Below are 72,089 nucleotides of genomic sequence, written 5' to 3'. Positions count from 1 at the left end.
ACCTCATAGGCTAATTTAATTAAAAGCAGTAATACTACTGCATATCTTACTTGAGAAAATGAGAAGGACACTGGCTAACTTTCACCACCAATTTTTGTCATACCTTCTGATGTAGGCAGCTGGTCTTGAGTTCATCACCACAAAGTTAACAGGCTCAGATTTGGGGGTGTCCCATAAGGGATATCAGCCCATAACTTCATGGCATAATGTATGGGCTGTTGAGAAAGCTGACAGAACAGAACTTGGATTTTTCACAGGTCATTTCCCCATAAGGGAAGGTTTTGCAGCTGTAACTGTTATTTCAGAACCTTTCTTCCTGGTCATGCTCAACACAGAGCTCATTTTTTTGGGAGGTCATACATTGGTTGGCAGAGTATAACTTGGAGCAAATGCTGTTTCCAAAGTGGAGGTCATGGTCTTGGAAGTGCAAGTGGAAATGGGGTCATGGGAAAAGCTGAGAATTGTTGGAATGTGGTGAAAGCAAAGTAATCTATAGATGTTTATGTTGACAGCAGCCACAAAATGGTTCCTTGAGGAATTCAGATGGAGTTATCACAGGGAGTAATGACTGGCAAGGTCAAACTGACATAAATAGCTCAAGGTTTGGGCTTGCTGTGCTTTTAAAAACTTTGGGTAGTTCAGCTCTCTTAAAGCTAAACCATGGGCTGTGATACCCTTTGAATCACAAAAATCAGGTTTTTTGAGGAACTCTACTTTAAATGTACAACTAGGACCACTCCTTTCTGGTTAACAAGAAACTTCCTCTCCTGATAGTGAGAACCTTTTCACATGTCATATGCCACAGTCATCAAAGATTTTCATCTTCATTTTGTAGTAAATATTTCCATATATGCCTACATTTGCTTAATTTTTCAGGAAAGGGCTCTTCCTGCCCTGACAGGTGGGAAGACTAAAACTAGAGAGGTGTTGGTTTTCAGAAGAGAAATTGTGAGTTTGCCTACTATGTACAAATCCTTAGACCAGCAGAATTTTTTTCAATGAGCAGATTTTTAACACTAGAAATCTACAGCACTACAAAGCTGTGTCTGTGTTCCTGCAGAATGTAGGTGGCTGAGTTGTATGACTGCCTCAAATAATTTGGGCTCAGTTTAAGGTTCTCCTTCCTACATATGGCAGTTTGTTCATCCCACCGAGTAACAGGCTTCCTGTCCCATAGAATTTCAATAGATATCACAATTGAACATTATTGAGAAGAAATCAGTTAATACAGAGGAAAAGAATTTCAGGTGCAGAGCACAGTCCTGAAAACAAGCCCAAGCTTTTGAGTATGTGAGTGTCCTTTTTCATTACCTTTTGTGAGGTGAAATAATTGTATGATTCAGTGAAGGACACTGCTATTTGTCATTAAAATTATAAAACAGATGTCTAATAAAATGGCAGTCTTATAGAAAATAAAAATCAATCCTTATTGTTGCTATTTTAAAAATGTCTTTGTTTTACTTTTGAAAGTATTAGGCATCTAACATAACAAAACCCCTTTTCTCTTGTATTTCCATTTGACATAATGATGTCCACAACAGACAAAAAGATCCCGTATTTCCTCTGTAAAACATCTCTAAAAATTCTGGAGTGCCGGACTGAAAAACCATCAGGAAGTCAAAAGTGCCTGCCTTAATCAAGTTACTTGTGCTTTGTGGAACTGGCAAATACACACAGGGCACTGTGTAAACTGTAACCTTTTCTGCAGATTCAGCCATGCAAACCCACCAGGGAATTAAGCAACTGAAATCCAAATCTAACACCCACAAGCCCCAGGAAGTCACATAAGTGAAGTAAGTATCGGAGGATTTTTACAGATAACATTGCCCTTGCCAAGGCAGGGGATGTATTTCAGTTTTAAGCTGGCCAGCATGTGCAGTGGTCTGGAAAACATGTAATAACATAGTAATATAAGCAAAATGTAAATTGTGAACTCCGCTACCATCCCTAGGAGGAAACAGCCAGTGCTGTCAAGAGTTGTCAGCAATGGGTTTCCATAAATAAGAATTTCTGGCCTGTGTCTGTGCCATCTTCCTATCTCACTCGGCCCAAGCACTAAAATTTCACCAGTCCTTGCAGTGAATGAATATCAAGAAAAACAGTCATTTCCAGCAGTATAGGAGTATGCCTGTATTTTTGCATTCTCTGTTCCTTTTCCATGCATCAGTCAGGAAGACAAGGGAAGAGGCTACCATTCCTCTGGAAGATCAAACATTGCTCCTTACTGTTTCCAGAAATGTCATATATCAAAACAGACAGGATTTTCTCTCCCTCACAAAGTCCCAATACTCATTCCAGAACCTGCACTGTCTGTTGACATCTATTCCTATCTGGGCCTATTCCCTGAGGTACCAAACCAAGCCAGGCCGTGCTCAGCAAGCTGAAAGCCAGCAATGAAATTTGTATCTTAAACACAATAGCACTGTGACTGGTCCTACCTGTTGCTCGTAGCTCAGTGAGGATGACAGGAGAGGTGACACATTCACGCTGTGGAGGCCCGTTCTGTGGGATATGAACAGGCCGGTGTCTGCCCTGCGTGGACTGAGGCGGGAGCGAGCCCACAGGGCCTGGAATCTGCACCGAGGCCGAGAGGCAGCTCCACACAGACCCAGATCAAACAATACCCTTAAACCCAGCTACAAGTGAGCTGTAATAAACCAGTTCTAAACACAAAGGACAGGGCCTACCTGCAGGCCGGTCTCTGTGCGTCCCCAGGGCTGGGTGCTGGGCCCTGCTGGCTGAAGGGCGAAATGCCTGCTCAGAAATTCACTGCGGACACGAATCTGCGCAGTCAGAGCTGGGGAACACTGAGTTGCCCCTGGGCCAGCAGTGCCCTGGGGGCAAGGAGGCCAAGGGGATCCTGAGGAGCATGGGGAAGAGCATTCCCAGCATTGCTGCCTCTCTGCCCAGCCCTGGGAGGCTCCAGGAGTGCTGTGTCCAGCTCTGCATCCTCAGCACAGCAGGGCCAGGAGCTCTGGAGCAGGGCCTGTGGAGGCTGCGGGGCTGAGGAAGGGCTGGAGCATTTCCAAGGGAGCTGGGGCTGCTCAGCCTGGAGAGGAGCCCCAGCGGAGAGAGGGGTCTCGGCCCTGTGTGTCTTTGTGTGTCCCTGTCTGTGTGTCCCTGTGTGTCCCTGTGTCCAGGGAGGGTCAGAGCAGTCCCAGGCTTTGCTCCAGGGCCCAGCAATGGCACCAGAGCCACGGGCAGGGACTGAGCCCAGAAATTCCCCCTGCATGGGAGGCACAACTTCTGCCCAGCCGTGAGCAGAGAGGCTGTGTGGTCTCCTCCTTGGGGATATTCTGGAACATCTTTGCCAGTGTCCTGGACTGACCCTGCCTGAGCAGGGAGGTGGCAGCAGTGACCCTCTGTGGTCCCTTCCAGCCTGACCCATCCTGGAATTCTGTGGCTCTGTGACTTCACCATGTGGAGAAGGAAGTCCTGCAGGCAGGTATGAGGAGATCTCTCCTCTCTGCCTCTTGGATCCAAGCCCACATAACCATGATATGTATTCTCGGAAAGCTCACATTTAAAGGGCAGAAAGTATCTGAATGCTTTTTCTTCCTGAAATTTGTGCCTCCTTTTTTTATTAGTGAGTATTTTAAGGCTTATCTCTGTACTTTGCTGACTTTGACCTTTCAGTGAGTGATTACATAATTAGTCTTTGAACTTGTATATCACTTCACAGCTTCTCACTTTCCCACAAAGGCACTGGTACTCTCTGGTATTTCCACCTCTTCCTACTTTTGTATGCACATTTGTGCCACCTCAATACACAATGAATTCAGCCAACACAAACATACTTTATAACAGCTGATTAGGCTTTAGGTTGAGGCTGAGGAAGTACTTTGATGCAAAGTCCTGATTTCCATCATTTTTAAAATATTTTGTGGGAAAAAAAATTCTTTGTCGGTTTTCCAGTTATGCTTTGTAAAACAAAGGAGAATAGCTTAAACTCCTAAGGTATTCCACTTAAAGCATGTTTCTTCTTGTTGAATAGAGTACAGAACAATTCACTCTTCATTGACTTCAGATTGGGTATCATGGCTAAGAACACTAACCTGGGTACTTTATTCAGCCTTTTTTTGGAAAAGATTTCAGAAGAGATTGTTGTGAATCTTTGTGAAAGAAGGTGTATTATACACTGAAACTCTTTCTTCATTATTTTTATGGAAAATACAAGGGTAGCAGAACCATACTGAGACAGACTCAAAATCCTGAGCACCTAGCAAGGTAGAACACTGGTACCTGCAAAACATAATAAAAGAAAGGCATGTGAGAAAATAACCTCCCCTCTCTTCTGCAACTCACATTTATGTCTTAGATCACGAACACGGAGCTACAGCCCTTCTCAAAAATGTTGGAGAGGTCATATGGCAACAGGCAAAGAAAAAGAGAATTGGTTGAACAGTGCATTATTCACAGGGTGCCCACATCAGGAAAGGTTTTAAAAATTGCTGTTCAGGAAAATTTTTACCATATGTACATAGTTGAAAGGGGCCACATGAAAAAGGGAAGTATAAAAGGTTTTTTAAAAATGTTTTCATGTCTTGCCTAATCATAGACTCTGCGGGACAGGGGTTGTTGTTGTCTTGTCACTTTGCAGCTCTCCTGACTGCATGCCCTAACAGAGCAACATCCTTTAGACATCACACAGAAGAGGGGGTTGAATTTGTTTTAGTGGAGGAGGAACAACATGGATTATTATTATTATGTCTTGTAAAGTATTACAAATATTGAAAACAAACCAAAGATGGATGAGATGATGATCAAAGCTGGGACATTTTGCACCAGAAACTGGTTTTTATGAGTATTTCAACAATGCTACCTTTGGAAATACCTATTTAGGCCCAGCAGGAGAGGCAGGAGTGGGTAAAAAGGAAGACACCCTGTGAAAGGATATGTGAGAATGGCTCAATTCTGTGCATTTTTAGGAAAGAAAGTATTAATTGCTTTAGTTATTTAATCTTTATGGGTCGTTTTCAGGGAAACCTAGTTTCACATTCGCCTCAGAATCATTCATATCTAAGAGAGCAGGAATTGAAGATCATTAATAAAAGTGTATACGCACAATTAGTAAGATAATGACATAAATATTTTGTTCTGTTTCCTTCTTTTAATCAGGCTACATACCTGGTGATAGAAACAGACCAATAGGCACAGAATTACTGAGTTTGAATAACAAATCCCAAAACTGCTTATTGCTTTGTCTCTGCATCTTTAGGTCACTTCCTCATGTTTGTTCTCTTATTAAGAAGGGTATCTCCATTTATATGACTAAACTGTAAAACTCATGGCATGTACTGGACTCCTGTACAAGCAAAAAATAGTATACTGTATTTTCTAGCCTATGCCAATGAAAATTCTTTGACATTGATAGCTAAAGCCATACTTAAGGTATATGTGGCTTGCCTTTGTGCAAGAGAACAGTTTCTGATTTATGGTTTTTGGAGGGTTTATTTTTTTTTGGTTGTAATTGCCCCATTATAAATATGTTTACTTTAACAAACCAAAGCATTTCCTGCCAAACTGGCAGATTCTGTATTTTATGACTATAATAGCCCACATTTCCAGACTTGGGGCCTCAAGTAGCTTTTAAGGTTTGCAACAATTTTTGGTGTGCTGACCCAACTGATATTTTGATTTATATGGGTCTTCCCATCATTATATATCTTAAATAAAGACACTTAATTAAGTTTTAAAATGTAGAATAAAGAATCTAATTTTAAGAATAAACACACTTATCCTTCAAGAGGTCTGACTCAGGAGCAGATTCGTATCAGTCAGTACTTTTAGATTTAATTCCAAAATCATTGAGTAATGAGAATTTTCAAAGTACCTTTCATTCTAGCTAGCATCAGAATGAGGGGTTTTTCTTTGGTTTTTTTTGTCTCTTTGGTTGGTTGGTTGGTTGGTTGGTTGGGTTTTTTGTTGTTGTTTTTGTTTTTTGTTTTTTGGGGTTTTTTTTGGTGTTTTTTTTTTTTTTTGGGGGGGGGGTGAGTGTTTTGTTTTGTTTTTTGGGGTTTTTTTTGTTTGTTTTTTGTGGTTTTTTTAGTTAGGGCTTTTGAGCCAAAAAGGAGTCTCAGATTTTCCCTGTTGCTTCACTGATTTCACTGCCTATTACTGTTTCATTTGTGTCTCTGTAATGAAGCTATTTATTAATTCCTGTGTCAGAACTCAGGAACAAATCACGTTTGGGAGAAGTAAGGCAGGTCAAAGATATCTGTGGAATGACTGCAATGACTGTCTGTTATTTGCAGTCTATGGTTTACCACTCCATATTTCCATGCCCTGGGGGATCTCAAGCTACGTGGAAGCTCATTTGCCACCACAGCTGGTTTTTGTTTTATTTTTTGGTTTTTTTTAATTTTTACTACTGTTTCCTGTTTACTGTGCTATATATAGAACATTTGATGCATGAACATTTCCTGTTCTGTTAACAATTCCTACTAATTTAGCATTCCTTTATGAGCACACATGTTGAAACCTGGGCTTCAGTTCAGCAAGGTATTTGAATGCATGTCCCAATTTGGGAATCAAGTAACCTCACAGCTGAGATACAGTAATTAATCAAGACAGATAGAAAGCATAGAGGGAGTCAGAAATATGAGAATATCCTTTAAGTAAAAGAAAGATTAGGTTTTCATTGGAAGCTACTGCACCTCACGACAATTTCTGCAGATTGTTGGCAGTCATTCAAAGTCTTTAAGAGCCAGCGAGTTTTCAGTAATGGAATTTTACTTTGGAACACTTTACCTTAAATTAGCCATATCCCTATCAATAACAGTAAGGGATCTGCAGGCAGCCCTCCAGACTCTTTGGCATATTTGAGAGCTACGTGCAATGCCTTCTTCTCACTTGCTGTTGCTCTCTTGTGGTTGTTCAGATTCTGCATTGACTCGAACAAGTGAGGCGGAACATTCTTATTTCATTAGCAGCAAATGGCCTGCAGGCAAAGTTCAAGCTGTAGCTTTAATGTATACAAACTGTGTATAAAGGTCTTCAAAAGCTCCTAATCTAAGTTATTTTTACCTTTTTTGTTGATTAATAATTTAAAACCCCCCCAAATATATTTTTATGGGTATATGTCTTGTGGTGGATGAGGTATATGAAAATATTCCTGCATAAAGCCCACACATTGATATAGCACAGATCTGTAGCACAGGTGTGTGTGTGTATCTACATAATTTTTTATTTCTAATGGATTTGGAATCAGTAAATAGAATTCCAATTTTCAAGCAACATCCAGCACTAACTTATAGAATCTATACCTATGGGATTATATAAAACTATATTACACCACAGAAAAGGATTTAAGATGCATGTTGGTAAAGTGAGTGCCTCACCAGAGAGCAACTTTCTGAGAAAATCGTTGTTCATTTTGTCACTTTTGATAGTCTTGGGATGAAGAGAAATCAATGTTGAGACTTCCATTAATGAAACACTAAGCCTATACTTAATTTTAAGCAAATAAACATGCCCAAATTAACTTATAGCTACTTACAAAGTACCTATAATTTACAACCTACCTACACTGATAATTTTCTTTCTTTTGTGATTCTCTTAAAAGATATCATTAGCTCTCTACCAAGTTGCTTGACCTTTTTTTAAGCATTTCTGTTTTTCTGAAGATTTTTGAAGTTACTTTGTGACCCTCTGAGCATGGTTTTGCCAGAAAGAAAGGATGAATCGCAGTGGGACTAAATCTACTCTGCATTATGCTGGGGAAGATTAACCAGAGTGTTTTAAGAGTAGTTTAAAGTCACCCCTGCATGCATCATGGTTTCTGTGAAGGTGAAACTAGAGCCAGATTAAAAAGATGTCTGTGACTTTCCCAAATGGCTCATACAACCTGAGGCTGCTCATTACTTCACCTTACATGGCCTGTTAGTATGAGCTTGTACTAACAGCAAGCAAACAGAAATCTCTCTTCTCCTCTCTGCTTTCTTCCTTATTACTAAAGCTGGGGTTTATTTTTAACTTTACACAAAAATAAATTAATCTTCCATATTAACAGTTTGATCATCTACAATGGAGGTGTGAGGTTGCCCATTCCCAGAATGGGGGACTTCTGGAGTGCCTTTTGGAAAAAGTCTTGTTCATGGTTCTGTCTTCCTCACATAAATCAGAGAGCCAACCCATCCCTCCATATCAAAAAAAGCAAAACAAGAAATCTCCTCTATACTTGCTGGAAAGTATCCAGAAAGGTTTAAGTAAGTAATTAAATTAGCAGCCTGGTAGCTGGGACTGTTTCTCTCAATATTGCATCTTTAGGTTTCAATTAAATGCTTTTACTTTCTTCTCCCTCACACTCATTTTGTCTCCCTATTTAATTTGTTGGCTTCTCCCACAATGGAAGCAATACCTGTGTGTTACATTCTGGGACCTGAGGTGACTTCTGTGACAGTTCAGCCTCATTTCAAATTCTGATAGCTTTCTCTATATGTGCAAATCATGATAAATTGGTACAGATGCCAAAATAATTTGTACTCAGTGCTATAACTCATCCCAAATGATATCCAGTCTTCTTTATGGATTTATACCTAGAATGAATCACACTTCCACTGTTCCATCAAAATTATATAAATATGAGGGTTTCGGCACAAGAGGGAGAAAATGATGGTTTCTTTATATTTTGTTTCCTTTGATAAAAATACTAACAGGAGTATTTCTTCCTACTCCCCTGTGGGGGATTCTGATTGAGTTACAGTTTTAAAGTCTGCCATAGGCTGCAGATGTAAATTTATGAATTCATCATTTGGAAAACTACTTTGACAACAACTGTAAATGTCACCACGTGACTTGAATAGATGGTTCTTAAGGCTGGAGGAACATGAGGCTGCTGAACATTGGCTTTTAAACATTTTGAAATAATTTGACATTTATTTCTCATGTTAGTGCATCTCAATAAATATTTTCAAGTCAGCCACAAAGAGATAAGTGGATGAGCAAGATCTGAGGTCACACAGAATTAGTTATAAGTAAGAAAAATGAAGTGTTTTTACTAAAATGTGGAGTGTTTAATAAGTTTAGATCACATTGGCCATAAATCTCTGGAAGAAGCTTGCAAATGGTTATAATGATGGTTTAGGGTACATGTCCTAATTAGAAATGAAGCTCCATGGTTTTCAACATCCACAAAAAAATATTGATTTTATCAGTTTTCAAGTTCTATGCAAATCCACCAACATTATGTCACAAGAAGTAAAAGCAATTTAATTTTTTAGCATTATTTATATGTTTTTAGAATAGGCTTGAGATTTTTTTGGTTTGCTAATATAGCTTTGCTTATAATTAGCTCTTTAAGCAAGGGAAAAAAGTCCCAAAAGATAATCCCACCACAAAAAAAAAGAAAAAAGTTTTCCCAGCCAGTGAATAATTCATGAATATTGTATGTAGAAATTCCATTTCCATCCTTTCACTACCAAGAGCAAAAAGTAATTGAGCGGCTGCTGCCTGAACCTGCTGTTGGTGAATGACAAGGATCTTAGAAGTTCCATAAAATAACTCTGTAGCAAAGTACTTAATAAAATGCTAATGAAGCACTTAACTGCTATGCAATCTGTACATTTTTACATGATTTTTCACTGTCCCACATATTTGCCAGAATCAAAGGCAAAATCTAAAGCAGAACTGGAACTGATAACGTGTTTATTTACCATGTTACATCATTTCGGGGATGGTCATAAACCACTGGAACAAATTGTTCAGAAAAATTGAATTGTCCAATGGCTGAAGTCTTTGAATCCAGGCCAGATGCCATTCTGGAAAAAAACTGTTATGTAAAAAGAAGATATCAAGCTTAAATCAGGTAGTGCTTGAGGAATGTTTCTGAGTTTTGTTAAACAAGCGTTGCACATGCTGAGCTCACAGTCTCCTTGGATTTATTAATCTAAATCCCAGGATTAATTTACTCCCATCTAGACATCAACACTGCAGAATTCCATGCTGAAGATGGTTGTCCAGGATTCCTTTATAACTTGGGAAATACATAAACACCTCTAGCTCATGATTCATCTCACCCTAGTGTAGACATCTGAAACGATGCTTATTTTTCTCCACTGAGGAGTCTAGACAGGTTGTTTAGCCATAAATGGTATGTTATATGCATCTGAACTGAGGCAAAAATGAAATGGAACCATAAATCCAGATGTCTTGTCTGTACAGCACAAATATACTTTACACATAGCAAAGATTTTAGTGTGTATATGTATATGTATATGTATATGTATATGTATATGTATATGTATATGTATATGTATATGTATATGCAGTGTGTGAATTTCTCCTGGTGTTTCCAGGAAAAGTAGGCAGTTTTCAGGCCAGTGGAATCCTCGTGATAACCTGTGGTCACCAAAAATCCTGTAAAACTAACCTGGGACATTGGGTGAATGCAGGTTTCCATTATTTTCCCTGGATGCTAGATGGCAGCATTGCACTTCCTAAACACTTTAGTGGAAAACAGGGACAATGACAGCACTCTGAAGATCTGAAGAGCAGAATGCTGTCAGTAATGAAACTTCAGATAGCCTAAACAGTCATATAATTAAAATATTGTGTTTATGAAGGGGTTGCCTGGAACAGAAGGTGCATTGTACTTTTTTATTGCCTGCTTACATAACAACTGAGAACAGCATTGCTCCTATTTTATATTTACATTAATGATATTTAGGATTAGGGCCCTGACATGTCACTTTTTAGTATTCAGAAGGAGCAGTGATTTTGTTAAGGGGGATGATGAACCTTACCCCACTGACACAAGGATTTAAATCTTGCATTATTTCATCACAGCTGTACAAGGTAGACTTGGTTGTCTCAGTTCAGGTGTTAGTGGATGAGCTTCCACTTCACAGGGTTCTTGATCCAGAAAAGTGACTTCATTGAGCAAGCTGACCCTGAAAAAGAACCTGAGTTTTGCAGTAAGTCTGGCTTTCCTAATCTCCAAGTGATGGGGCTCAGGCAGTCATGGCACCCTCTACCATTGGTTTCCAAATTTTGAAGGAAAGTAGTGGTAGAAAAGGAGAACTCAAGCAAAAGATTTTGACACAGCTGGGAATAGCAAAATGAGCTGGTTAATAGCTTTGGGGTGGGCAACTCAGTGTAAGGAGATTATCTAGCTGGAAACTGGTGTTAAGTGATAGTTTTGGACCCTGATCCCAGTCCCAGGCACTGGGAAGCTGCCCATCTGCCTAAACTAACAAAAGGGAGGGTTCAAAAGGAGCTGAGAGATGCCAGGAGGGTAGGAAATCAATGCAAGATCAAAGTCTCAGGATGGATGGAGGCTGAACTGGTTGCTTTGAAAGAGGACACAGTGGGGGAATTGCTGTATATATCGATCAGATTTTATTGCAGCATTCTGGAGGGGATGGGCAAGAGGCTGAGGGGTGAGCCATCCCTGTCCCGCAGAGAACAGAAGTTCTCTTGCTGGAGCAGAATGAGGTGTGCCTGGGATGGTGATGTCAGAAGGATGTGGAAACAACGACAGCAACCAGGCTTATGAGTCTGATTTCCATGGGAAGTGTGGTTCCTCTGAATATTCAGTGGGAAAATGTGAGTGGAATCATAACTCCTTTAGGTTACAGTGTAAGATGAACTGATTCCATACAATCTTGGGAGCTTTTGTTTTGTGTGTGCAATGACTCATTTTCTGCTGTAGGGGTTTTTCAAGGCTTTCTTGTCTTAGGGCAGCACACACAGGTAAATATAGACTTAGCAGTAAGTAGTGGTCAAACACATAAAATAGGAAAACTTAGCTTAGTACAAGTTATTTTTATAAGAACAAGACTGTAAAATCAGGCCTAAATGTCAAATGTGTTCTAGAGCTCAATCATCCCCTGTGACTACTACAGAGAGAGTTTCTTCATGGTATTAAAGTCAGACTCTAATCCTGTGACTGGAATTATGTTTCTGTACCCAGCTCTGGTATAAATTATTAGGGAATTAAACATGTAGTCTGACTGGAAAATTGACATTTTGTTTGTCACCAGGTTTAGCATCCAATATTATTTGATCAGGTTTTTTTACAGTCATTGCAGTAGGTTTATAATGCAAAACTGCATGTAAGTCTTGTGCAGATCTCACTTTGGAATGGTTTAATCTCTGATGGCATCAAGTGATCAAATTGGTCATACATTGTTTGGTCTGGCTTTATTTTAATTTTCCTTTTTCCCTTACCATGGAATATTTTGACATTTGTTGAAACTCCCCAACTTCCAACTTTCCATTTGGAAGTTAATTGAAGCAACATAGTTTATTTTCAGTAGAAACTGAATTTATGTATGTCAGACTGATGTTTAAGGACTGCTGTGATGCCTTCTAGGACTTACCCTTCTGATAACCTCCTCTCTCACTCTTCATTTGAGCAAAACCATGCTGAAATCTCTGTGGTTTCTGGGATTCATGTCCTTCCTGTTGTAGGAATCACAGACTAGAATTCCAGAATGGTTTGTGTTGGAAGGCACCTTAGAAATTTATTGCACCCCCCTGCCATGGGCAGGGACATGTTCCACTAGCCCAGGTTGCTCCAAGCCCTGTCCAACCTAGCCTTGGACACTTCCAGGGATCCACAACTTCTCTGGGCAACCTGTGGTAGGGCATTACCACAGTCATAGTAAAGAATTTCTTTCTAAATGAAAGAAATTTTTTTGTGTTTTTGGGTTTTTTTTAAAGGCACTGAGGGACAGCTATGTCCACTGAGAACTCACTTAAAAAACCCCAGATTCTTCCTTTGAATCAGACCTGAATCTGACATATGGTTAATATTAATTAATCCTCCACCACAGGCCCCAGTATAGATATATCTCTAGTATGGCCTATGTATTTCTAATAGAGTCCCAACACACAGCAATTTTCTCTTGGTCCCTTTGCAGGGAGAATATCAGGAAAGACATTTTTATTGTGAGGTTGACCCAGCAGTGGCACAGTTGCTGAAGGACATAGTGGAGTCTCCCTCCTTGGAGATGTTAAAAAGCTGTCTGGATGTGGTCATGGGCAGCCTGCTCTAAGGGGATTGCCTGAGCAGGACAGCCGGAAAGAATGACTCCAGAGGTGCCTTTGAACCTCAGCCAATCCTGTTGTCCCTGTGTAAGGATAGTTCAGGGAGGGAAGAGCTTAATAGGTAAAGCAAAAACTGTGCACTCAAGGAAAGCAAAGCAACAAATCAGCACTTCAGCAGCAAGCCAAAACACAGCCCCATACCAGTGCTTGGGAAGTAAACTGACTCTACCCCAGAGAAAACCAGCACAAAGGGATAATGGGAAATATTTTATAGATTCATTAGCATTTTCAAGTACTCTGATAGTTTTCTGATAGTAAAACTTAGCTAGCATAGTGCAATAATGCTTAGTGATGTGAGGTACAGGACTGTTGGGTGTTTGCTAACAGTAATAAAAGCCAGTTTTCCCAGTTGGACAGATTGAAGATGAACTGTCCTGGGGCCTCTGTAGGAGAACTCCTATCAGTGGACTTTCCAATGCTAAAACAGTTTCTCCAAGATTTCTAAGGCTTACCAAAATCCTGTGACTCTTTTGTTTCCCTATAAACACTACTTTCCATCTAGGATTTTATTTTTGGCAAAGGGAGAAAAGCTTCTCTGCCTTCCCCCACGATTCTTCTTTTCCTTTCAAGAAATCAGTAGCATGACTCATTTCCCACCCTGTGACTTGCTCCCTTGGGCTAAGGCTCCAGGAGCCTGGCCACTGTGTCCTACAGCTTCCTCCCAGCTAGCTTGCTCAGGTTTCCTCCTCACAGGAGGTGGACGTGGAGAGCAGCTCTTTCTCACTGCGATAGGGACAGGATGAGGTCAGAGCCTGAACTTGGGCGGGGGAATTTGTGAAACCCTCTGCATCCACAGCTGGATCCTGGCATCATGTGCAGTCCCTTCTTCCTGCAGTAGTGCAGAGCTCGTATTTCTGTGGGCAATTCCTCTAATCCCATGCTGACACCTGGGTCAGAAAAGTCCATTTTGTGTGTTCTTGACCATCACAGGAAGCAAGGTGGCTCCCAATGCCTTCCCTCTCTGACAGCATGACATCATCAGATCCAGCTGTAACACAATTCAGAATGTAGCTAGGATGTACCATTGCTAATTTGTCAACTGTCAGCACCTTGTCTTGTAATTTTGTTTACTTTGAGGGATGCCTTTGGGATACATTTAAAACAGAGAGTCTTGGTTGTTGTTTAATAACAATCTTAGTGGTCTTTAAATGAGGAACTCTGTACCTTGAGCTAAGTTTTTGTGGGGAATAGAAGAGACCTTTTTACAGTTTTTGAGAAAAAATTTGTTTGGTGTTGAGAAAATCTAGAGTGTGGTTCCACTGTTCTCCTCCCAGAACTCTGTTTCTCTTTAATTAATAAAAGCATTGTTTTTATTCTATAGAACACCTGTCACCATATCTTTTTAATTAGACATTAAAAAACAAAATTAAATGAGATTGGAGTATTCTTCTCCCTCTTCTCCTCCCAGCACATTTTCTGGCAAATAAGACTTCATGTGTGACTTCAATGTGACTTTTATATTAAAATGATGGAATGGTGTTTTATGGTACTGACCCCTGACAATTTTATGTGCACAGCTAGAGTGCCTTATTATTTAATAACTTTTTAAAAGCTATTGAGATTCCAATTTCAGCAAAGAAAATCACACAATTATATTTCTCCTGGATCATGCACCAATAACCTGATTTTGGCACTACAAATGTTTAACAAAATATGACTGATTTCACCCAACTTCCAAACTTTTGGCTTTTGCTTTCCTGTTTCAGAAAGATGAGGCACTTACATCCTGATCTCTGCATTTAATTGAACCTATTAGTTCAACTTTTCTTCCCTGGCTAGAAGGATGCTCTGAATTAAAATTTTAGTACTTGCTGATATCTGGTTCATTGTGAATGTTTTGATTTTTTTTTTTCCTTTTTTCCTGCCCCTGACACACCAGAAGAGGGCAGTTGGGATAAGCTCATTGCTAAAGCATATGGAACACGTTCTGGAAAAACATTAAGCCAGGGAAAATGCAGCTGTGGAGCACAAGCCCTACCTGAGGCCAATTGTGCTTTGTGTACATACTGTACAAACGGGGAGAGAGCACACAACACAGGGATGGAGAGCTGGATTAGCACCTCCCTCCATCTCCAGGCAGATGTTCAGCTCCATGTACCCTGTCAGCTCTGTACCAGGTCATGACCAGTAACAGGAGGGGGCCTTGCTGCAGCCAAAGGTGTTGAAATCAAAGTCAGCTTAATAGGAGCTGAAGCAAGGAGGCAGGAGAAACATTTTAGCCAAGTTTGAATTTTCAGTATAATCACTCAGGGAAGATTTCAAACTTCACAGAAGTGTGGCCAGAAGGTTTGGATTGGGTATTAGGAAGGAATTGTTCCCTGTGAGGGTGGGAAGGCCCTGGCACAGGGTCCCCAGAGCAGTTGTGGTTGCCCCTGGATCCCTGGAAGTATCCAAGGCCAGGCAGGACACTGGGGCTTGGAGCAACCTGGGATAGTAGAAGGTGTCCCTGCCCATGGTAGGGCCTGGCACTGGATGGGCTTTAAGGTCCCTCCCAAACCAAGCCATTCCATGATTCTGTGACATATATTGAGGATTGCTGTACCCCTCGTATGGCTGCAAGGCTGTAAGGGAACAGGGACTCATTCCAAACACAGCATCACTGCCATGGTGTTTTAGAACAGGGCAAGTAAAATATGTGAAGGGTCTGGAGGGGAAGGACTGTGAGGAGCAGCTGAGGTCACTTGGCCTGTTCAGCCTGGAGGAGACTGCGGAGAAAACCTCATTGTGGTCTTCAAAATCCTCATGAGGGCCAGTGGAGGGGCAGGCACTGATCTCTGCTCGCTGCTGATGCTGACAGAACCCAGGGAACAGCTGGAGCTGTGCCAGGAGAGGTTTAGGTTGGGTATCAGGAAAAGGTTCTTCCCCCAGAGGGGGGTCAGGCACTGACCAGGCTCCCCAGGGGATGAGCACAGCACCATCCTGACAGAGCTCAGAAAAGGTTTGGACAATGCTCTCGGGCACAGGGTGTGACTGTTGGGGTGTCCTGTGCAGGGCCAGGAGCTGGACTCCGTGACCCTGAGGAGTCCCTTCCAAATCACCATATTATGTGGTTCCATGAGAATAGAGCAAAATATCTGTCCAGACTAAGGAATGAAGGGATTGAGAGGACCTCTGTGAAAAAGAACTTCCAAACAGGGCGAAAGATAATGTCACAAAAGGTACATAATTTGACAAGTGACTTTTAGATAAAATGTTTCTGTCTGGAAAAGATACCTTTTTTTCCCACTATCAAAAAAAGAGGAGACATTGTGGAATTTTTTTCCCCTTCTAATGTTCCCTCAGTCCCTGTAACCCAGTGTTATGTCCAATTTGGCTATTTTACAAGCACAACTTAATTTACAAGAACAGCCTTGTGTCCTCCTCCTGAGACTGAAAAGTTCACCTGAGGTTCTTCACATTATCAGCTATAAAAATATTCCACAAGCAAAATCAATTGATAAAAATTAATAGATTGATACCAGAATCAGATAATGAGCCCAGAGAGTTTGGGGCTTTAGGTAGGCATCACTGGGAGGGTTCTTTATTTCAAATATTTGCACTTTTGGCTCACAAAGAAATGCAAATGTAGTTGGATATTCAGATTCTATGTTGAAACTTGTAGAGCAGGTAAGTTTTAAGCACTTAGGAAAAGGGCTAAAACATAAATAGTCTGAATAGACATCAATCATCAAATCTCCTGCAACTCTTGCTTGCAAGAGATTTAAGAGGCAGCAAAACTTTGCATGGCAGGTTTGTTTCTTCTAATGTTTTGCAAAGTCCACGTCAACAATCATGCGGGTTTGCTTTCTTATAAAATCTTTATTGTGGTTTAGCTCCAGTTTCAGTACTGTTCTTGGACTGGAAGTGTGCACCGGCTCATCAGCCAGAATGCCTTTCTCTGGAACACATTTTTTCAATTTCAGAGCAGAAACAGCAGTAACTTTTTTTTTTTTTTTTTTTGCAGGTCTGTCTTCATCTTTTGTTATCAGATTTTGTTGCACAGCCACATTCTAGAATGCACACTCAGTGATGTCAAAAGAGTTTTGCTTTAGACATGTTGTTACAAGCAAAAAATGATTAGATGTGTTGGAGTCCAAATAGTTCTCAGTTCATGCATCCTCAATCCATCAATACTGTGTGTTTTAAACAACTCATTTGGAAGGGAGCCCAGCATGCTGACTTTATCAGGAGTATTACGTGCATATTTAGACTGAGGCACATACAGTCCTTATGCACAGAAGAAAAATCCTCTTGCACAGCCAAGATCATCTTCTATGTTACAGCAGCACTGTCTGGAGCAGCTGTGTTGGAGATCTGAATGTGTGCTGCTCATGCATGGATATTTCCTGAAGGAAGACTCAAAGTTTGCTGTATCCACAGTGAACATTGCTGTGGGGAACACTTATATATGAACAGTTTTTAGATGATCCAATATCCTTGTGTGCATTAGCTCATGGAATGGCCTGGGTTGGAAGGCACTTCAAGATCATCCAGTCCCACTCCTGCCATGTGCAGGACAGCTTCCACTGTCCCAGGTTGTTCCAAGCCCTGTCCTACCTGGCCTTGGACACTGCCAGGCATCAAAGAGCAGCCACAGCGGCTCTGGGCAACCTGTGCCAGGCTCTTTGGGCTCCATGAATCATTTTAAAGCAAATTTGTGCATTGAGGATGTGGGAGAGTGATAAATCTTATCCCTAATGTTGTACTCAGTTTAAACCCTTTGTGCAATAAAAATGGCTTAGATTAAATTACTGTTAGGTTCTGTGCACCTGAAGAAGCCAATGGTATGTGTTTGTGTCACAATGCTTCCGTCTTCTGAGAGTGAAAAAAACAAGGCAAGAAACAACTTTGTTTTCAGTTGTATGTTTGTTTGATTTCTTCTCTGAATTGTGATTCACTTCGGGGTTATTTGTGCTGTTTGCAACCAACTTGACTGCGGTTGTTCATGAGGAAGCAATCAGGTAAAAATGTGCAATTTGAAAAGGAAGACAAAGGTTCCTCTCAAGAAAATGCTGCCTTTGATGATAGTGACCCTTCTGATGGCCAAATAGCATTTGCTTGGCTGATGGTAAATGGCAGTTTTCTGATTTTGAATATACAGAATAAAAATGTTTGCTTTCCAGTGTTAAAGAGTGGCTGTTTAAAAAGTAATAATACATCATATAATTTATATTTTTCAATCACTTTAGACAGATTTATGATGGGCCAAAGGACCCTATATAAATTTTGTCTTGAATGGAGTGCAGACCTTTTTCTCACTGAAGCCTGTGGACAGCAGTGTTAGAGCAATGCTGTGTCCTGCATGTTTTTGTGTTCAAAATTAGATAAGGATTTTTATTCACCAGGCTTGTTCTTTGATGTGGTCCCAACATCATGAGTTATCTCACTGAAAGTGCTTTACTGGGTTTTATATGGCAAACACTTGAAATTTCCTGTAATTTCAGATTAACAGACTGATCTCTGCTACAGTTTTGTCTGATGATCTCACAGGAGAGAGAATTTTGCAGAACTGAACCTTGACTTTGTTTCACTACCTTGATTTGTTTCACAATAACTACAAGTTACTGTATACTGAGCTTTTAAACAAAATTCAGAAAGAAAAATCACTTAGGATTTGAAAATATTTTGTGGAAAATTTCATTGAACTGTCTGCACAATACAGAATCCTTAAACCTGATTGGGTTTGTACTTTTTTCTGTTAACAGTTAGACCTTTTTTCCTTTCAGGATTTTCATAACAATACTGGTGAATACTCTGATGAAATCTAGTCCCTGATATGATGGAGAAGGTTGCACTCAGAAGCAGGGAAGTTGCAGTCAGATAGTGCAGCCATTTGTTTAGTAATATTCCAGCAGAATTTCCAGCAAAATATTTTGAAATAATAGGGATTATGATCCAAAGCTGGCCAAGAATCAGAGTCTTGCATAACCAAGAGAGACTTTATTTTTTAGGTTTTTTATTTTTTCCAATTTTTTGTCACGTACCAAAAAAAGAGACGTAATGGTCCCTTCTCTGTTCTGAAGCATCTTCGCTGGAAATGTCAGGAATTGTGTCTGCTCTTCAATGATCTTGCATGAACTTTAAAATCCATTTTAGAGATAATAGTAAACTTTAAAAAGGGAAATTAGGATGAGTTTTTCTTAACAGGAGCTCTGCCAGAGGGAGAGGGTATCCCTTGAGCATTTTCTGTACAGAAATCACCTCAATTTTTCTAGAACAGATTCATTGTGTTCATTTACATCAAAAATCCTCTCATTTAAAGGAAAGTTTATGTGTCTTTAGTGCATCCCAGCTGGGGATGTTTATGGTCTCTTAATCAGGGTAGGATGACCTGCAGTTCTTGTCTGCACTCCACAGTGTCCCATAATATATCCACAAGTTCTAGCACCTGCATTAGGGTAATTTTGGAGTATTGAATAAAGCAACATCAAGTTGAGATACTGAGCATGCAGAGGGAAGGGCTGAAGGAAATCTTAAGAATTTTAATTTATAAGGAGTGACACTGAGCCAGTCTTATAGGATCACTTGAAATGCTGCTGTATTTATGCCAAAAAATGGCTTCCAGCCTTCTATCAATATATTTTCGTAAGGATGACCTACTCAGCAAGACCTACTCAAGATTTCTAGAATAAACACTAAATCCACTAAAAAGCGCATTGGAGAGAAGGAGAAATCAAAATTTATGTCTGAAAAATAGTAAATAATGGGATTTGGATTCCAGCCTCATTTTGTAGAGGATGTGTGCTGTTTTCTGTGGGATGTCCTTTTTTCAAGAAAGGAACATCCCTCCTTCTCTCTCTCTCCATAGAAGCACATATTTTTTATTTTTTTCTATTTCCTTAGGGTTTGATCTGATATTCAGTTCTTGAGATGCTGAAAGTGTAACACTTTGAAATCACAGTAAAAACACCATTTAATTTCACTTGAATCTGGGTAAAACTGAGCTATTGCCCTTTCTTCGTTTTTTTTTTAAATCATGGGAAACATGAATTGATCTGTTTGAATGAAATAAGTTCCTGCTTTAAGTGCACTTTATGCAACCTTGAGCCAATGCTGTTTTGAGCAGCAGCTAGGTGGGCAGATCTTTGCCAGATGTCTCCATCAGCCTTCCTCTTTTGCATCCCATGAGCCCTGAGGGAAGGAGGGCAGGGCAGAATCCCACTTTCCTGGCAGTGTGGGGAGAAGGCACGAAGGAGATTTCTTGGTGGCCCTTTGGAAGATGGGAAAAGCAGCTGAGGGTCCTGCAAGGCAAAGCACAGTGAGGAGAAACGGAAGCAGAGAGGAAGCCATCAACCCACTCACCTCCAGGGAAGGGCATGGAGATAATCAGTGGCTGTTTGGGGGAGGACTTTGCTTTTGGGAGGAGAAATCACAACTGCAGGAGAGATGAAAAGGTTCATTTGTTGACACTGAGCACAAATGATGACTCTCCCTGCTGACCCATCTGTAATCAGAGAGGGATCTCTGTGTGGGTGGCGAGCAAGAATTTATAGTCAGTAAGGTTTTGTGCATTCTGGGTGAGTGGGGAAATGGCCAGCACTTTGTTCATGCTGCTCAAATAAAGGTGAAAAATTCTCCAGCACCTCATGGGCTGAGCTCCAGCATTGGATTGTCCATGTAATTGTGAGGGAAGCCCTGTGGTATTACCTACTTAGTTTCTATTAATTAGTATTAATTTTGAACAGAAAATCATAGAATGGCCTGGGTTGGAAGGGACTTTAGGATCATTTAGCTCAACCTCCATATCATAATATTCAGCTTTTTCTTCCTTGGCTATATTATGTGTGGTGCCTGCTACATGCACACCCAGTGTAAAACATGGAGAGGCAGGCAATGAAATATTTTGACATTGAACCTAAAATTAGATTAAATCAGTAAATCCCACTCAAATAGCAATTTTTTTTTGGTCCTATGCTGCTGTTAGTCTATATTAGAGAAGGATTTCTTGAGAAAAGATAAAGTCACCTGTTGGATCACATAATCAAAACAAATTGCTTGCTACAAATATTTTCTTTCCTTAATGGAAGTGCTTAAGTGCTGCAATGGATTTCCCTGAGAGAATGTGGGATTGTCACTGCTGGGGATCTCCAGAAAAGTAATTGTAAAGTTTTATGGGAAGAAGGAGGAGGAAGGCAGAAAAGGATTGAAAATTTTTTTCATAAGAACATTTGAGAATATCCATAGATTTTTGTATAATGATCTTGTAACTCTATGATTATTTCCCATTCTCTTTCCCACTTAAATGATTGTATCATGTAATCTATTTCCTAAATTCCTTTACCTTTCTTATTTTAAGTTTTTGCAGTAGATATCTTCAGAATTACTCTAAATTAGCTCTATTTAAAGCTATTTTTTAAAAATGTCACAAGGGAGCAGGAAAAACACTTAAAATTAATGTGACACAGCCTCTTGTCCCACGTGTTTTTCTTTGCTCATGTGGTCCACACATGGGACATCTTGGCAAAGGACCTTGTTACAAGCACTGGAGACTTCTACATCAAAAATCTTTTTTATATCCTAGGTTCCTTAATTTGAATTTTAACCCACTCCTTAAATTTTAATGTTGTCTGTGTGGTACTGTTCTGGAAAGAAAAATTGGAATCACAGAATGGTTTGGGTTGGAAGATACCTTAAATATCATCTTGTTCCAACATTCCTGCAGGGAACACCTGGGCAGGGACACCTTCCACTATCCCAGGGTTCTGCAAACCCCATCCAGCCTGGCCTTGGACCCTTCCAGGGGTGTAGTGTTTAATTTCTGCAGGATCTACAAGGAACAATTACATTCAGTATCATCTGTTTTAAGGGGTGTGTGAGCAGTCAGCTCTTGAGTAGCAGCCCTGTGTGTATGTTAATTAACATTCCTCTGTTACTTGGGACCAAGTGCAACTGTGCAAAGGGATTTAAGACATGACAAAAGTGTTTGAATCAGCACAGGCTTATCTGAAAACAAAAAGGAAAAAAAAAAGGGAGGTATAAAAGCCTAAACTGAAAAATAGCAGCTCTTCCAGCACGTGTTTGTATTGGTGTTAATGAAACATTGAAATGTGTCATATTACATTGTCCTGATGACACAACTTTTCCCCATAAGATCTACAAATGCAGATGCAATCTTTCTTTGCCAAAAGCTTCCCTTCTTGCCAAGTGCATTGAACCATTCCCAGCTTACTGGATGAATCCAGCCATATGTAAATACAATTATTTTCTGACTAACTAAGGATCAAACAAAGTTGATAAACTTATGACATTTCAGTATAAATCTAATGGATTTTCTCTATGAATCCTCCCAAATTCATCACTTCTGTCAAGGTGTTGCACACCTAATGTTACTTTGCTATGAAGTTGGGTATTGAACTATACTTAATGTTGCCAAACAGGCAGAAGTGGTGGCATTTTACTCATAGAATAACTAGGCAAATTGCTGTTTTATGGTCATCATAAAACCCCAGAATGAGTGTACTCTAAGGTACACAAAATAATCTTTTCACACTGCAATGGCTTTACAGAGAAGTCCATCCTTCATAAATGAGAACTCCAGACAACTTGGAAAACAAAATTTGTACTTCAAGCTAGAGATCTTGAAACAATTAGACATTTAATGCACTGAAACAAGGGCTAGAGGAAGGGGGAGATTATTTGTTTTTGTTTTTCTGAAAAATATGTTGTAAAATACACAATATTGCTTAGTATTCAGTATCATAAAACCTTTCTAGAGCCGGTGCTTGAAAAATATGAAACACAGTCCTGGTCATAACTTGTCCTTTTTTTTCTGTTCCAGATTTGTGCTGAGATAGACCAAATAGAGCTCTCCAGAATTTATCTCAAATTTGGAAAGAGGAATGCATGATTTCTCACATCAGTGTGGAAATTTGAATGGCTGTAGGAAGCTTTGTATGCTGCAGAGAGGTAAATTTGCTGGAAGAATGAAATAATGTGTTTGAAGTTAGAGGTCTTAAAGAATCTTGAAAAGGTGTGTTATGGACTGGGAAAATGGATTACAGAGACAAAGAACTCCTGGTGAAAGTTCATCCATAGGATTGGCAGTGAGTAGTCCTAATTCTGGTTTTGCCACACACACAAGTAACTCATTTCAACAAAGACACAAAAATATATGAATGCAAAACTGTGTATGAAGGATGGAGGAATTTTCACGGCTGCAAGTGGAAAGGTTGCTCTGTCCTGAGAGTGAAACCAATTAAATTCTGTGCTGAGGCCAAGGAAACCGATTGGCATGTAGATTAAAGCCAAGCTGGAGTCTTCCCAGAGCATTTACTGACAGCCATGAATTCAGAGAGTTGCAGGCAATGAATTGTCCAAGTTGTGTTGGAGGACTTTCTTTAAGCTGTATCAAATGAAAAAGCTAAAACTTGTAGGAGAAGAAGAAGGGGAGGTTCATGGACTCATGTGGAGATCCTTTCCTGACACTGTAATTTCCAAAGCAACAACAAAAATGCAATCAAAAAATCCCATTCCTCATCATAAATCAATAAAAACCATGTTTCCATAACATTTTTATTATTCTGATAACAATAATTTGACATTTTTGCTTTGACTCAGTTAAGTTTTTCCTATCTATTGCCTGCCAGAACAAAAAAAGTTCCATAATTTCCATCTACTGGAAAGTGTTTCTTTGTGATTATTAATGAAAGTGAACACAGGATGATTTCAAGTTCTCTATTCTGAATTTTGCTAGATAAAGCAGGATAACAAATCAGGTCATGAGAAGAGATTGTAGATTATAACAACAATAATAATATTAATAATAATAATTTATTCTCCCTTTATATATTGACTTTTATTATGAAATTATTGATTTTGAAAGGTGACAATGGTGCATGAGAATTTTTTAAAGGTGTCTACAGGATTCAGCACAGGCAACAAGCCATTTAAAGTCTCACCATGAAAATCCTGCTGGTGACCTGCTGGAGAGGACAAATGTCCCCACAACTGCCCCGTCCATTGCATCTTACACAAATCCAACCATGGCATTTTAGATCTTGTGCTAATTGTGATTATGTGCATGTAATGCCCTGGCAAGTTTATTTTAATGATTAAATATCTTTTTCTTAAGACTGGAAAATGGCCTTCAGCCTAATGTGTGGGACTGTGCAGGTTTATCTCTAATCTCACATGCCTGCTATTTTCACGTGCTCTAAATACTTCTGCAAGTAAAAAAGAAAATGGATGTATTTCATGGTGATTGCCATCTATTTAAATCAGGTTTTGTTTAAATCTGATTAACTCTAGGATTACTTATTTTATATGTCCAAGTCAGAGTTGGGGTCACTTTTCCTTCTCTTCAAAAACACTACAACCCACCAAACAATGAGAAAAAAAATAATTTTAAACCATTTTCGTTGTGTTTCGCCATGGATGTTTGGACCAGTACAAGAGAAGGCTAGGACTACATTTTCCACTCCTGGTGTTGGTTTAAATTGATCAAATTCTTCTCTCAGGCACTGACAAGTCCACACATACACAAAATAAAAATTAAATGTTGTGGGGAAAGAGCTCAGGGAAGCAGGGATGGGTCAGAAATTTCCCTGCATTGAAGCCAATCCATCATAAAACATAAACCAGGAAGAAAGTCAGCTTTGTTAGGCCTGGTGCTTCAGAACAACTTGCAGACAAAAATTATATTTTAGGTTCATTTGGAGCATCCATGGAAGTTCTAACATTATTTAACTTTGCTTGCTCTAAATAACTGTGTTGGTTCCTTTTTGTGTATAACTCGTACCACAGATATGTCATGGTGAGAGTTATTGTGCCAACAGTGAATTCAGTGTTTGTGGGGTTTGGTTGTTTTCTGGTTCGTTGGTTTTTATTGTTGTAAAATTTAATCAGCTGAAAAGTTGATTTTTAATGACTTGGATTTGAAAACCAGTTAATTCAAAACACCAAAGCAAAACCTGGGAGTGCACAAAGCAGGCTGGGATTATTCTCTCTCGATTAAAGGGATAAAGGAAGGTGGTGATGGTGTTCCAGATCACTACAAAGGGAGTGGTAGGACTGTGAGGCCCAGAATGGAGTCAGAGGTGATTGGGGTCAAAGTTCTTTCTGCAAACCATAAGAGTTTTGGGAAGGGAGCCTGGAAAATTAATAAAGAGAACATGGCCCTTATCTCAAATCTGTGAGACTTGCACTATCTCCTGCAGTAAATGGAAAAAACAATATTATTTGTTTTCTGGGCAAAAATTAGTTGCAGCCTCAATACAATAAACCTGTGAGTTAGTTCAAAATGCCATCACTTTTTAAGTGTTTGTCCTCAGTCTGATTTTAGAAGTGTCTTTTCTAGCAGTGTTGCAAGGTGAGAGGAGTTCAAATTGGCCAGATTTCCTTACCTCAAATGTCCATTTAATGGCTTAAATTGGGGCTGTTCAAGGTTACATAGGAAAGGTGTAGATGCAAACTTACAGCCCAAAGGATTTAGGAAAATAGTTCCTGCACAGTGAGAGAAGAAGTGGCATTTCAATCAGGTTAGATGAACAGAACCACTGGAAGATGGACCTGTCTCACATCCCCTGTTTCCAGCTGTGCAGCCCAACCTCTTCCTACCTTGAGTGAGCCAGTTCTGTTCCCTGAATGAGCTGAAAAGCCAGAGAAGGTATGTAGGAAGAGAAATTAATTCAGTGTTTGGACTCTTCTATGAGGCACGAGATAATGATGTGATGTGATCTAAGCAGTGCCATCTTTCCTCCCTATTTCCACAGATTTTATTCTATGTTTTTCAGTAAGGTGATTGTAAGTTAAAACACACGTAGGGGAGTTGGTGTCTGAGTTATGTTTGCTTGAGTAAAAGTCCATATGCAGCAGGAAACTGGTTCTCTCGGCTGGTTATGCCTAATTATTTTTTTTATGAGCTACACTGCTTTTGTCACCCTGGTTCACCAAATGATTTGGTGCCAGCTTTAGGATAGGGTGTCCTGTGTAGAAAAGACAGAACAGAAGATACCATTGTTTCTGTGTGATGGTTTCACCTGGTGATTTTATACATCTTTCCCCTTCTGAATGATTCAGTGATTCTTCTCTTGAATATAAGAGTAAGGTTTCCTTCAATTATCACCTTCTCCCCCTCCTCCTTTGTACAGTCTGCTTTCAGAAAGCTAATTTTGCAGATGGAGAGCTGAGTGTAGATCCTGCACTGTTAACCTCAGCCCTGTAAACATCTGTCAGCTACTCCATCTAATTTCCTCTAGTAGAAACCAGGTTTTAAATATGGGGATGCCTTTAATTTTACTTCTTTGTACTGAAGACATACTTCCAAAGGTTTTCTGTAATTCTGAGGTTTGGTAACTTCTGCAAAATGAAAGGGATATTCTCAAGTAAAGCATATAGCTTCAGAAAAGGAACAGGACAAGTCTCTCCATTCCTCCAGCTCCACACATTCCCTTTCATGCTGTAAAGCTCATAATAATAAGCAGTGATATTAAGCACAACTTAAAATCACCCCATAATTTTGTGCTACAGAATTGAAATTAAGGCTTGGGAGATTTTCCCTCTCTCTGCTCTTTTACCCTTTCTGACTGTAAGAGCTATTTGAATTTATTTTTTTTTTTTTTAAATGTTGATCACATGCTGTGATTAGACACTGATCACTTCTCTTTGGGCCTTTCCAGTTGCTTTCACAAAGTGATTCTGCACAAGCAATGGACAGGGATAACCTAAGACTGCCTTTAGAGAAATATATTTCCATAAAAGCCCTGATAAACTCATACCCTGTCTTGTTAATGTTTCCATTGCAATTTATTTATTACTAGAGGCCCAGGTCTAGGGAAGCAATACTTTATTCTTACCTCTTGGAAGAAGTTGGCAAATCAATACAGAATTTTGATAGCAACATTTTTTTAGAACTCAAGTTAGCAAAAATTATTGATTTTTTTTTTTTCAGATTCCCGGAATTGGCAAAGAGACAGATTTTTCTCCATCCCTTGATTGAGACAAGGGACTTTTTTCAAACAGTTCTGCTGTAGAAATATATAATTATGTGTGGGTAGAACTTGGCGTGGATCTCTTCCCCTTTAGGGATTTGAAGAAAACAAGCCTTTTCAAATACTCTTAATAACATACAGGTAAATAATGAGTTCAGACCAAATAACTGCTAAATATGAGAAAAACAGCATATTTCTACTCCTACAGCAAGCCAGAAAAAGATCAGTGATTACCCATATCCTGACAGTGATATTTTACACAGACCTTTCCACTGTTTTCAAGTGGGAGATCAGTGCCTAGGCTGATGGCAGGATGTGGACCTTATAAAGTATTTCCTGCTGAAAAGAGCCCTTTGGATTATTGCATAGGCTAAAATATCATTTAACAAGCTGGATTATGAAAGGTGGACTCCTACACACACAGGACTAAATGTAAACTGGCATAAGAGTCCTGATCTAGCAGGAAAAAACACCTTAATCAGGCATATTCCCAGGTCAGTAAGAAATCTCACTAAATTCCAGTGAGATCTTTATACAGACAGAGTTTGTGGCAATAAGGACTTGGCTCAAAAGGGCAGTACCTAAATTGCCAAGCCCCATTTGTATATTTTCCTCTGGGCATCCCAGCTATGAAGACAAGACAAGGAAGCTGGGGCTGTTCAGCCTGGAGGTGGGAAGGTTGTGTGGAGACCTCACAGCACCTTCCAGAGTCTGATGAGGCTACAGGGGAGCTGGAGAGGCTCTTCTCAGCAGCTCAACAGGACAAGGAGGAATGGCTTCAAACATGAAGGGGAAAAATAGGTTACATATGGAGATTAAATTCTTCCCTGTGAGGGGAAAGAAATCTGTGGCACGGGTTTCCCAGAGGAGCTGGGGCTGCCCCATCCTGGAAATGTCCAAGGCCAGGCTGGATAGGGTTTCGAGCAACCTGGTCTAGTTGAATATGTTCTTGCTCATAGCAAAGATATTCAACTAGACAACCTTTAAAAGGTCTCTATTACCTCAATTATTCTGTAATTCTATGATTCTATGCAATTTATAGCTCATAGAGTACTGCATAGGCCTGTAACACCATATGTTAGCAATTCCTCATTATTTCTAGAGGTAATTATTAATTCCTAGTTAGTAATTCATAGTAATAACCTTCCGTTTGGAAGATGGCACAAAATTTAGTTTTGCTGTTTTAAAACTTTTCCATTTACTAAGCTACAAATCTTTTTTAAGTTCTCCATTCTGTTGGAGTGGCAGTAGATGTAGAAGCTTTGTCTGGGTTTTCTTTCTTTCCTGGCACGTGTTGAGATGTACTATATATTAATAATTGTACCCAGTCGTGGGGAGAACAGGGGAAGGATGGTTTTCCCCAGCTTTTCACCCTCTTTTCCTCCTTCAGGCAACAGCTTTTGGGAATTCTGAATTCCCTTCCGATGTTAAGGAGAGCCTGTTCTTTTTGCTTTGTCTGCTACGTCTCCCCAGTGTGGTCCCACACCATGTTTAGAGCCAGCAGGGTTTACACCATGTTCCTTTCAATGGTTTGTGGGAGTACTTATGTCAAAGAGAACTCTCAGAGTGGCCTAAATTCATTAGGAACATTATCCTCCCCAGTCATTATCAAATTAAACTCTGTACTGCAGCTTTCAGAATTACTTTGTACATCTTCTTTGTAGACAAAGTGTCCTCTGACCCAGCATTTCACGTTTCATCACGCAAATTGGTCGAGTATCAGTAACCTTTAATTGTGTGAACACAAAGAACTCTGCCTGAGATAAATTTGGCCTAGTAAGGCCATAAAACTCCTATAATATTTGTGTACAAAGGAGATTTATAAATTTCTTGAGTGTTTTGCCAAGAAAAACCCACAGCAAGGACAGGCAGACTAAAGCAATAAGCAGGAAATGTATCATTACAGCTATGGAAGAGGCTGTTCCCTGCATCAAGGGCAGAGGGACATGTTTGGGACTGAACTGGGGGGCAGTCACAGTTCCCACCAAATAAGGACAACCAAATCTACTTAGAAGAGTTGCTGTTGGTCAGTTTGTGCATTTTGAATAAACTTTGGGTTTGTGGGAAACTCATTAAAGAAGTAAGGTTTGTAGATTCCGAGAAAAGAAACTATTTATTCTTTCTTTATCCTAACAGTGGCCAACCCTCCTTCCCTGTGCTCAGGCCCTTTGTTCTTACACCAACATTACCATGGAAAAACAGAGCAACCTGTGGTGGCAAAAAAGCAGAACAGCTTTTACAGGGAGATGGAGGCAAGAATGAGCAGAGAGTCAGGGCAAGAATGGTGATGCTAAAAGATCTGGCTGTATCTGCAGGATTTGCTTGTTCTGCATGATTGTCAGGGATTCTTCTTATGAAAAACAGCCAGCAAGGAGTTGGCTTCCTGCTCCAAAGGAAGAGATATTGCATTTCTTCCTTTTCATGAAGCTGCAAATGCTTTAGGACAGTGATGTAACACTGGCTGTGTGGAGAATATACTTCTGCCTGTGCACCGACACACTAAACTGGCAAAGATTCACCTTAGTGTTTAAAAAAAGGCATTAAATTGAAGTTAGATGGGGAAACTGATGATCTTGTGCAGCTGCAAGTCCTGGATTTGGGAGCTGCAGAGGTACTCTGTCCTGCAGGAAGGCTGTGTCTTACCAGGTGTGGGGTTTCCCTCTCCCACCACATGTAGTTCCTTCCCCCATGATATGGGAGCAGCTCTCTGTCTCCAGGCTTCACTAGCCCAGGGCTCCAGAGTGCTTCCATCAAGAGAACGTTTGCCATGTGCAAGAGGGGCTTGGACAAAGCTCCCAGGGTGGGATCCCTGGGTGTCCTGTTTGGGGCCATGAGCTGTATCAGATGATCCTTGTGGATCCCTTCCAGCTCAGGATATTCTGTGATTCTGTGTAAATATCCTCATTCCTCCTCCAGCTTCCTCCCTCTTCCTTCCTCTGCAGTGCCCTGGCAGAAGGCCCTGGGTCAGATGGGAAAATCCAAGTGCTTTGTGGTTGTCACCATCTTTCCTTTCCAAGTAGGCCCTGGCACAGGGGAATCCAGACCCTGCCACAACATGGCACCAAAGGCTGAAACCAAAATTTGCAGCATTTCTTCCCACCTCTGCTGCTTTTCTAAACAAGATCTTCTAATGGATCAATGCTATTCCTTTTTTAGCCTATGTATTGCACACACTTACTGTGATATTAGATTACATTTTAGACTGTACTAGCAAACCATTTTTTAACATAAGTGTCCATGATATCTATATAGATTTCTTTGTGCACAGCTATATTTAACAAAGGATTTCTTGTATTTGATATAATTTCTTTTTCTTGTTCCAGGTCTTTAAGGGAAAACTCAAGTATTTGAGTATTAGTTAGCATTAGGCAGAAAAACCTGATCAAGGATAAGCACACATTTTCTAGAGCTAAACTGATTTTTTTGAGGCTAGTTTTCTTGGGAAAGAATATGGGCAAAATCTTCAGGTCTCCAGTCCTGCAGCTGTTTTTACACAAATATAATTGCTTGCAGGGCTAAGATTTCTCAGGCCTAAAAGTCATAAAAGCATTTACTTCAGTAACTCTATAAACACTACCCAAAAAGAAATTAAAAATAATCTATAAAATTATGACACTTCGCTGAAGATCAAAAGCTAAGTAAACAACTTGTTGAGTGACATCTCCCAGATTAATGATTGGTAATAAAAGGGGAAAAAAAGTTTAGAAGTTTACAGCTCCTGGATGTTTTCCACATAATTTTCCTTTTCCACACACTAAGCAGAGGCAGATTCACTGGTTTAATATCTGCTGGTGACACTGTTTAAATTAAATCTGTCTATATAATCTAGAGCAAAATGGGTGTTCTGTCAGGCAGCCTTACCTTGGGATGGCAACAAATCTGAAAGGTCTGTGGTGGAAACTTCAGGAAAGGTTTGCTTTTTCTCATCATCAGTTACAGCAAAGTGTTCCTGATTTGTAGGCAAATGTCATTAAATGTTGGATTAGTGGGCTTGGACTTGCTGTCTATTTTTTATATGAGTGTGGGTAGTGTGGAGTGTGAAAAACAAAGGACATCTTCTCTACTATTGCATAAAGGTTCTGGTTTACCATCTGATTTTATTTCCAAAAGCTCTGTCTCCAGGCTAATACTAATGTGCTTGTCATTTTAGTGCAGTAAAAGCTGAAGGCAGATTATTTTTCCTTGCTAAGATTATTCTTTTCAATTTTTGGTTTAGGATCACAAGGTATTTGTGACATTATTTGTAAAAGCAGAAAATCAAGCCTGGTGTAAAGATACCTGTTCTAATCACAGCTCTAGGCATTTTGATTTTTTGAACTCTGACATGGGATTCTGCTGCCTCTTTGAAAATGTTTCTAAGTAAATGAGAGACCAGTTTCAAATATAGTGCTGTGAGCAATACACTACTTCCATATTTCTAGGGAAAAGTGGATAAGAACTTCTGAAGAAGTTACTGTTTATTATATATCATCCAGGAAAAAAAAAAAAAAGAATCAACAATACCAGATCTTATTTTATCCTCTAGCATTTTACACCCTGGGACCATATCCCTAAAAATTGTATATTGGCACCATTCCCCTGGCTCTGGAGAGTGACAGCAGCTGAGATTCTGGCAGAGCTCTCCAATTGTACATTGTTTTTCCAGTGGCACGTTATTGCAGCGCCGGAGTTTTATCGCTTCTGAGGAATCCCTTTGTACAGGGAGCAGAGGGAATTCTCCTCCCGAGGTGGAAGTAAACAAGCAGCACGGAGTGCTTGCTGCCAATCACTGGAAATAGTTCCCTCAGGTTTATTTTCTCCCCAAACCTGCTGGTTGCTAGAAGAGGCGAGGCTTTATGGGCACAAGAACAGACACTGTGTCGCCATCACCCTGAGTACGTGAGCAACAAAGAAACTTATTTTTAACAGCAAGACAATGTGCTAAATTTAGATGCAAGCAGCAAGGGGATACCGATTTAGGCATATTACAATGCTGCAGATGATCTCAAGATGACCACAGAAGTCATCTTTTTGTTACGTTGAGCATAGTTATTCTGGTAATTTAATGTTCATGAGAAAGCCACTGAAGAAAAACAGAAAATCCTCTTATTCTTTATGGTTCCAGCTAATTCTAAACTTTAAAGCGTGAACATGAATAAGAGAAACCTGAACAATATTGGTTTAGTTAATCTGAATGCTATTTTTGGTTGTCCAGCTTGATACCTCCCCAGGATTTAATAATGCTGATTTTGTGGTTGAGGTGGTATTTCAAGCTCATTTATGTTAAGATTGACTTCTTTCCCACCATGCCTCAGGCTTTTGATCATGATCATATCTTGGCCCAAAGAAAATGGATGATGCCTTCTTTTGGGATAGATAGTAGAAAAATTAACCCCTTTTAGCCAGAATAAAAATATCTGATAAAAATTGTTGCGTAATCAGTTGTCCATTGTTTATGAAGGAAACTTTTTATTTCAGTTAACTCCGCTGGTATAAGAGGACAATTAGAACAAGAGTCATCCTAGGAGGGAAAAACCAAAGACCTCAAGGATTTGGCTTTGTTGTTATTTTTGTTATTGCTGTTGTATTGTAAATTCACAAAAAAAGACTGGGAAATATTGTACTGAACAAAGGCTGGAAGTTTGCAAGACTTCCCAGAAAGTTTTAAAATACTTTAATAATCTTTAATGCCACTTGAAAAGCTTTATAGGTTTTTTTTCTTAATGGTAGTGGTATTATTAAGGTTTTTATTATAGTTTTGAGAAATATTTTTTAAACTATGAATCACAATATGTTTAACACTCAAGTGCCATTTTGAGTCAAATGTAACATTTGCTTCACTTGATAAATGACTTGATTATATAAAATGAGGCTAAATTATAAATCCTCATTATCTTTACTGCAATTCTCAGCATTTCTTTTAATAAGAAGAACTATGGCTTTTATTTAAAATTTTAACTTATTTTTCCAGTAAAATGATTGAGCATTATTATAAAGATAGTTTCCTTCCCAGTTTCATTACTATTTCATCAAATAAGGTTTCTGCAATTGTCAATGCATACCTAAAACTGGCAGCTGACAGGAAATGTATGAAGGAAGGCACAGGTTATGGAAGTATCCTTTTTATACACATCCATGAGTTTAGTTTTACTCTTTTTGTGTAGAACATATTATATAATTTTTTTTTCCTATTTATAATAACAGAATATCCAAATGGAATTATACACGGCTTTTTTGTTGTTGTTGTTTTTTAAATTAATGATGAGTTTAAGACTAAAACCACACTTGCAGAATTGAACATTTGGTGGGTTCATTTTTCTATCCAATTAAATGCTGCCTTTTCTGTACTCATTTCCATTCCAACACCTTTTCCCTTGACCTCACATTCCTGACTGATAATTAGTTACATACAGTGTCTTTTTAAATATATTGTTTGGCACTCCAGACTGTAAAGTGATAGCATCCATCTGTTCAAAGTGTTTTGGAATATTTTTCTCTGCCAAGGGTCTCAGGGAGAGATGCACTGAATGATCAGCTCTCTACCATTGAGACTTCCTCAGGTGAACTCTGAAGTATGAAGCCTGGTCAGTTAATTTGAAGTTCCAGGAGAAGGTGCCCACTTCCCTTGCCATTTTCTGGTCCATGAAATTCCTGTCTAGGAATCTACCTGTGCTCTGGGTGGAGACTGAGATTAGGAGAGGGAAATAAATATGTGTAACCTGTCATTTACAGTTAAGATTCCATGATCTGGAGGCATTAACTTTATTTTCTGTTTATTGTTTAAGGGCTTTCTTAGAGCTCTCAGCACTAAAATATGTTGAGACCAGTGAATTGCACTTGCTTCTGACTGATGATGGGTACAACACAAAGGCTTAACTGTGTTTCTTAAAACCTGTAATTTTAAATGAAGAATGAAGGACAGTAGTCCAGAAGTGCAGAAAAGTCAATCCCAATTCCCAAACAAGACAGTATTTACCTGCTTAAACCACAGTCCAGTCCTGTTGCTGTTCATGTGAAGTCATTTGAGGGAAATGGTCTTTGTCTTCAGTCCTACAAAACTGTTAACATTGAGCACCATCTAACAATAGGATGCAGAGACAGTGCTTATTTCTGGCCTTCAGGTCTCTCCCAGAGGACCCATCTTTGTTCCTTTTGGGAAGGAATTCAGTCATCAACAAAAATTCTAATAATGAGAAGCTATTTGGAGAATATCCACCAACTTGTTTAGTTGTCTTGTTAAAAGATCAAAGAAAACTTATGTAATTTTTATATAACATTGATGTATGCATACTTCCTTTCTCAGCAAAAGCAGTAACTTTACCTTGCATTAGTTTCTATTTGTTTTGTTTTATTTTAATACTATTGTGTTTAAGAGCCTGTTGTTCCAGCTGAGCTTTCTAAATCTGCTCTGGTTGCCCAGTCTGTTCTCAAATTAACATGAAAAGGTTTCTAATAATGGCTTATGTGCCAACATAAATTTTGACATTTGAATGACCAATATAATTTTGATGGTCAGATCTGTTTCAAACCTTGAGGTGAATGGATTTCTGCCTGAGATTGCCAATTTTTTTCAGTTATGTTCCTAAGTTATATTGAAGTCCTTAAAACTGAACTGATACACAAACTCTCCTTTTGTTTTTGTGGATACTTGAATTTAACAGCACTAAAACTACAGTATGCATCTTAATATGCATATTTTCACTTACCCTGGCTAATTTAAAGACCTGGATACAGTTAGGAAGACCAGTGTTTTGATTGTCTTCTTATTAGAGTCAACAGATTTGAATTGGAAGTTTCCTTCATAAACTTAAAAAACCCACCTAGCAGCTGCTTTTCAGAATATTTTGTAAAGATTATGAAATTCAATTTGGGCATGTTACTTTTCACTGTTCTGCTTTAAGGTTTGGGCTCCATCTCACATTCTGCATCACTAATTTATATTTAAATATTTATATATTATTTACATACACTGTTCTGAATCTGTCTCAATGGAAAGCAATGAATACATGAATGATGAAAACCAGGTATCCTGTTTATCACTGGACACAGTGTTCTACAAACAACAGAGAAATCTCAGGCCCCTTGTGATAAAAGCCTGAATCACAACAAAATGGAAAAGTGAAAATGCAAACTTCAAGTCAACCTAGCATGATCAGATTATTTTAATATTATGCACCATTAATTTTTATTCAATATAAGTATTTGCAGTGTTTGAGAAATTCCTAATGAGTTGGGATGTGCTGAAAATGCTGCCAAGATTATATTTCTTGCAGTATTGCTGTCCTTCCTGTGCTAACACGTTAGAAATGAGCAACCACTGGGAAATTATGACAAACATTATTCTAATCCTAGGCCAAATCCTTCACCAACACTGTTCAGCCATGCAGTAAAAACAATCAAATAAAACACACAAAACCACATCCTTCAGGTTATGGATGCTTGCACAATCTGATCTATATTGATGAATTTTTTTGAGGTTTAGTTGTCAGCAAGAAAAAGCCAAAATGTTGTGGGCAGGGAGCACATGATCAGGTGTTTAGGAGAGGTCTGCCACTCATCATCAAGTTGTTGTCTGGTTGTGTCAGTGGTATAAGTAACTTCCAGTTCTGTTGTGACATTGTGGAATAATTTGGTAAGTTCACACTGGCTGTGATAATGCTCATTTCACTTTGGGTTTTTTCTGTCTGAAGCAGAAGAGTCTCCATGAACTACCTTCTTTTGATTAGGGGAACAAAAAACTTGCAGGGATTGAAGTCTTACAGATCTGTGTAGTTCTCAAGGGTAAAGGATTGGAAAGAGGGAAAGCAAAGCAGAGCTCCCTATTGCTCACAGAGATGTAGAAGCTCAAGGCAAAGGTGCTTTTTCTCAAAGTCATTTATGATTAAGAGACAAGGGGTGGTTCTTAACCTGTGGTGTGTGGAGGCGATGAAAATGGTGCTCCTGGATGGCAGATTCTGCTGAACTTGTGGATGTACCGAGCATGTGAATTTTCAGCAGCTCAGGATCCAGACCATAAAAATCTGCCAGCCCAATGACTTATTCTGACCCTCTGGAAATCAGTGGCAGTGTTTCCACAGGCTTTAGGAGGTGTTGTGGCAGAGCTCAGTGCTGAGCTTGCAGTGCTTTGCAGAGCCCTGAGATGTGGAAAAGGGGATAATTTGCTCCCTGAATCACCAGTTGTGTTGCTAGGGAGCAGAAGTACCTAACAGAGAGGGACAAAAGCACAGGAAAAGTTTGAGTTTAACATAGCAACAAGATTGCTGTGAGGAATTTAGAGATTCAGTGTGACTTGGACAAAACCCTGAGCCTACAATCCTTCCTTGTGCTGATACCCTTGGGGTTGCCATTGCTGGGAACACCTGTGACTGCCATTGGCTTGGGGGAGATTTGTGAGTCCTTAGCACTTCTCAGAACTTGGACCCTGATGCTTACACACATCTCCTGTGCTGGATTTGCAGAGTCACTAATCTGGAAAAAAAGAAACGTTAACTCTTGTGGTCCTTTTGGGATTTGCTCAGGACAGACATACTGAAAGAGGGGCTTTTCCTGTAATATTTCATCACTTCAACTGTTATTGCCATTCAGCAGCAGGGAACTCCACAGCATATGAAAATGAAAACCAATCTTTTAGAACTTATCTTGTCATTTAACCCCAGCTCAGATATGTTCTGCCTTTCTGTGGCTCTAAACCTCCAGGAGTGGATTGCTGCTCCTGGACTGTTCTTAAATGCCACTAATTTTCATCCTAGAAATTATTTTTATTAGCATCTTTGTACTGCAAAACTGGAGATTTGACTTGAAGATTGGTTCCTGTCTGTGTTAGTTCCTCCCTTTGAAAATCCCCCTGAAAATTCATCTTCCTTTGCCTTTGCCAGTCCAGCATAGGGATATTTCTGTAGGCCTAAACAGCACTGGCTACCAAGGAATCCTAATATTTTTAGGCTGTAATTCTTGGAAGCATGTGGATAATCAAAATGAAACAGGTGAGAGAGGAAAGTATTAATCCCAGTGGGAAGGAGAGCCCAGAGCATCAATGGCTTCTTCCCAGCTGCACAAGAAGTTCATAAAAATTCCAAGATCCTCAAACTAATGCTGTAACCACAGGGTCATTCTGCTCTTGGGTGAGTGTGTGGGGCCATGCAATGACTTCAGCATGTTTGAAGCACCATTATTCAAACACTTCTCTATTTTTCTAGTAAAAATCTCCACACACATTCTAAATCAGAAGAACTGCCCAAGAAAAATACCCAGTGCCCTGCTAATGAACATCAAGCCCATTATCAAAAATTAAAAGCCTGCCCTCTCTAGAGAGTTTAAAGAACATAATATAACTTTGATTATATATCTTGTAATGCCAAATTTCCTTAGAGGAGCCATGGTTCTAATTTAACCTTATTGAAAAGCAAACTGCAAGGAAAACCACAGAATTCCATGAACCCCAGGGATGTACCCCAGGTGGTGTTTGGCAAATTTCATGAAGCCTATTTCATTTCCAGTCCCTTGAAATTGCATCATCTGTTCCACTATGAAATATTAGCATTTACAGCCTGTACATCCTGCTGGAATGCTGTGAGAACCTCATGGATGTGCTGAGAAACTTGCCCCCTTTCCCTGAAATTTGCTAGAGTCCCCACAAAGTAATAGAGTTGCTATCTCTAATGCAGAAAAGATTAAATCTGTTTCTTTCAATACTGGAGGCCTAGAAAACATGACATTCAAGGAAGCCAAATATCCAATATGTGGAATTTCTATACATCCCTGTAGAAGATCATTCCATTTGCCATTATACTGCAGCAGTAAAATTTAAGATGTGAGGGTTCCATTTATTTCTGGTTTTTCATTGCAGATCCCTAGAATTCATTCAGTCAAATTGCATGGAACCAGATATGACACTTTGTATCTCATGTTACAAAGATCTTTACTTTTATGGATGTGGTCTGAAAGATAATTTTAAAAAGCAGGGTATGGATAATGATGTAGCTCTTCCTTGTACCTAATTGTCCATCAGTAGCCAGCTCTGGGGCTGGGAAGGATGCTTGTTTTCTCTTCCTTATCTCAGCATTCATCTTAAGAGGCTTTGAAGGTGCTGAAAGTCCTCATTTCTCCTTTCTTCAAAGAGACATGTTGTCTCCCTCCATTTAGGGCACATTGGCTGATATTCTGGAACATGTGGATTTTATGGTTTGCATAATCGACAGAAGTCTTCCTGTGAGCACAGGGTAGAACGACACCTTTTAATTTGTTCATTTGAAAACTAACCAGTGCTGAAACAGAGTTGGAGGACTCAGCTTTGTTTCCATCTTGTGTAATCACATTTTTATTAACTTTAGTGAGCAGTCACTGCTGGCTTTGTGCCAGGGAAGCTTTCTCAGTTCATCCCAAAAAGGAGATTTTTTTTTTCTTTAACAGGAGGAAGTAGTCTATAAGCAAAAACAAAAACAAAAACAAACCCCAAAAAACCCAAACAAAAACAAACAAAAAAAGCCCAAAAACCAACCAAACAAAAAACAAAACAAAAAAACAAGAACAAAGTCTTTGGGAGTAACCCCTTTATGTCATTATTATAAACCAAAGCACCCCAAGACTATTCATGGGAGTGTAACTGTTAGAGTTGAGTAATTTGGAATGTTTGTTCTAGGTTATTATCCATAAATTCAGGTTTCCTAATTTATCTTTTCAGTATGTATTTTAGGTTCTCCAGAAGCTGTCTTTCTCTTTATCTTCCTGTAAGTTTCTCTGAGCAATCTCTTAATATTAGTGTAGAATAGTACATGAACTCACTAGTATATTTCTTTCAAAACAATTATTTTGTTCCAGTGCTCTCACAGTATTTGAGAGCAATTTGAAGCAACACTTTCTATAAAAAAGGCTTCTCTGTCTTTTCCTCTGAGACCTTTAAAATAAATCTTCCTTTTTGTGGACTGGCATCAGTTAGATAAAATCCCACATTTTTTTTAGGGATGGACTTCTCTGATAATATAGGAGACCTTTGTTGCCTTATATTGTTGTTTGTTTTGCTATTTCTGTGTTATAATAAGATATCCTCAAGTAAATTTATTGGTAATAAATAGAAATAATAATAAACGGTTTGCTTAGATGCTGCATTGACTCTTTTTAAAATGTCCACAGAAATGTCTGGGACCCTTTTGCTTGGATATGGCAACAGTGTGCATGAGAAATAAGCTTTTGGGTTTGTATTAAAAATTTGAAGTGGTTGTCGTGGGCAAAAAGCACTGAAACATTTAAAAGCATTAAAAAAGGAAATCATGCTGATACTTCTGAAGAAATTGCAGAGGTGTCCTGACCACTGATCCCTTCTTAAATCCACATGGCATTGCAAAAGCGGCAAGATAAAAAAGGCTGAGGCACAACATCACTTCATGAGGACTTGTTGCCAGCTCCAACTGTTGAAGCTGCAAAAGGAGTGAATTACCTGGGATTTTTCTTTTCATGTGCAATTTGCATATCCTAACTAAACACAGGGAGGGAGAGCAAGGGGAACAACAAAGGGAACAATAAGGATTTTGTCTGAGGCCAGGTCAACACTTGCCCTAGATAATGGTTGATGCCTGAATTGCTTAGAGTGGGTTCCCTCCCAGCACGGGCTGGTTTTCATCATGGTGATAAAGGAAAACATTTCACACAATAACCATTGAGCCCCTGTTATGACTTGAAGGATGCACAACTGCTTTTTATTCCAGGAGAATGCGACTGAAAAATCATCTTAAGAACATGGCAATCCTTTGGTATTGTATACATTACTTTCAGTAATGTGTATAATAACACATGAAGCCAGGGTGGGAAGACATTGTACCCCTTTTAGTACGAAACTTAAACCTGTGAATAAAACTTGTTTAGCATAACTACATAGAATTTCCTTGACTGGGTTTATTTTGGCTCCTCCACTGTCACAGATGTTCATTATTACAGAAAGAAAACACTGTAAACTCAGTAGAGACTTTAAAGGAGGAAAGGGGGAAATCTGAATAAAATCTGAAGGGTTTTTCTTGTTGTGTGTGACCTGATCATCAGCTCTAGAAAGCGTGTGAGCAACCTGCTGGGATCTGGTTTCCTCTGGGGAAAGCAGTGACGTAAATCCACTTACCCCTCATAGGAGCTGGGCAGATTGTGGAGTGATTTGGCTGAGGGTCAAATGAAAGGGAACACAAGAACATGAAGGGATAAAAAAGCTTTCAAAGGTTGTTTTCAGGTTTGAAGGAGATAAGATGGGTTTTGTGGCTCTTTTATCACTTTCTCATGGCAGGGTACCTCAGATGTGCCTGCAGGAATTTGGCCCTTGCGCTTGCAGTCGCTGAATTCACACGGGAATTTTAGCTGACCTTGTCAGCTCAGGGAGCAGCGCCTTAGACAGTGCAGAGACCCTTCCTGGGCTTTGAGAGCTCTATTAATAGATCTGTGGCACCCAGCCCAACTCCATGGCTGGAGGTGTGAGCTTTTTCACTCTTCTAAGGTTTTGCTTGCATGTGTTAGCACTGTAGAAAGTTGCCTTGCATCTCAAGATAAGGGAATCAAAATCCCCAGCTCATTAACAGCATCTGGCTCTGCTTCTACCTCAGCAAGTTTTCCTCAGGTTCCACAGCATTTTTATGCTCAGGGTTTCTTTTCCAAGGTGTTCTAGTGGTTCTGGAATCGCAAAATCCAATTATAAACCAGTTTTATGATTTCTCTTAGCTTTGCATGTGTGTCCTGCATCATCAGGGCATTTTCTTGCTAATTGGCATTTTCAGTCTATATAGACCTGTTACTCTTCAGAAATGAGAGGGATTGGATTCTTCATTCAGTCCTGTAGCTGCATTGCTGAGTGGTCTCTCTCGATATAAGCTGCTGGTTTGGAAGTTCAGAGAAGAAAAATCCTGTCCCACAAAGGTTTAAATGCATGTAAGAGACACAGATATGCTTTATACTGCAGGAAGAGCAGCTCCTCTAGTTCAATTCCCATCTAAGTTACTTATAGCTCATGGCCTAATGTCATTTAGCTTACTAACAGAGCAAGGAAAAATGTTTTAGCTGTAAAATGGGTCATAAGCACTTTATGTCCTCAAGGATTTTGAGAAAGGGAAAGAAAAATAAAATCATGTTGTGAAGGAAAGGCAACTATTTCCCAGAAAAACATGGAAACCTATTTCTATTAGTAATAATGCTTCCTTTGAAAACATGCTTTCTTTTTTTTGGAAGGCAAGCAGAATGAAGTCTGAAATCATAGCAAAGGTCATAAAAAGGATTCAGCCATAAAAGGACATATATGTATTAGCAAGTGACTTCTTCAAGCACAGAAGTTTGAAATAATGCCTGGAAGTTCCTAGCATTAAGGAAAATTATTCCCTAACTTCATTATTTGTTCCTTTCATTCTTTTGGCGTACCCAGATTTACCTATTGATTTTTATTTCTATAAATATCTTTGTCAAGGTTTAATTGAGTTTTTTATCATGTTTTAGTCAGAAAATAGTCATGCAGGTTTTCATTGTGGTATAGTGTCAGAAGTAAAAATTCTTTGAACCTGCGAAGTTCATGTCTAGGAGACCTTAGAAATTCTTTGGACTTGTCAGTGAAGAGAAAGAGAAGGTGAAATATGTGAGGGCAGAGGTTGTACAGCAACCAAGAGGATGAAAGAAAGAACAGAATAACTCTGCTCCTTGACAGAAGAGAATTGGCAGAATTCACAAATCACAAAATCATTTTTCATTCAAATGGAAAACAACATGGGGTGCTTGGTCGGTTTGTCATATGGCAATAATTCTGGAAATAGTAAAATTTGCATTTATACATGCAGTGCCATAAATTTTAGTTTTTTCCATAATTATTATTTTGGTTTTGTATCATTTATATCAAAAGAGATCTTTCTTCTGGTGAGCATCACAGTGGCTTTGCCACACTGATGATAATGAAAACATTTATATAATTCCTTTCATGGGAATCAAGAAAAATGCAAGAGAAGGAAAGAAGAATTCCAGAAATACATTCCCTAGGGGGTTTGTAGACAATTTGCACTATTTTTTTGGGCTTTATTGCTTTGTGGGAAAAAAAAATAAAAGACAAATAAGCAGGTGGAGTAAATTTAAACTACTAAATCAAAGCAAATGTCCCATAGCAGGTGGTCGACTTTTGAAAGCATTGAGAGCTGGAAGAAGAACAAAAGCTTCCATTTGGTATTTGAAAGGTACTTTGGATTAGACATCTAGAAGAGAAATGTGGGAAGTCAAAGGAGATCTCTCTAAAGAAATTTAGAACTCATGTGTTAATACCACCTCTGAAAATGTCTTAAAGAGTTACCTCCTCCAGCAGTCCTCATTGTATTGGGCATTTTATAAAGGTATCAAAAAAACCCCTAAAAATTATTTCTGTACACATTACACATCAATATCAACATAGTAAAGGAAAAGAAATTCACCAGTCACAGAATCCCAGCATGGGTCAGGATGAATTGCTGGACTCAGGCCAGCAGGGACACCCAGGGACTCTCAGGGACACCCAGGGACACCAGGGCTGAGGCCCCTCTCATCTGGGCACAGAGATGCTCCAGCCCTTCACATCCGAGAGAGAATCGTGTGCCAATAACAGGTCAGTCCATCCCATCGGAAGATAAATATCTGCTGTGGGAGATGAGTCACCTCTGGAGATGCTGCTCCCTTTCTCCTGCTGGAAAGGAGCCTGGTTGGCTGCCCATCCACAACATCTGGAGAGCAACTCGAGGTGTGATGGACCCCTCCAGAGGGGGACACACAGAGGGCCAAGCAAGAGGCAGTTCAGACAAGCAGGAGCATCCAGAGCAAGCAGCAAATCCCAGCTGAGCTGGAATTCTGTGCTGAGGGCCACAGCTCCCTGGGCAAGCTCCACAATAACAACAGCCACCTACCAGGTCCCCCTGGTTTTTCCACCAATTCAAGTACAAAACCTTTTGCTGATAAAAATCCTTGAGAATATTCAGCTGTCTCACTTATCACTTGTCTCTCCCTTTTCTCCACTGAGGTCTAACCATTTTAAACACTCTTTAAGAACTTAAGACATTTTGAGAGCTGCTTTCTCAGTTTTTCCTAAAAATGAAAAAAATATTTAGAAGAATCAGAACAGCAGATTGCGTGACTTCTGGACACAATTGCATGGATATAATTCATCTGAAGTTAGGGGAGAATTATTTTCATTTATGCCTTCTCCTATTCTAGGTTGATTCTCTGCCTTTCTGTCTGTTTTGCTGGCTTTTTAAAAAGCATGTATTTATTTACCTCACTGAAAAATCATACAATAATACTATTTAAATGTTAGTATTTCTTCCCTGAAAGCTGCATTTATTGTTGATGTATGTTTGATATGTGCAATGGCACATATTTCTTCTTGTTTTATGTGTTATTCCAGAGAATCTCCATGTGTTGAAAAACATACAGAGATTCAAATATGTTATGTTCATCATTAGGATTAAATCCTAGGGGTGAAAACATTATATTTTCTGCATGTCAAACCATGGTCACTGGCAGTAACTGATTCATTTATTTGCAGAAAGCAAAGAACTGGAAAAAGTCAATTAGGACACAAAAGTACATGGAAGACAAACCTGCAAAACAAGGTGTTACACTTATTTTCCTGGCTGTTGTTTCAATATATTTGAGACTGCAAATCAGGGGAGTGCCCTCTTTTTTTTATTTTGTTTTGTTTTTCAATCTATTTATAAAGATTGATGTGGTAGAGATAAAATCTTGGCTAGATTTGTGAGTTTCTAGACTTCTGCAGGTGTATACTGGAAATTCAATATGTCTTTGTACTCAGGGATGAAAAAGATTTGGCAGCTTAGGGAAGCATAAAACATGGTTTAAAATTCTGGTTGACTGGAACAGGCTGAAGTAACTAATGCTGTATTGCACAGCATATTATTCCTGCTCATCCTTGTTTAGCTTTCTTCAGCTGCTAACAGCTCAGGGGAGCATAATGAATTAACCCTATTGCTTGGACTAATGAGTTGTCATTCTCTGCTTTTTATTCAATTCTTGCTTAGTTGTTATCATCCAGATTCTTACAGGCTGCCCAGGAAAGTGGTGGAGTTACTGTGCATCACAATATTTGTCTCATTTATTAAACACAACTCTGGACAGGGCATATGTGCAACACTCTACATGAAAACAAACAGAAAGAAATTGCACTTAAACTGTGTGCTCAGAGATCTTCCAGCTAGAGGCACGTAGGAAATGTGAAATAGGAGGTTCTCATTGTGCTCTCATTGCCCACTGCTATCCTTCCATGCAATTCCATGAAGGAACCACATTCCCTGCGAGTGTTAAATGTTGTTAGGAATAATTTCTTTAAATCTCTAGCAACCTGTGGTTTCTATGTGGCTTGTCAGCAGTTTGAAGAGTGGCTCTCCCTGCAGGACTGTGACTGGAGCATCCATCCAAAACTGTGCTGGAGCACGAGGCACCTGTGGGAAGCAGTCTGGGTTCCTGGCTGTGGAAGGCAGTGTGGCTGAAGGGGACAGTGACAAATGGCATCAGGTCTTTGCTGCATCACCAGCAGTGCTGGAACTTGTAGGGTTTCCTGCAGAGAGCCACACTCACAGCAATTTCTCCTCAGTTCTTTAAAGCAATATCCATTTATTGTAGATCCTCCCCTGGTTTGGAGAGCCTGTCTGGGCTCTTGGCTTGTACAGGTTTCGTTTTTAAGTCTTGCATTGTGGTAAAAATCAGAATTATGTGAGTCAGAATGCATTTCACCAGAATTGCTGAGAAGTTGGACTTCCTGACAGTTATGTGACCAGCCCAGGTCAGTGCCTTGTGATCAGTGCAGTGTTAGGCAACACACAGCTGTTAGTCAAGGAAATGATGTTCCAATCACTATTTGGGATAGAATCATCTATACCATGTTATAATTAGCTTAAAAAACAAAACAAAAACAAAAAGAAACAAGCCAACTAAAAAACCTGGCTACTTTTAAAGTGTAAGAACTACATTTAACATTAAATTTACTTTTACTATGATTTGAATTAATAGCATTGACTTCTCTGCCTTTTTGGAAGCAGTTCCTATATGAAAGAAATCTCTTTCGCTTCTCAGGGAGAAAATTTTGAGAAAATATTGTGACAACTGGAAATATAATTGCTTTCATTTTGTACCATTCTACAGAGTTTTTTCCAGTGCTGGATAGACTTGGCTGTGATAGGGACTGTAGAGGGAATGACAGCTTTGTTTCCATAATGCTGGAAGGAGTCAGATGTTCAAAGTTCATTAAAATCTTTTCCTCTCTTTGGAGCTTCACTGGATTGTAGGTGAAAGCAGGATTTTGTTCTTAGGCTCTGGAGAACTTTCTGTTTTACCCTATATTGCTGAATGTGTTATCACATTGCAACCAGGTGTCTTTGGGGTGAAAGCTCTTGTGTCAGAATAGTCCGGATGAGGATGGGAAGGACAAATTTTAAGCAGTTATCCCTGGAGCATAACTTGGAGAACTTGTTCTTCTTCCTGCCTGTCCTGGTCCAGCTGTAAAGTTTGCTAGATCATAAGACAAGAGGGAAGTAAGGTAGGGGAAAGGTGGCTCATTTTTGACTGAGAGCAGTTAAATTCATAATTTGGCAGTGACCAGCTTATCCCATTTTTAATGGGAAGGGCACAGAGCCCTTAAGTGACACTTAAAACATTGTCCCTGTGCTAAATGTTTGCACAAAGTCCAAAGTGATAATTCAGTGACCACTGTGAGTCACCAAACCCAGGGAATCTCCATCCTGGCCTTTGAGTGTCTCCTTGGTGCTGTTCCTGGAGGGAACAGAGGTGGGAGGGAAAGTGCAGCTCGCAGGTCTTTCTGAACTGAGGAAAGCAGTGCTGCTGCTGGCAGCCCGGCAGCAGGAGGAGATTTGGAAACTGTGGTAGTTTGTTCCGCTCATTATGCCCAGTTCTTTCCAGTCAGCTGCTTATCCATTAGCTTAGGAAGTACAAGAATCACCTAGAGCTATCCCAGATTTTTACTGCACATTTACAACATCCATCTCCCTCTTGCATTTGTGGCTCTCCTTCCATTTGTCATCTTTCTCATTTAGAGAGAGATTATTTGCCAGCCACTCTGCCAGAGAGAGTGTTCCAGGCAGGGAGGAGTAGCTGCACTGCCCACAAAGTCCCAGAGCTCTCCAGGGAGCAAGTGTGTTAAAAGTAATGATGTGCAATAAAGTGGAGGTGCAATAAAAACCTCGTGCAGATGGTACTGCACAGAAGCAAAATGCGTAACATAAAAAAATAAAAACCCCTAAATAGCTACTGGAACTTCACAGGTCTTCAATATTTTTCTGCAGACACCACTAAGGTGCAGTGACACCTTGTGCATCACATTAATTTCATTGCTTGCCAAATAAACCAAATCTTTAAGAGAGCTCCTGTGCCATACCCTGAAGTCCTTTTTCTCTGAATTCCTTTTTCTCATCATTCATTTAACTTGAATGGAAGAAGAAAAACTCTTCCTCTCGCTGAGGTGACAATCTCAGGCCTGTACTACAGAAAGCACCTATGTATGTTCCCAAGTCTGCCTTTATTTCATTAATAAATGAGATTTAAGTGTATATTTAAGCAGGTATTTTGTACTGATGGGCTTGTGAACTAATAGTTAATATTACTGACTAATATTCAGGATGTGCTGAAAGGCTGCTGTGATCTGAGGACCAGCAAGTTGAAGGTGAACCAGGATGCACAGAAAAGCCTGAATCTGTTGGAAATAAGGAGGGGAGAGGATGTGGGAGGTGGCTGGTACTTTTGGACAGCCTCACCTTGCAACATGTTGTGCTTACAATTCAGAGCTTCCATAAATTATCACTGCTCTCTTGTTTTATTAAACATGGAGAATCTGAAATCTCCTTTGCAGTCTGTGCTAACCCTTTAGTCATCCTCCCATATATTTGGAGAATAAAAATCCCTGCAGCTGGAACATGTAGTATTGGCTGTGGTTTTTTGTCCAACAAAGGCTGGAGGAACACAGAGTTCAAATGAATACATGTTTTGTTAAATTTCTGGCAGCTCTGCATGAACAGACTAGAAAGAATGACAGGCTGTGTAAGTCAGAGTAACAAAATGTGTGTTTCTGGTGATGTACAGTGGTTCTAAAAGTGGGCAACAGTGTCCTAGAGAGAGGAAAAAAGCTGTGTTTAGGATGTTTCCTTTCTCTTTGTTGGTTGATATTCTGCTTCCCCTGGTGTGTGTTTTAGTTGACAGAAGGATGCAGTTTAGGAATACACTGTATCATGAAATGATGATGATTAGCAATACAAATGCTGTCAATGTTTTATAAACAAACATTTCTTAATAATATTTTTTCTGTGATTTTTCTGGGAGTTAAAAAAAGGATTGAAAAGGGAACGTGGCCCTAATGTCAATGTAACAGTAAAAGCCTAGTCAGTGATCCTAAACTCCTTTAATTTAAAATATTACCATGATCTGATTATTTCTTGCAACACTCAAGTTGATTTTATACTTCAGCACCATATCTTCTTCCACTAACATATAATTTACCAGTCATATATTTCATGATGATGTGAGCATGTATCTTACCAACAAAGGCTCTGGCCAACAATAGCATTTTTTTTTCATAAGTAGGAGGAAAAATATTTTTTAAATAGCTTTAGATAAACCAAAAAGACAAAAGAAGTTTGACTTTTTACAGGGAAAAAATATGCAGTAGGAGAAAATGGTTTCTTCTCAGTATTTCCTTAGTGAATACCAAGCCATAAATTGATATTAATTTCTCTGCAGTACTGGGCAGTGCTTTTGAGTTGGAAGGGACTTTGAAGATCATCCAGTCCCAACCCTACCATGGGCAGAGACAAATTCCACTACCCCAGCTTACTCCAGCCTGGTCTTGGACACTTCCAGGTTGGGGCAACCTCAATTTCTCCGGGCAATCTGTTTTTCCCACATGACAAAATTGTACATCTTGGACTCCTTGTGGCTGAATTCCCATTTATAAAAGGGGGGCAAGCTTTTCCTATCCTCTGTCACCACACCAGACTGACCTTTCTCTATATAATAACCAGCAAAGTAGTAAAGTCTGATTTGGGGCCTCCAGTTTTTCTAAAAGCAGAGCTAATAATTAAAATTGCTGATAATAAAATTACTGTTGTTGACTCTTGACTTTTTTGGGGTCAACATTGTGTTAGTCATTTTTGTCCCTGACTATTTGTCACTGCTTTGAAGCAATACTTTGTGTTTGCTGCAACATTATTCTGAAATGCAGAGAGTTTCAGGTTTCAATCCCGTGAACACTCCTTGGAGGCTACAAAGCACATACTGGTCCTTATTCTCTGATTTGCTGCCAAAATGTAATCATCTGTTGTTTTTCAGTGTGCTGGTGGCAATTTAGAGTCAAAAAGGAGAATCTGATACCCCTAAGAAAAATTCACTGTAAGGAATTCACCTACTGCCCAAAAAAGCTGTAAATGTGCCTTATATCTAGAATTTTAGTAACATCTTAAGGGAAAAACTGTGATTTGCCTTAATCAACAAAACCTAAACCACTGAATGCAGTATTTTCCTTTCACTGGGGACTCTTGAGGGTGATCTAGTGGAAAAGAAGGTCACACATTCCCCCTGAAGTGAACGAGGTAAATGTGATGCTCACGTGTGAAGTGTGGCAGGAATTTCATAACAGAGCTATAAGAATGCTTAAAACTGCTCAATCAATGTGAGTTTGTGGTGAAAACACCCAGCAAATTCAGGACATCTTTGCTGCATTGGAATCACAGTTGTTTACAGCTCAAGAATACCTCTTGGGTTCTCTCAGTGCAAAGCAAAATTAAATTTTAGAAAAATGTGATTCAGGAGGTTTTCTGTTAACTCTGTCTCATGTGCTTTTTCATTTCCTCCTTGTTTCTTTCCCATCACTGTCACCAGATGTTTGTGTGAAGCATTATGTTTTCAACTCCGGGTGATTAAAACTGGAATTTAGGTCTCAACTAGAAAGCCAAGTGGTTTAAGTGCTTTGTATAGTCCATGAGTCAAATAGAAAACTATAACTATTTATACATTGAAAGGGAGAAAATTTCATTCGATTTATTCCAAAGTAGATAGTGTGAAAGATTCATGTTGATTTCAGTGCCTTTCTTTCTTTAGGTCACTGAAAAAATAGTCAACACAAGGGATAAAGTCTGCTCACTTGCACTTCCCTTAAATGTCCTCTTAGTAAAGTGCAGCCTTCTTCAAGAGTTTTTAGATAAGAAAACTGAAGCATTTTGGCACAGTGTGTGCAATGAACATGAACACCCCCAAAAAATGCATTTTTCCCAAATTCTGTGCTTTATGATGCAGTTGCATGGACAGTTGCTTGTGCACCTTGCTGGATGAATGAGTATCTTACAAGTCCATGTTATTTTTACATTTTTAAAAAGTAATATCACTCAATAGGCAATTTATCATCATAGTTCAACACCCTGTTTTATCTGTACACAGCATCTGAGAAAACACTCTTAAAATGCTTTGAACTTGTGAAGGAAGACATCTGGAACCCCTTGTGGCTGCATTATATTCTACATTTTTTCCATCTTATTTCCTTGATGTGCAAGCCCTTGACAGAGGAAGTTGTTGAGAGTTATACTTCTTGACTGGAAAAGAGAAAAAAGAAAACAAAAAAACCCAAACAAAAAAAACCAGGAAAAAAACCAACCAAACAAAAAAACTCCACAAACAAACAAACAAAACAAAACAAAACAAAAGAACAAAAAACCAAAAAACCCCAAAAAACCCAAACAAAAACACCAAACAAAAAAACAAAAAAAACCCAAAGCCTGCACACTCAGCAATTATTTAAGTTGAAATTACAGCCTGCACTCCCAAACTCAGTGCCACTTGGCAGCTGCAAGTTGATGAGGTGCAGTAATTAATGAGTTAGTACTTGTTGGGTAGGCCATGGAAATCAAGAATTGTGTGCTCGACTTTTGCCTGTTCCATGTGGAATAAGATGTTGGATTTCATTTGCATCTGACAACAGAATTCACCTGGTTATTTATCAAGCCTTGGCCTTTTAAAACCAGGGTTCTGGTCCCATAAGGAGAGAGAGTGCTCAGTTTTCCTACCACTGCCTGGCTGTGTGCAAAGCTCAACTACAGAGTCCTGCTTTCCATGGAATGCTGAATCCCTGCATTTGTTTAAAATCTGGCCTAGTGCTCAGGGATGTTTATACCAAAATCAAACATAGAAGATGGCACCATTCCTGTCCCAAAGAGCTCCCTAAAATCAAAAGCAAAACAGTGTAAAATAAAACCAGTGGTTGTTTCTGGCTCTAAATTTCAACCAGAGCAGGTCTAGCAGTTATAAAACATTGTCCTACATACAGTGTAATACAATCTGAGTTAGACTGTTCTTTATCAGTGCTGTCAACTTGGACCAGACAAACTTCTTTCTTGCTAAAATATTCAACAGATTTGTGTGTGTAGATATAGACAGCATATTTTTTGTGTGTTATGTGTATATGCATTTATAGAGAAAGATCTATCAATGAGGCATTAATGGCACCCATGCATGCATTGTGCACGTCAGGAACTCAGATGTTAATAAAACAGTAAGTTACCATTGCAGCTGGTAAAGGTTGATAATTTTCCCACTTCACTGTTGATTTTAGTAGGTCATGTGTTCACTGGACTCATCTGGGCTGCATTGTCACCACCCAGCTGGGAGTCCCCAAAATCTTTTGAGCCCTTCAGCAGAAATGGTGTGTCAGGCTTTTCATCTGCTCTTTGAATTTATGGGTGCTCAGGGACTGGAGCTTTTTTGCACTTGCCCAGATTACCTCAGGTACTTTTGGAAACAAGTCTGCTTGGAAAAAATTATCAGGTCAGGTTAAAGATAGAAGTGAGTGAAACATGAAAAGTCACTGCATTTTGCATTTAAAAATGTAGAAGTGAACCTTGGAAAATACAGGTTTGCTCTCCCCTTGACCCCAAACCTTCATTAATCTGACTCTACAACTGATAGTGGTATAGAGAGTTGCAATTTGGGGGCATCATGCTGTTTTTTTACAGTGGATTTGGGCACTCCCTTTTCTTCCCTGATGCACTTTGATTTTGGGATGCTGATCATGCATAATTTTAAAATGCAAAGTGGCAGAATAGGAGAGAGACATCCTGTTCCTTTGGATCAGCTCCTATGCTCATAACCTGTCACTAGAACATGTCTTTCTCCAAAAACCAGATGTGAGACATTTAGAAGACTCACAGTTTATTTCTATCTAAAATGGAAAGAAAAAAAACAAAACCCTTTCAATATTTCAGTAGTGAAGAGGAAAAGGGAGGGTACAGTCAGAGGAGACAGAGAAGCTTCTTCAAAAGTACAGGTAATACAGGATTGAATTTTATTGTCTAGTGACAATAAAAGGAGTGTAGAGACAAGGTTTTTTAAACACTTTAACTACTCTAAAACTCTCTTCTTCTTAATGGAGGATGTTATTAATGGAATGTTTTTACAGTACACATATTATAGATTATCTATTAAAGGCAGTGCCTCAGTGCACGGACAGGGGTAGAAAGGGAACAGAGCCTCGAGTGTGCAAAGCACCAAGCTTGAGGGGAAGAGAAGAACTCTGTTAAAACTCTTAGAAACCAACATGATTTGCAGGTTTTGCTCACCTGGAATTGTAGAGAGAGAAAGCCCACTCCCTTCAAATACAAAGGTGAGGAGGCATTTCCCCTAAGAAAATTCATGGGAAAAGAGAAAAATAAATCAATGGAGGAGCAAGGCCTGTGCTGAGAGGAACAGGTACAGCAAATATCTGCCTTACAGTGCCCAAAATGGAGAATTGCTTGCTGAAACATGCAGCCTGTGGGGCTGGAGCTCCTTTTTCTGGATGACAGAGAGCTTGCACAAGCAAGACACATTCCCCAAGGAACTGGAAAGGTGCCAAGGAGCCACAGTTTGGGTAGGATTTTGCTGACTGTGGTGAAGAGATGGGATTGGGAAGGAGGGTGGGCTCACACGTGTTTGCGTGCGTCAGAAAGACGCTTGGTGGAGTGGGGAGCCAGGAAATGTTTGGTTTTAGTGAACCACTGCATCTGAGCAGAGTGTGTTGACTTTTTAATCCACTCAAACTGAGGTTTCGTTTGGTGTTTTGTAAACTGGGACAGCAAACTCACAACTATTCAATGAGTAAAGCCTGAGAAGTGTTGTCCTGTCCACTCCACTCTACTTGTGTTAGAAAGAAAGCAGATTCAGGTGGCTTTTCCAGGTAATATCCCTCATAGCTATTTACTAAGTATTTAATTTATTAATTGATAAAATGGGTAAGTAATAACTTATTTCCAATGGTATTCCCAAATACATATCATTGCTGCAAAAATTGTCATTTGGAATTTCCTCCCAGTTGCTTCAGGTAATTTAAATCAAAATTATAATTTGAATCAGGGTACAATTCAAAAGAAAAGAAAGGAAAGAGAGGAGAAGGAGAAGGAGAAGGAGAAGGAGAAGGAGAAGGAGAAGGAGAAGGAGAAGGAGAAGGAGAAGGAGAAGGAGAAGGAGAAGGAGAAGGAGAAGGAGAAGGAGAAGGAGAAGGAGAAGGAGAAGGAGAAGGAGAAGGAGAAGGAGAAGGAAGGGTGTTAAAACACTTTTAAATTCAACATCATTTCATAGTTGAGATGCAAAAGGAAAATTTGGGGTAGCCTTTATATCCCATGAATGGAGCAATTATTTTGCAATGAAACAATTGTAATCAGAAAAAGAAAAGCCAGGCACGTCCTAAAACTTATAAGCAAGCACTTCTGAGTCATGCAAAATAGTTCTCACATAAATAATTAGACAGCTGTTAAAATAGGTTCAATTATTGTTTACATTTAGTAATTTCTTTGGTTCAAAAGCCAAACCAATCAATCATCTTAAAAATAGAGTCAAAATGGCTGTTGTAACATAATTTTTTTGTTTCACTTCTAGATAAAAATGGCTTTCACAAAATAAATATTTTTTTGAGAAAAGAGTAGAAAGATTGTAGGGAAAGTGTCCAAAATTATCTATATGCCTGGGATAGAAACAGAAAACACATATATAAATATAATATTATTTCTGCCTTCTGGAGTCAAAAATGAAATATAGTTACATCCTTGTTATTCTATAACCTCAGTGTGAATGTATTAATTACGTTTTAATATTAATTTGGAAAGCAAGTTAAATAAAGCATGTTTATAATTTTGCTAAGCACAGGCATTTTATCCTCATCAATTTTATCAGTACCTTGCCAGTAACACAAAGAGTTGTGGAATCACAACTTTATTTTGAAATCTGAACTGAGACCAGATAGGAATTAAATTTAGTGCTCGTTGGCTAAATGAATATCTGTCAAGTAGATTTCCAATATGAATTAGATAATAATCTCTGCAATAATTATCTGCAATTACTCCATTACCTTAGGGAACTAGAAAGATAAAAGCCCCTGAAAGCATAAATTGTGTGCTACAGATTGTTGTAGACCATCCCCTGTTGATTCACACTACACACACCAAGAACTAGTTGCAGCTTGAGCACTCACTCACAGCTCTGGGCTTACAGGCATTAGGACAGGAAGGCAGTCCTGGCTCCTCTGGCTGGATATCCTGGGGGAGATCACATTTCCTCTGGGAATGGGGCTGTGTCACCCCTGGCTGTCCTGGTGGCTGGGCATGTCAGGCATGGGACATATTGGAATTGTCTGTTTGGGAGAGAGAGAATGGAGTGCAGACCTGCAGCCTCCTCAAACCTTGGGAGTGGGGAGGGCCGGGCTCCCTTTCCCTGGGCTCTGAGCAGGGCTGGGACCTGGATGCTCCTCTCTGGATAGCCACCACTTATGGGGTGCTGGAAGTTGATCCCATGAACAGCTGCCTTACTGTCATGGATGTCCCTGGAAGTGTTCAGGGACAGGCTGGATCAACCTGCTCTAGTGGGAAGTTGCCCATGTCAGGGAGTTTGGAAGATCTTTAAGGTCTTTTTGAATCCAAACCATTCTGTGATTCCATGATTCTGTGCTTCCCTAGACTCATGTTTAAGATTACACCTGGAATCCATTTGTTCTCAGTGTTGAGGGCATGCAGAGCTCTGGAGGGCAAACCTTAGAAGCAACCCCTCCTCTATCTCCTCATCCTCCATCCAACACAGAGCAGCAGATCACTGACACAGCTTTATAAAAGTGATTATCATAAACAGGGGAAGGCTTCTCTTTGGGTCAGAACTCTGCCTTGAGTGCTTTTGCCTATTGCAGCCTCAGCAAAAATATCTTGCCCAACTTCAGCAATCAACCTCAGGTACTGTTCTGTGTTTCTCTCAAAACCAATCACTTCTTTCTATTTCTAAAAGCACAAAGTAGCACAAAATGCACACCAACTATTAAAGGATAGGAAATTACTTGTTACATGACAAAAAAGTGCATTCCCACAGTCCTTTTGGTTAATTAAATATTCAGTGTTTGACTTCAACCAACACCAGAGATAAGTGTACCAAACTAAACTGACAGCTCTGCATGTGATAAAATTGGAATTCGCTGAGTTTGGGACAAGTCTTGTTGTATTTTGAGTTAATGACCAAGCTATCATATCTGTCAAACTGACATCAAAATTATTAGAAATGTAAATGGAATTAAAAAAGCAGTAGATTAAGTGGACACAGATAAGGGCAAGGGAGTAAAGTCTATGAAAGAACAGCACTTTTCCAGATGTTTCCGTGCCAAACCAGATGGAAGCTGCAGTATTAATTATCTTTTTTAGCAGTTTAAGCTGGAAGTTGTATTGCTGTAATCATAAAGACACTTGTGAGCCATTTTTTAAATTTAATTGGTTTGATTGCCAGTAGCAGAATGATTATGGCAAGTGCAGCCATAGCTGCCCAGGACTTTTCCAGATGGGCTCAGAGCATGGCTTGTGGTGGTTAATAAGCAGCAGGTTAATCCAAGGTAAACTTGTCCACACCTTCCTCTCTGATACTCACATTTCAGCAATGAAAGGTGAAGTTTTCCCTATCTAATGTTATGAGAGATGCCCACATTAAAAACAGAGGGATTAATTTCAGTGTGGGGCTTGTACTGTGACAGAACTGTATCACCTGTGAATTTATCTGAGTCCCATTTCTAAAACTGCAAGAGTTTTCTGTTTCTCAGGGGTTAGTGACAATTACAGTGTATATTTACTCCACATAATTAGTATGGGAGGTAACAAAGCGCAGGAGAGCCTTAATTAGCACTTAATTAGTGCTTCCTCCTACATTTTGACCCCACTAACCTGACCTGAGGCCCCTGTGTGTATCATGCAGCTGCCCAGCTGGGCCAGCTTTTCTCTTATGACCAATTTCTCCCTTTCCTGGAATTCCTCTTAAAATTTCCACAGAGGGGAATACTTTTCCTCTTAGAAGCTCTGGCTGCAGTCTATCTCTAGGTCTGTTTTGTTGGCTGATGCTGGAGTTTGTTCTTCAGCCATACTCCCTTACTCAGCTACATCTTTTGTATTTCTGGCTTGAATTTTCTAGGCTGTCAAGGCAGAAGGAGAATATTGCTAAATATCTTATCAGGGCTGGATTAGAAACACACACAGCTCTGTGTAAGTGTTCATGCCCAATAACAGTGGCTCAGACACCTGAGGGTTTTTGTGGCATTTCTGGCTCGACTTTGTCAATTTGAAGCCATTCCCCCTTGTCCTGTTGCTCCAGGCTCTTGTAAATAGTCCTCCCATCTTTCATATTTCTCACATAAACAGATCATTTTCCCTTAAAGCAGGGCAGATTTACTCTGTTTTCTCCTGGAACCATTTATAGATGCAAACAAAGGGGAGATACTGTGGAGGAAATTAGGAACAGGCCCTTCCGCGAGCTCAGTGTCATGAGATAAGCTACACAAAGGGTTACAAATTAAAGAGGCTCACCCTTTGACAGGTAGGAAAAGTATGAAAGCAGTGTAATCTGAAAGCCATGGCAAAAAATAATAACTGCAGATCCCTGCAAAAGCCCTTAAAAAAATTACTATCAGCCACTGCTGCTTCCAGAAAGAAAAGAAAGGAAATGTACATATGTAAGGTTCTTTTGTTCTTTTCCAGGAGTGTGTTTTTTTCTTATCTTGTGGCTACAGCTTTCTCTAAGATAAAATAATTCCAAACACAAGGTTAGTATTCTGACATCATGAACTGCATCATGAGAGCTATCTTCAAAGTCTGTCTAGGGGATTTGGCTCTGAAAAATTTAATTAGCAAAATCTGCTAATTTTCTTTAAAGTAGCTATGTTTTGAAAAGGATTTAAGGATAGCTTTGATTTTGCCTAAAATATTTGCTATTTGCAGAAAATTATTTTTCTTAACTTTATTTAAAGATAAATATAATAGCTTCATAGAGTTGTTTTCTAATTTGAAACTGAGTATTGAAGAATAATGGAAATATTGTCTTTTTTTTCCTGCCCTATAATAATTTTGATCATTTCTAAGCAACATAATCTCTCTGCATGAAAAAATATTCTCAGAACAATACTTTACTGCAGAATTTGCTGAAATATGAAGACACAACGGGAGCCATGTAGGCACAGAGCCTCCTGGTAGCAGGCAATTCAATTTTTGATTGAGCCTTTTGTCTCTTGCCCTGAGTTTTGTGTGGAACCACTTGAGATGTTCGACCCCAGGAGACTTGTATTCCTTCCAGACACTTTGGGGAAACTGTGGTTAGACATTCAAACCATGCTGTTGATGGGTTGGTGAAAGATAATAAGTCTCATTTTGTCTGCAAATGTTACAAGCTGTCCCTTGCCAACCCCTTCTGTGTCTTTGATCTTTTAAGGCAACTTTGGCTTAATAAAGAGGCCAGTTAAAATGGTCTTTCAGCAGAAAAATCTCTTTTGAACAAGCAGGATTTCGTGTGAGAGGTATCTGCAGAAAATACTGATCTGAAAATATTGTTCCACGATTTATAGGAGCTGAGCTCAATGTCACAGATTGGTGACATTTCTGTGGATCAATTTTTTTTATGTGGACTTCGTTTGGTGATACCTTACACAGAGAAAACTTCTATTAACATTATATAAAGCAGACACACCTACTTCTCTGCAAACACTCCACAAACAGAGCACGGTAAAATAAGAAAGGTTCTAGCTATCAATTTTTTGTAGTGAAAGAAGCCTTAAATTTATTTTCTTCGCAAAGGCAGATTTCCCTGGGCTAGGTTATCCCAGTGGAAAGTGTGAGCAGCAGAACTGCAGCCTTCCAGATGTCTGAAGTTTGCTGTTCTGTGGTACTTAAACACTTTTAATTCTCAAAAGGTCTCGGAGTCAGTGAAACACAGACATATCAAAAGGGCTTTGCCAGCATTGTCATGTTAAAAGCCTTTCCAAAGCACTCCAGTGAGGGCCCAGGTGTCTCTCACACCCACAGTGAGCTTTTGATGTCATCAGAGGTTTCCATTTCCGTAGGAATCTCTGTAGATCATGAGGCTGCCAGCAAGGCTTCAGTCTGGGTAGCAAATGATGAATGGGAAGCTGCTGCTTCCACGTTTTCTGCTGCTTGGGACACATTTTAAGGCAAAATGACAGCTCCAGAATCACACTCTGTTCCTCGCGCTTCTCGGCGAAAAACAAGATGAAAAAAGAACCTGTCTCAGACCCCAGCCAGACATGGAAATATCTGTTCAAAAGAGCAGCCTCTACTGCTCTGGGGGCCAAATACCAGGTACCAGCAGGCTGAGTGGGCGGGGAGTGTCCAGACATCAGGAATCAGCAGTGCTGTTGCAATATTGCTCCTGATGCTTTATGAGCTGAGACTCCCGTTTAAAGGTCAGAGCCAGGAGGAAACTTGTGATCCACCACAGTGAGATCCCGAAAAAACCAAAGGCAAAGTTCCCCTCATCTGTCTCCCTAAGAAGTATTTATTGGTTTCAAGGTACCTGGATAAAATTTCAGAGGGATGTGAAGACACTCATGTAAAATGTTTCTATTTTCTTACTTTTCATCTCTTTCCCAGGGTCATCTGAGGCTATGTAGAACATGTACAGGTATTAGAGGAATCCCTGGAAATATGTTTTCTTATTATTGCATGGTCAAATTGCACCTTGCAGGGCAATAATAGATATAATAATTATTCTACACAGTGCTTTATAAAGGCACTGCTGGGGGATCACGATCTTGGGCTCCCTTGGACTCAGTGAAGCAGGGAGTTCCTCTCTGAAGAGACAGAATCCCTATTTCAGTGTATGTGGGCAGCTTAAGCTTTTGTCAGGAGAAGGGTGCTGTGATTATAGCAAAAACACTGTAGGAGAAATTATCTGGGGAGGAATAATCATACTAACAGAGCAAAGAGACTCAAGGAAGAAAACACAGTGGTTATCACTGCAATTACAGGGGCAACCAATAACTATTTTCCAGCATTACAAAAGCCATATATATCCAAGATTCTGGATGCTCAATGGCATCAAACAAACCTGGGTTCTATATGTCAGTGTCATGTAAATGAAACCCTCTCCACAATTTTGAAGTACCAGGGAAGAAAGTAAATAAAGGTAGTTGCATTTGGTACATCCTGGATGAATATTAGAAAATACAAACCAGTTCAGAAGCAGCAGTTAGTCACTAGCTATAATTAATGAGCTTGAAATGAGTAAGGCTGGGCACTCTGCTAAGCCATCAGACTGATTTAGCAGGCAGAATGAGGCTATATTGTTTTTTCATGTCATAAACGTTGCAGACTTGAATAATGAAAAGTCAGAGCGACTCTGGTCTTACAGCTCAACTGTTTCTTGAAGCTCTGCTTTTATTTTCAGATTTGCTGTTAATTCCGCTGAAATTTGACCCAGTGGAATTTTGTGCTACTATTTCTGTAACATAAAGATCTTGTGTGGATTGCAAAATTGTTCTAGGATATTGCCTCTTTAAAACAATGCTTCTTCCCTATAACAACTTAAAAGCAAACAAAATGAAGAGATAAATCTATGAAACATAAAGCTGGGAGTGCCCCATGGAATGAAATTGTATGACAAGACCTCACTTTTCTGTGCCAGCCATTGGAAGAGAGAATGCCAAGTGAAGAATGAATGGTGGAAAATTGGCTTTTAAATAATTGCAAAGGAAAACAGAGATTGCAAGAGACTATCATTAAAATGCGGGCTTTTAAAAATCAAAAGCTGGTTGCAATTTTGACAATTCTAAGCTGGGAGGTGGCTGCAGACAAAAATACACTCTTCATCTGCTCTGGAAACAGTAGTTAATAACTCTTAGGCATTTGTGGGACTGCAAAAACAAACCAGTGTGCCCAGATGAGATAGTGATGGGTGGTTCATGAACACTGGTGCCAGTATGAACCAACTCAGAGCAGAGTGGTAACAAAACCTGTAAGTTATATAAAACTGTTTGTAGATGAAGGACACTATGGAGGAAGTTAGAATGAGAACAGAGGAACCTGGTGAGATCTATTTAATTGGCATTGGGATAAATGGTTTTTGAAGAAGTAGAGAGTTTTTTGTCAGATGCACTTCTTTGCTGAGAAAAAAAATTAAAAGGGAGGAAAAAAAGCTGAGACTTGCAAAGTCTCTGCTTGCAGTAAAATTCCATATATTGCCAGTTTGGGGAAGAGGGAGAGCTCTGGGCAGTACCATGAGCTGTAGATCTCCCATGAATGCAAGGCAAGACACTCAATTTCTTCTGGATGTCCTGGGAGAAAAAGGACACAGCTGTGCCACCTTTTCCTGTGTGGCAGGCACTGTTGTCACTGCCCACAAGGGTAGTGTGAATTCCAGGGATCCAAGACTTTCAGCTGACAAGGACAGAACACCCTGGTCTGTGTGACATGGGAGCTAGAAAACGCCCTGGCCCTTCCATTCTTATGATTACAGCCTCTCTGAGCTCTGAATTAGCCATGTATGACTTCTAAACACTATGGGCTTTGGGGAAGAGGGAAATAGCTGTGCTTTGTGACTACATGTTTTGTTCTCTTTCTGAGTCTTTGGCTTGGAAGCCTTGATAACAGGAGTAACATATAAAGAATGTTGTGGAAAATGTGGAATGAAAGCAGCTTTACCTTGATCTTGGATGAACTGGAAATGATGAGTCAGTAAATTATCTTCATATTCCTCTTGTTGTGTTCAGAAAAACGTTCTCAGTTCAAAACTCCAGAGATTTTGCCCAGACTCTGATTTCAAATCTTGCCCAATGCAGGCCTGTTCACTCAGTGAACAAAATTTTGTTTAGTCTCAGAATAAAAGCTCATCTTTAGTTAGTGCTTGTTTCAAAGGAAAGGATCCAGGCACAGCAAATGTCATGCATGCACTCAGTGAATTCATGAGGAACAGATGTCATTTGCAGTCAGAAACAAGGGGAGGCACTTACATTTTGAATTATTTGAGCATATGAGAGCAAAGACCAACCAAAAGATAAAAAATAAAGTATTTACGAAGTGTTAGTCCAAATTGTATAGTCTAATAGTTAATGGCCCTTCCATGCTCAAGATGTCCCTCACACTGGAGCTGTGTGAGGATTCTGTACAGCCACAAATGTGATAAAGGTACTGGAGCATCTTTCCTGTAGAGACAGGCTGAAAAAATTTGGGCTGAGAAAGGTTGTGTGGAGATCTCACAGCACCTTCCAGTGTCTGAAAGGGCTACAGGGGAGCTGGAGAGGGACTCTGCATTAGGAACTGGAGTGATGGGACCAGGGCTTCAAACTGAGAATGGGTTTAAATTAGCTATTGGGAAGTAATTCTTGGCTGTGAGGGTGGGGAGGCCCTGGCACAGGGTGCCCCGAGCAGCTGTGGCTGCTCCTGGATCCCTGCAAGTGTCCAAGGTTGGACAGGGCTTGGGACAGCCAGGGACATGGAGGGTGTCCCTGCCCATGTGTTGTGCTCCACTGTGGGGAACTGGAAAAAGTTCTCTTAAAAATAGATGGTCAGGGAGGAAATTAAGTCAAATGAGATAAACATTGTATCTGAGAACCATTTATCGGTAATGAAAACAAATAAACAAACAAACAAAACAAAAAAACAAAAACAAAAGAACAAAAAAAGAAAAAATAAAAACAAAACCAAAGTCAAAAGTAATTACCTTACTAAAGAGGGCTAGAGGGAGAGACACAGAGGCTGTTACCAGCAGTAAAACCCTCCCCCATGTGCCTCTGACAGCCACTGCTGAGGAAAACCAAAACTAAATCTGCTCCTCACACCATGGCAGGGGCAGCACTGGATGATCCTGAAGGTCCCTTCCAACCCAAACCATGCCACAATTCTGTGATTAAAAGCACTGACTGCAAAATTAATCAGGATAAAATTTTAGGGCCAAAATAAATCACCTCATCAAACCCCTCTGCCTGTCACAGCAAACATGACATTGCACAGGAATAACCTCTCACTTTGCCTTTCACCTTCAATGATTTCATGAGAAGTGTTTAAGACCATAATTAATTCTGAAAAGCAGACAAATGCAATGAGCATGCATCTGATCCTATAAAAATCAAATGAGATATTCCCCTCTTGGTAAAAATTCCCTTTTGTAAAAATCCTGATAGTTCTTAACAGGGATTAGGTTTAAGTAGGAAGGTTTTTAATATTGGAAACCAGATTATTTTTGTGGTCTTTTTATATATGATTTTTATCTCCAAAATACACGTTGTGTTAAAAATAACAGTTTTTATAGTGATCTAGAAATCTGTTAAACTCACTAGAGTTAGGAAGGCAAGAAATGAAATTAATATATTAAATAATTATTCTTCTCCAAGATGAAACTTGGAAACCCCAACTAAATGTAAAAACATCAGTTACTGCACATCTATGCCTAACACAGTTCTTGTAACTGCAAAGTTAATTTTGCCACATCTTATAATTTAAGTTAGTGAAACTCTGGGAGTGTGAACTATTCACAACACTGTATTCAAGAAGGGGTATTTATATCTTTAGTTTCATGTGCAAGGTGTGTGTAGAGTTAGAAGTTAAACTGAGATTCTGGAGAATCATAAATGAAATTACAGGTGAGAGTGCAAAAGAAGAGTTCTTCAGAAGCACAGTACATCTGTAAGTCATCATTAATGAAGTATTTTGTAGATTCATTGGTCAACCCTTGCCTAAATTAAAATAAATCTCATTATCATGGAAGAAGCTAATGCCTATTTTGGACTGAGATAAAAGCAGTAATTAATTTATGTATTTAGAATGAAATCTATTGAACTATTTTGTGTCTGTTTTCACGAATTCTTCATCCAGTTCTGTTTAGTTATTAATAAAATCAAGGATAACTATTGCAGTACAGCAAACAGTTCACCAAAATCCACTTCTTTGTGTTAGCACACTCAGTACCCAGTCACCATGGAAAAGTAGTTCTGCAGCACTTTAGGAGCCAAACTTGTGCAGGGAAGTCAAAATGGAGATGTGGGAAATGAAAATTTATTTTTTTTCTCCCCCCAGTGAGATTTTGTCACAAAATGATAACATTCTTCACTAAACCAACTCCATACAGTTGGCATTTTTAAAAACAGATCTGGGAATGTGTTTCCTGTGTGAAAAAGCCCAAAGGGATACTTTGAGGTTTTGTCCTGATTTGATATCAGGACAAAGTGTTTCAATTATGGAATTTCCTGTGTGATGAAAACCCTGGGTGTCTGTCAGTCCTTTTTAGAAAATCTGAAGAATTTCACAAAATAATACATGGAAGCAAATATTGGTGAAGAAAATCCAGCTGTGCTGCTTGCACCAGCAGGAAGCTCAGCCTGAGGGCTCCAAACTCCCTTTTGCTGCAGAGTAGACATAGAAGAACACATTTTTAATGCAGTGTTCAAACTCAGGAGCCAGAATAGAATTTTTTTCAAGACACTGAATAATGTCTTAGAGGATATTTCCAGTAGACCCTTGGATTTAATCGGCACTGTTTCTTAAATTCCCTTTCTTTGCACAGCTTGCACTTCCAGCATTCCTCTGAAACAGTCATTGGTTAATAATTTAATATCTAATTATTTGCAATTCTTGTTTATAATTTTCAAATACTTGTGTGTCTTCAGAGGAGAACTTCTGAACTGTGAAATAACATCATAGTATTCTGACGAAATGAATCATAACACTGAGCAATAAAAACGTTCAACTCATTTAAAATTATGATTTGCAATTCACTTAAATTTGATCAGAGGAAAAGCTGAAGAATTCCAGAAGGAGACTTGTAAAGTTTAATATCTCTTATCCATGTTTTCCTCACAATAAGACCACAGAACAGTTTAGGTTGAAAGGGCTTTAAAGATTATCTCATTCCAGCCCTCTGCTATGAGGGATTGCCATGTCACTTGATTTTACTTCATGTCAATCAGTAAAGAGTTGGATTTAACAACATTTCTATGCACTGCCTATGAAGTACTGAGCTAAACTGAAAGACTATTTTGCAGTTTTAGCATAAATATGCCCTCACCAGGCTTGTTTGCTAGAGAAATGCCCCCTGATTTTTCTACACTGCGCAGCTGATTTTACAGACCAGTGATTTTTGTGTAGTGGGGAGTGGTTAGAGGAAATATGGCCAAATAAAAAAAAAAGGCAGTGGGAGTGAGAATGGCTTCTGTGATTAAGTGTGCAAAGGAAAACTGAGAGGAAGAGCAAAGTGTAGTGACTGCACCCTTTTGCAATGAAAAGCAAGAGCTGATATAAATATTTGTCTTTTTTTCTTGGAATTGGGGCTTTGTTAATTTTTTTGTTGTTGTTAGGATAAAATAAGGATTGTTCAGTGCTGGCTCATCACTGATAAATGAAACTATTTAATAGTACTGATGGCAGTTAATGATAGATTTTTATAGGCAGTGTCCAAAGCCTGGGACATTTGCATTAAGACCAATCAACTCCTGTGTCATCTTCTGTTTTCTTCAATATCTGACTTTAATTGCAATTACAGACTCCAGACTGATCCTGTGCTCACCTGTGAAAACCCTCTCCCCTTCTTTCAGAGATTTTCTGACTACCATGAAGTAAGTGGAGGGAAAAACTAGATGTTCTCACTGAAAATTCAAGGCCTGGAGAGCAAAAAGGGCCATTCCATAGTCTGGAAATATTCAAAGATATTCAGTGAGGTTGTGTTGAGCCATTTGTGACACGACACCTTCAGGAGCTCCATCCTGAAGAGAAGAAGACATTGATTGTCATCCCCACATTGAGACATGAATATGAACTATCCAGGGGAAAATGCTGCTGCTTTTCAGTGACTGATCACACCCTGTTCTTCCCATGTCCAAATCAGGTCCTCATGTGCATCAAGTTGTTCTGACTGGACCATGCTGTTTTTAACATTCTTGTTTACCCTTAATATTCTTGATGATTTGTCCACTGCCTGTGCTCAAGCACTTCCATTTATGCTTTCCACGACATTCTGAAGCATGGAAGGTTCTACTGAGTTCAGCTTTCCCTTATAACCCTCAGGAAAATCCCTACTGTACCCATCATTTAGGTGAGGGAGGTGGTGAATAAAATGGAAACATTTAAATAGCCAAGTTAGAAATAGTCTGATGGTGATCTGAGCAGGACATTAATGTAGGGAAAATGTGATATAATATCTCACTTTAGGTAAGTTTGCAGTGGAAGATGAGGTGACTTGAGTGTTTGTGACTACTGTGAATTACTCTAAAAATCTCTTCTTACCATCTGGCAGAAAGGACTGGAAGATTAGGATCAGGTAGTAAGAGATATTTTGCTGGTTTTACTCCAGACAATATTGACATTTTACAATGAGAATTGAGATAGACCTTCAAAATGTTCTTTGCAAACCATAAAAACTTTTGATACCTCTGCACTTCATAAAATATTGAACTGAAAGTATTACTATGCCATAAAGAGTTTTAGATGAGTGGGGTTTAGGGTTTTCTCAAAGATTATGCTTTCCTTTGTGACTGGTCAAATTCCTTCAGGAAATTAGACTAATTAAAAGTGGCATCTAAAATAGTTGTATCCCCCTTTTTTATGTTTTAAAAACATCCCTGAAACAACAACTTACCATATACACCTCTTTCCTGTGCATGAGGTCATCTTATTTGCAAAAGCCAGGTTAGATTTTAATAAATGCTTTCTCCTGTTAATAAATAACACATGTTCTTTTATGTATGTGCTCAGTATATGAAAGGAATTTTCACCTCCTTTTTGATACAAAGTTAGAAGTGTCTGGTAGAAAATTTAAGTCAGTAAATTCAAATTTTTTTTCAGGAACATGTGACAACTCTTTGGATTGTTGAAATATTCTAACTTTGATATCTAGCACCTATATAAGTTCTATACTTCTAGTTGCTATGTAGACATTCACATTTTTTAAAAATTATTAGCATAGTAAAATTAATGCATCTATTGAATGGCCATAGTCTGTGTTAATATCCATCATTGCCATTGCAAAGGGAAGTACTTGAAAGCCAGCAGGGATGCCTGTTTGGATGGCTGCATTAAGGTGCAGCTGGAGACAGTGGAATCACCACAAAATCCAAGGAAATCATTGGCTTGACACCAGGATTTGGTTTATATCCATTGCACTCACTCCTTGTGAGAAGTGCCAGCCAGTAAAGCAAACCACACCGATCTGGTTCAGCATGTTAACTTTTCCAAGCATCTTTTTTTTTCTTTCTGGAAAGTTTGTGGTTTCACAGAGCTTTTAGGATATTGAATTCCTCTTTACTGTGTTTTAATTTTGTGAGGGTGCCTGGCCTTTTAAAAAAAAAAAAACATTGAAATGTGCCTTGAGGTCAGCAGGAAGCATGAAAGCATATTATAATCTTAATATTAAATGAATTATTTTTTCTCTAGAATCTGAGCATTGCTCTGGTGGTTTTCACTTCAAACATTTTAATTTGCAACCCATGAGGAGAATTGGAGCGGCCTATCATTTAAATTAAAGCAATTATTCTTGATAGTTGAACTTAAATATTGAACAAGTATGTTCTATCTTATTCCTCCTAGCTAGTAAAATCTGATTATTAACACACAGCTGCTGCATTTTCACCTCTCACCTCAGTAACTTCCAGAGTTTTTCCAATAAGAGCTTAACTCAGAGATGAAGTCTACAGTTGCTAAGCATTGAATTTTATTTCCTTAAATGTTACTGAAAAAAAAATTGCACTTTCTTTTGGAAGATTCAATCCTCAGCTGCAGTGACCCTGATTCCTTGAATTCAGAATTTTGATGTTTGGGGAGGAAAACTTTGCCACAAAGTTTTGAGAAGAGAGTCCCAGGTTTTCAGTATTTCATTTGTTTGTCTCTTTGAAGTTATAGCTCTGATTTTGTTTTCTGTTTTTAAATAGATTGCATTAATAACATAAAATTATTTTTTAGAGAAAGATATGCTAAGAATTAAAGAAGAATCTAGAAAACCCAGTGCTTCTAAGTGAGCAAATGTGCTTTTAGAAAAATATGTGCTTGAATTATTCTTTACATTGAATTAGATAAATATGATCCCAATCCTCTGTGTCACACGGCTCCTTTCTGCTGACATGTGCAATAACAGAGCAGTGAATGCTATAAGCCCAACATTTATGTCAAAAAACCTTTGGATAATCTACAAAAAAAGCAGGTGTTCACCAAACCTGATGTTTGGAAAGTAAAATAATTGCACAAGTTGAAGACAGGTAATAGTGCATGAAAGCAAAGGTTTGCATCAGCTCAACTCAGCAGTGCAAGGAATTCCTGCTTAAACTTTCAGGAATGAAAAATTATGTTCTCTCCTTTATTAGGATAAGACTTGTAGGTCTCAAACCTCGCTGTAATGGATGGGAGGACCTACCACAGTATGAAATACATTTTAATTGCAAACATATTTTGTCCTGCTATTCCCTGCTTCATGTGCATGTATGAAATGTGAAAACCTTAAGAATGAAAAAGTAAGGATTTTCCACTTGGTAATATTAATGTTTTCTTCCTCCTTTTTATGGCCTGTAATTTTTCAAACAAATGTTTATTGATCTCCCAAGAACTGCAATTACTGATGAAACCTTTAGGGTTTAAATGTTGGCTAGCTTTTCCATTGGAAGCACAGACTTCAGGAAGGAGTCAGCTCCCTCGTAGGTCAACCTGTAATGCTCAAAAATATGACTTGGTGTGTGGTGCTTGAAGACATAAAATCTCTTGAACATCATAATCAAGGCATGTGTCTCAGGATAAAAAATTTTTCGTGGATGACATATCCAGGGAGCTGCTCTGGCATTTGGGTACTTTGCAGTCCTGATGCAAAAGCTCTGCTCTTTACTGCTGCTTTCTCTGAATCAGGACCTCAACTAGATTCTCCTACATCCCAAACCAGTGACCTCATCTTCAGGCTAGAGTGTGTGAACACACTTTCCCTCTCAGCTCTCCCAACAAAAACCTTGTGGAAGCAGATATGTCTCTGAAAAATGTTGTTTTGGCTTGGATGAAGCAGCGTATTTCAATGAAATTTCATTTAGCTGAGAATGTTCCGACCCGCTCTAATTACAGGCCTGTGTTTTAAGCTGGTTATGGCTTTGCCAAACACTAATGGGTTGGGCTGAAACTTTCCATGATTGTTCTTTGCCTTAGGCTGACTCTTTTGAAGGCAAAAATTTAACCATTTTGTAGTCCAGAAAAACTGGGGCTGTTCCACCAATGTGCAAGGATCGCTCTCGTACCTCTGGGGTTTGGAGGAGGACCTTCAAATTGGACAGGGAGAAGACCTGGTGCACTGGAATGTCTTTTGCAATTCTCAAGGAGGTTCTTTTGAGTTTAGCCTTCAACAGGGCACAACTGTAAGGCAGCAGAACCTGTAGAATACTGATAATTTTGTTCAGTTGCCTCAGCCCTGATGAAACTTGCCCCCCTTGTCCTGGGAGGTCAGGGAAATGAGGACTTGCATCACTCCCTTTTGCTGTATGATATAGGAAGACATTTCAGAATTCTGAAAAGAGTAATTAAATTAAAACTGGGCTGTCATGGCTCATGGACAGGGAATTCTCCAGAGAGTCATTGTTTTATCAGTAGAGCACTGTCTCAAAGAAAGGGGCTTTTTCTTCCTTCTCCAGTTTCTGCTATGACCACAACTTAGTGTCATGTGCTGGATTGAGTCATCCCTGCCTGTACTTTAAGTATTAATAAAATGAGATCGCAGCACACTTTGTACAACAAGATTTTAATCTTCTGCCCTCTTCACCCCTTCCCTTAAAGTTATGAAAGAGTTTTAATGAGGAAATGTTTGACATTTAAAATTACTCAGCCTAAGATGAGAAGAAAAAGGTTACTGATGTGTCTTCAATATTTATTATAACAAGTGACTTTTGTTCATGAGCACAGGATCAGGAAGCTGCATTTAGTGAAATGTTTAACTAACATTTTTAACATTACCATGAACGATGTAATTCATTCACAGAAAGTGAAAGAACATTCAGATTTCCCTGGGGCACTGCTTTACCAATAAATAAAGGGTAATCTACTACTTCTACTACTTCCCTAAGTTTTATTTTTGTCTGTCCTCCTTCAGTGAGGACTTCCAGGAACCCACTTATCAAAGGCAGTGTTTCACCTGCAGCTCTGACATCCTGACAGGTGAGCCCCCAGTTCCTAATTTCCCAGAACTCCAATAAAATATTTTTGAGGTAATGACTCATAAAATGCCTTACACCATTCTCAGCAATGAACTATTTTTTTCACTTGCTGTGGCCATTCATTACAGCTTCACAAAATATCTTTTTTTTGCACTTTGCACAGGGCTGCCTCATCCATTTACACCAGGAAGCTCCAGGCAGGAAAAATCCCTGCTGGCAGCAGGCCACAGTGCTGGGAAAGGCTGCCTGTGGCTCTGTCTGCACTAGGATTTTGCCAGGCTGGCCTTTTACATGAGGAGAACCAGGAATGACTGAATTGGTGATGGAGACTGAAGCTGATCTGCTGCAGCCTCATCCTTGGGTGGATGAAGGACCAGCTTGGAGTCAGGCAGGCAATTAAATTCATTTATTTGGGTCATGGAGTTATAGAATCATAGAGTGGTCTGGATTGAAAGGAACCTTAAAGACTCTTCAGTTCCATGCCCTGCCATGGGAAGGGATACCTTCCACTATCCCAGGTTTCTCCAAGTCCTATCCAACCTGACCTTGGACACTTCCAGGGATCCAGAGGCAGCCACAGCTTCTCTGGGTACCCTGTGCCAAGACCTCACTACCTTGAAAAAAGCAAATGTTATATTTTCCATACATTTTTCCTAACCGAGCATCTAGCATCTCTGGCATTGTCTTTTTATGTGTGAAAATTGAAAATTTCAATTTTAATTTTTTTCCTGTTCCCCAGTGGGAGAAAAAAAAATTAAAAACAGCTGAATATTTTGGATTGACTGCTTGGACTGCAAATGGTTCAGTCTGACATCAATCTGCATCACCTGCTGTACCGTATGATGAGAGCTAGGAATAAAAGTCTCTACTATTTCCCCCTTAGGACCAGGCAAAATAGCAGAGACTATTCCATCTATTCTATTTTCTTCTCTTTTTTTTTTTTTTTCCCTGTGAGTTTTGACACCTTTTCATGCCAGTATTTCTCCTCTGGACTCTGGAAGCTGCTAACTATCAGGATTTCAACAACTGCCCTCTGTCTAGGCTTTCACTCTGCTTATCTTGCCCAGCTCTGCTTCATGTATGTTCTCACACCTTAGCACAATTTTCACAGTGAAGCTGTGCCAAGATCACACATCTGTGTTGAACCAAGCAGCACATTGGACTGCAGGCTGCTAAAAGGCTGGGTATAATTCACCCAAAGTACAGTTCCCATGAGAGATGTGGTCCTGCAAGGGGTTTCTGTGTTAAAATTGTCAAGAAAGTTTCAGACACACACAAAAAATATATTTATCCATCTGTTCTAGTTTGCTATGAAAAGCTGACTGCCCCATGCAAGAATGAGAGTTTAGATTTTTCATTTACCTCTTTTTTAACACACTATGAAATATTTGTGATTTGTTGTCTTTTGAGGTTTTACAGATCATGCACTCAGAATAATAAAAGGTGCATATTTACTACTCTATCCCACAGCTGAAACATGTTTTCAAGTTATGATTTATCTCTTTAGAAAGGTGCCCTGCATCACTAATCCTGAGTGAGGTGGGGAACACTGACACAGGACATGGAAAAGGCTGAGGAGCTGAATTCCTTCTTCACACCAGTTTTTACTACCAAGATTGGAATTCATCAATCCCAGGCCCTAAAAACCAGGGGATAATTTGCAGGAAGGCAAATTTGCCTCTGGTGGAAATGACCAGGTCAGGGAACACTTAAGATGGACAAATGTAAAGGATGTGCCCGGTACTGGGAGACCTCCCTGATGTCATTATGAGGTTGCAGTTGTTAATCTTTGAATGACTGTGGTGACTGGAGGAGCTGGAGCAGAGCCAGTGTCCCTCCTGAGGGCAATGAGGGCAAGCAGGACCCAGGGAACAACAGGCTGGTGAGCATCACCTCAGTCCCTGGGAGAGTGATGGAATAATTCCTCCTGAAACCATTCACAGGCACAGGAAGGACAGGAAAGTCATGAGTGGTCACTATGAATTCACCACAGGGATGTCATGCTTGACAAACCTGATAATCTTTCATGGCCTGCTGATTTCTCCTCCCTTCTGCCCTCTGCTTCCATTTCCTTCCATGCACAGATATTTTTCATGGTCACTGTATCCCCTGAATCACTTTTTCTCCTACCCTGTCTCCCAATTAGCTCCATTCTTCCAAAGCCAAGTAATTACTTCGTACCATATTCTTCATTTTTCCCCACAGCATTGGAATATGCAATCCAAACTATTCCTTGGCTCTTGTTTAACAAATGGAGAGTTCTTATTCATTCCAATTTGTTCCTACTAATCATGCCTTTTAACAGTTGTTTGACAATAAATCCAGCAGAAAAATAATAAAAGCTGCTTTAATCTTTGTACTCCACAGAGTATCCCCCTATTCTATGGCCATTGCAAACCTGAGGGAGCTGGGGGGGGCTCAGCCTGGAGAAAAGGAGACTCAGGGGGCACCTTCACCCTCTCCACAACTCCCTGACAGGGGGGTGCAGCCAGGGACAGGTCATACCACTTCAAAAAGATGCAGTTCCACATTGAACTTGTGGAAAATACATTGCTTTTTATTTAATGGTCAAAATATTGGAGAGAATTTCTATGTACATTAAACACAGAAAAAAGTGGGATGGAGGAAGGGGTGGGGAATGAGCTTGTGCTATTCCACTGCAGTAATGATTCTCAAAATTATGTAATCCTTTACAGGGTGGAAATTCCCTTCTTTTTTACAGGACAGCTCCTTCTGAAAATCTGGTGTTAACTTTAGTGATGGATACTTATTTCCAAGTCCCTGCTGCATTAAATAGAATCATAATATTGCATAACTTTCACTTCTGTGGCTCAGCAAAGATAACCCCATTATTTCCTTCCTTAAAAGTGAAGTTATTAAGAGGAACAAGAAAACATTTGAAGATAATGACAGGAGCAGCAGATTAATCCATCAGGTTTCTACAAAAGTAACCTTCCCAAATGAAAGTGTGGATTGGTGAGGGTGATGTGATGTAACTTCATACAAACCTTTAGGTCAGTGTTGGTTTACAATGGACAAATATCTGATCCCTGTTGTTTTTGCCGATTCTCTTCTTTTTCCATGTTTATTTTCTTTGTCTTTCTGTAATTCCTCATTAACTGGTTAACCTAGTCCAAATTCTTTGGCGAGAGAACATGAACTGTACTCATTGTGAATAAAACATATATATCCTCCTTGCTGCACTCCTATACTTTGCAATTCTCAGATGTATCATGGAAAACCCTGATTTAAGTTGGGATGCAAGAATTTTGCATGGCTCATGAAGGCATTTTGAGTAAGGGTTAGTTTTTCTAATTTTCAATATTTTATAGCCCTGTTTTGCCTTTGTAGGACTGGAAAAGAGTGGATCTGGAGCTGATAGAGTGATAAGGGCTGAAATGTGAAGCTGTATTTTCAGCTGAGCCTCCTCGTAGGGCAGCTCTTTGCCCCCTGCTATTATCTCATATTGTACCAAGACCACAACTTACTGTGCAGTAGCAATTGTGGCTTCCAGAGCATCCATCATGGATTTACCACACACTTAGCATAAAACTGCACATTGGATTTTGTGGTGATCCAGTGAGTAAATCACCCTGCCAGGCTGTGCAGAAAACGAGTGCTGTGTCCCAGAAGCAGAGAACGCCTTTTTGTGGGGGAAAAAAATGTCAGTCTGGGGAGTTCCACACTCCTCCAGGATGGTTCCTTTCTCTTTTTGCATCCTTCTCATCTTTACCTACCCA

Source organism: Catharus ustulatus, chromosome 2, assembly GCF_009819885.2.
Source record: "Catharus ustulatus isolate bCatUst1 chromosome 2, bCatUst1.pri.v2, whole genome shotgun sequence".
Taxonomy (NCBI): domain Eukaryota; kingdom Metazoa; phylum Chordata; class Aves; order Passeriformes; family Turdidae; genus Catharus; species Catharus ustulatus.
This window is presented reverse-complemented; position numbering follows the sequence as displayed.